Source organism: Lycium barbarum, chromosome 10 (genome assembly GCF_019175385.1).
Source record: "Lycium barbarum isolate Lr01 chromosome 10, ASM1917538v2, whole genome shotgun sequence".
Classification (NCBI taxonomy): Eukaryota; Viridiplantae; Streptophyta; class Magnoliopsida; order Solanales; family Solanaceae; genus Lycium; species Lycium barbarum.
Window position 1 is genome coordinate 31254810 of NC_083346.1, and position 72089 is coordinate 31326898.

Genomic DNA, 72089 nt, shown 5'->3' on the forward strand with positions numbered 1-72089 from the left:
TAATAGGAGAATTTTAGGGTGAGTGTTTGGGGGTGTTAGAGATCTGGAGGTGTCAAGAAATGAAGCTCCAATGCATGCCACCAAAATATATAAGAAAAATACATTTTCCACTGCCAAGAAATACGGCTAATAATACGGTCCGTATTTCACCATGCCAAAATTTCAACTTTTGTTTAGGAGATACAGTGGACTCCCATAGAAATATGGTCCGTACTTCACATGTACGGTCCGCAATTTTAACCGTAATTCATGTCCAAAACAATTTCGTCAAAAGCATATTTCCTTCGATTCATTTCACCTCTAACTCTTATGATACTCTTGAACATGCTCTTGAACCCTCGTATCCTAGAACTAACATGGTTTAACTTCTTATAACATCAAAAATAATCTCATTCTTTGAGCTTACGTCAATTAACTTATAGTACGAAAGTGCGAGGTGTAACAGAAATAAATATTTGATTAATTTTAATTAAAGGCTGAAAAAGCTCTTACGTTCAGTTGTTTGTTTGGTCCTTTTTCACTCAACGGTTTCAAAAGAGAAATTAATGAAATCAGTAATTTGAGGGAGGAAATGCTAACAATTTAATAATATCACACTCTTCTTTAATTACAAAAAGTGACATTATTATGTTAATATAACCTTGTTTATATATATATTTCGAATATGTTTTATAGCTAATACATCACAATGAAGAGAGATATCAAAAGAATGACCAACAAAGAATGTGGTTCAACGGATGAGGTTGCTTCTCTCTTAACCAGAGGTCTCGGGTTCGGAGCCTTGGGTATGGAAAGATCCTTGGCAGGAAACGCTTCCCCCAAATGGGTCCTACATGGCGTGGATCCAGATAAAATTGGGCTCCAATGTGGGTACCAGACACTGAGTGAAAAATCACAAAAAAAATATCAAAAGAATGAATTATTTGTCCAAAAAGTTGAAAGTCAACTATATTTTTTATCTGCTCATGAACTTGCATTACTATTAGAATCATATCAATCACAAAAGTAATCTAGATGAAGTTTATATTTCAACTAATTATTACAACAGCTCTTTTTCTTCGTATGATGTGTAACTTTTTAGTGACAACTAATTATAAAGTTCTATGACTATAGTTGCTTTCTATTTATAGGTCATTTTTCATCCTGTGAATTATTATTTTTTTGTTAAGCAAAGTGACGTTCTCCTGTTTTTGTCTTTACACTAGGAAAATGATCTGTAATCAGAAAGAATCATTAGTTGAAAAAAATACTTAATCTTCTGAAAATTGGTAGATGTGAAATTGAGATTCCCGTCAGTTGAAATTGCAAATTATAAAGATGCAAATTTATATTATAATGTATGTGACCATAGTCTAGAAATTTGAAAAATGGGGTGCGAGCAAAGGCCTCATCATACTCATCCTTAAGGTCACAATTGAAAGTCTGGAATCAATCTTTCTCTACACATTTTTTCAGCCAATGGTGTAGAAATATCTTCTCTTGAATTGACCAAGTAATCAACACACATGAACTAATAATCTTGTTCTACTGATGGACGGTATGTTTTACAATTCACTAATGACATATACAATTAAGGTGTTCATGGTTTGGTTAAAAACTTATCCGAACTAAAAACCGAACCAAACCGACAATTTCTTGGATTTGGTTTGGGTTGTTTTAAAAAATTTAAAAACCGATAATATTTGGTTGGGTTTTGATTTTATTAAAATAAAACCGAAGAAAAAATCGAACTGAACCGATAAATTATATACATTATTCTTATAATATAAATATATATATATATATATACACACACACATACATACATACATAATTTATTAAATTAGATCAAAATTATCACTAAATTCACGAAGTTTAATCACATATTTTACTCCCTTAAGAATTAGCCAAACTTTTTTGTGTCATAGGAAGATAAAGTTTCAAGCATCTTTAGCTTTTAAGTATTCTAACATACATAGAATTTATCATAAGACACCGCATAGTTAAATATAATTGACTTGTTCTTAGTTTATTTTAATGAAATGATGTTACATTTACCTAATAAATATTTTGTTACTTTATTTGTTTGTTTAAATAATAGTAGAAAAAAAAAGGAAAGACCATATATTTATGTATGGTTAAAAACCGAATAACCGAATCAAATCGAACCAAAACCAACAACAATCAAACTAATCAATGTATATTATATTTGGTTTGGTTTGGTTTCAATATTTAAAAAAACGATTAAGTTGGTTTGGTCTTGGTTTTGCCCAAAATCGACCCAAATCGAACCATGAATACCCCTATATACTAAATAAAGAAGAGAATATCTGCCATCGAACTATCCGAAATGGCCTAACAATGCCACTCATAAATAGATGGCATAAAAATATTACCACTGTGACACATTTGATTTATTCGTGCCACTTACGGAGCTCTATTACTACCAAAGTTTGCCACTTAGCATTATCTAAACCCTTCATTACTTACTAGCCCCCACCTCTCTCACCCTTTTTTACGAGTGCCCTGTGTGAGCCATTTCGATAAGTTCAATGACATATTTGAGCATTTTCCCAATCTCTTATAATACATGACTCTCTTGGGTAATAATACTAACTTATGTTATTTTTCTATTTATCATTGATGTATGTAATTCAACTGTAACGACCCGCTCGGTCGTTATGGAGACTTTGACCCTTTAACCCTCACTAGTATCTTCCCGAGGCTAGGAACGAGCTAACAACTACTCAAAAAGTATAAATATAAGGCTTAAAACTTGACTCAATTAACTATGTGTTTTGTTTGAATAAGTTGTCTGTTCCTTTGGGGGTTAACTTAATAATTCTGACCTCCGTTGCGATCTTGAGGCCGCGGGTGAGTTCGTAGCATATTTTTATATTGGTTAACGTGATTATCTTGTCTTATTAGGACCTCGGATTGATTGTGAGAAGTCGGGTGAAAGGTTAGTAAAATTTCCGTGCTCACTGCCTAAGGGGCGTCACTGGATATTAGCTAGGTTGGTATGACTACTGATTATGTGGGCTTGTTGCCATTATTTACGCATTGTAAATGTGTAGTTGTATTCATACTGTGTCGATTCGGGATGGAATTCTACTAGATTGGTTGTTATTGACGGTGGCTTGCTGCCCTGTTATTGTGATCAGACTTACTACTTGAATGGTTGTGTTGTGATACGTGTTGTACACAATTCTCTTTTATTGTAACACATATCATCGGAGAAAGGAAGGATAATGAGTTTTGACTTGAATTGTGATATAAACTTATCATAAAACGCAGATGAAAACTTGACTTATGGATTACGATTGATGGTGATATTATACTTGGCATGCATTCTCATTATTGAATTATGACTTGGTTTTGATGATGATATATGAGAAAATGGAGCACCTTGGTGATATGAGACATAGTTGTGAGGTGTACTCGTTATAGTTGGAAATAAAGAGGGGAATAGACTCTTTATGTTGACTGAGATGGTTTGAATGATTCATTCCATGGTTGAGCTGACTTATCTAAGGTTCTGTAAGGGGTTATAGCATTGTGACTTGCACTTTTATTTGCACTTGATTTCACTGATTGATCATGCTTATAGTTGAGTCGGTTTATCTAAGTCTTGATATGACTTATGGCATTATGACTTCTTGTACCTTCATCGTTATTTTAGTGCATTGATTTACCATATTTACACTCATTTCAGCATTCATACATTATGGAAATAGTTTGGAATGGTAGAAAGGAAGGTGTATTTTAGTGCATTGATTTACCATATTTACACTCATTTCAGCATTCATACATTATGGAAATAGTTTGGAATGGTAGAAAGGAAGGTGTTCATATATACCCTTCACTAATTGATTGAGATAGTTGTATAATTAGGCTATGGTTGAGCAGAGTTATTGGTGAGTCTTGTTATGACTTGTGTTACTATGACTGTACTTCATTGTTTCTGGCCTTGATATGTGTTCTTGAGTCATTCCTTGTGATTCGATCATGAGGCATTGTTGATGAGATTTTGAGATGGAACATATACATCTATTAAAGCACATTTGACAGAGGGTGACGATGTGGCTTAGTTATGAGCTCGTTGTCCGAGATTCGTTCTGGAATGAGTAGTACATGGACACCGTGGGCCCCGTACAGGTCATAACTATTTAGGGAAAACATTACCATTTATCATGTGTGTACAAGTTTGGAGTATTTGGCCTATGCATTGCATTTATTTTGCATTGCACTTCATTACATTTTATTATGTATTATTATATGGCTCGTTTAGTTCTGATTTTGGTATGGTTTGTTGAAATGGTTGTTGTGGTATAGATATGATCATTGACTGAGTGAAATTGTGGATTAGTGACTTTACTTAGGGTCGGAACTTGGACTTGTGATTATCGGGTGAGATTATTGAGACTGGACAGACTTGTGGGTTAGAAGCTTCATCTTAGGTTGTGATTTAGCTAGGGGATATTCTGTGACTTGGATATGAGTATTATGTGTCTATTTGTTTATCTTATTGATTTCATGCTTATATGCGTCAACTAATCTTAGTCGGCCTATGATACTTACCGTTACATAGTGTTTTTACTTATACTACCTTGTTGCACCCTTTTTGAGTGCAGATTGTGTTCCAGAGATTTCACCCAAACCACATCTCTAGCTTGAAGCAGATTGCTTGATCAGATCTGAGGGTGAGCTTTTATCCATGTCATGCCGCCTGAAGATCTTTCTCTCTAGATGTCTACTTTCATTCCAAATATTATTTATTATTATATTAGACAGATATGTCATTCTTTAGACATTGTTGGTTAGATTCCTTGTACGATGATTTTCAGATTTTGGAAATTTAATAGTTAGACTTCTGCACTTATATTATTTATCATTTATGACTTGGTTAGACTATTTATTTATTCACTAATTTATTGATTGTCAACGTATAAATGATTAAAGAAGTTGAAATTGGCTAGTGATTAATGGGTTAACGGGTAAGGGCTCGCCTAGTGGTGATAATAAGGTAGGTGCCCGCACGATCGATAATTAGGGTCGTGACAGTTGGTATCAGTGCATCAGGTTCGTGAATCTCGTTGTACAAGGACGTGTCTAGTAGAGTCTTGCAGATGGGTACGAAGAGCTCCATACTTATCTGTGAGAGGCTATAGGACACTTAGGAAACTTCCAATTCTTTCATTCTTTCATGCTACTTCATTCAAATTGGTATCTAGTCAATTCCAATTGGTATCTGCACTTCCTTGTCTTATTCTTCCATGAATAGTGGAAAGTCATTTCCTAAACTCTTATGCGATCTATGACGAATTGTGAAATTATACTAGATGTGTCTTCCTAATTTAGACGCGTGACTAAGTTTGGTATTCAGTATGATCTGAAGCTCGCGTTGGGTGGGATGGTGGTTGAGACTCGTTCATTGCGTGGGTTTCTTGCGAATTGGGAGAGATGGTACGAAGGGTTACATGGTCTCCATGTTTCCAGTGCTGGGTTGCTCGGAAGTCGCAGAATTGCATTTACGTCTTATGAAGTATGGTATGTTAGTGATATGATTGGTTTGGGGCATAAGTTTAAACTTTATCGTGGTATTATGATGGTGTGTGGCACGAGCGTAAGTTAGGTAAGTGTAACAACCCGCTTGGTCATTATAGTCTTTTTGGAACTTTCTGACCTTTCCCCGAGCTTGTTAGTTCACTTTTGATCCGAGGGGACCGTTGACACGCTTTCCGAGGTGTTTGGGGTTGATTTGGGTGACTTTTTGGGAAATTTATCTCTAAGCAAAAAAGAGTTGACTCAAAGTTGAGTTTTGGGTAAACGGATCTTTTTCAGAAATTCGTCGATTCTGAGAGGTCCGAACGATCATTTAGAATTTACGTACATATCTGGTTCGGTTCCCAATGCACTCGGGTGCATTTTGGGACTTGGGTTGGGAAGTTGAAATTGAGATATCGGGAGTTGACTCGATCAACGAGACCTCCGTTGGGAATTTTAAGGTCGCGAGTGCGTTCGTAGAGTGTTTTTATGTTTGTCTATGTATTTGGTATGTGAGCAGATAGCCTTGAGAGCTAGTCAGAAATTCGGGTTGAGTTGTGAAAACTTAGGGACTTTTTGGGTGTCTGGTGCCCACTTTGGCGGCACCAGCACCGCGGCAGCGGTACCGCTATAGCGGTCACCCTGCCGCTGGAGCGACCTGTTCAATTTTGGTTTGAGCGCTATAAGGGTCGAGGGACCACCGAAGCGGTAACGCTGAAGCGGCCTGATGGTCGCAGAAGCGAGTGTCGGGCAGTTAAGTCATTAAATGGAGTGTTAAATGCCCTAAGTCCTCATTTATTATTATTTCAAAATCTGGGCTATTGGGAGCAATTCTAGGATATTCTTGGAGGAGATTCTTGGTGGTAAGTTCTTCTAATCCCTTTACTATTCTATTGTCCTTAATCATCTTAGAATCATTTATCTTGATAGTTCATTAAATGATTGAAGATCAAAAGTGGGTTCAATGAGTTATTCTTTCTTAGCTTCTAAATCATGATTTGTTGGTTGGGTTAGCTTCTTTAAGCATTGAATTGATGAATAGAATCCTTTAGTTTATGATTCTTCCTAATTAATGGCTAAATTTATGGAATTGGAAGTTGGGGTTTATACCCAAATTTGGGGGGTTTTGCCTAGAATCCGAAATTGAGTGAATTGTTGATTATTCTAGCTTACTATTGATGGGAATTGATCACCTAGTGCTTTAATTTCATGTTGGAACCCTTAGATCCCTAATTTCACCCTTCTAGTTCATAAAACCCATTTCATAGGTTGGGGATTTGGGTCTAGAATAGAAGTAGGGTTCTTTTGATGTTCTTCTTGATTCTAATTTCTTGATTCGAATGTGGCTAGACTTTTTTTATCTCGAGGCTCAAAGGAAAGGAAATACTAAGGAGTGATTGTTGGTGATATTGTTGTTCGGCCTTCTAGTAAGGTTATGGTTTACCCTATGGTGAGACTTCGTTTAGCGAAGCATATATTTAGACGATATTGTCGAAGAAAGCATGTAAACCTTCGGGTATGAAGTTGGGTTGGATATTGTCTTAGGTTGGGCCCTGTTATGTGATTAGGGTTAGCCACCCCGTTGTGTTGTGACTTATCTTGTTCTATTGTTGTGGGTTGATGCCACATGGAAATAGTAGATTTTGGAAACTATTGATATATCTTGACCATGATATTGTAGTATCTTACTTGCTGACGTTTGATACGAGGATAGTATTCTATTATGGATTATTGTGTAGCCTTTTCATGATATTGTTGGTGTGCCCATCAGTGGTACTTGTGATATTGATTTGATTAGTGATATTAAACTTATACATTGCACGTATTCTCATCCTTCATGATGTACTATTGATACATTGATGATACTTGATGAAACACTGTGATGAGCTGGGCTCAGTGGGATGAGAGTGGCGTGAGGACCGATATCCAATGGTTGTCCCGGAATCGAGGTTGTGCGCAGCGATTGCCGAGGTTATTTCTAGAATCGTGAGGTACATGGACTTCGCAAGTCCCCCATCGGTTGTGCTACCGAGATGTGATGTTCCATCATTAGAGTACATGCGTACACAGCATATGCATTGCATACACATTTCATACATTATTGCATTGCATTGTAATATGGCTTCAATTGTGATATTATTGTGATGTACTTGTGATATATGGATTCTGACCGCGTATTTGAGACTTGGCATAATTGGTTTAGATGCTAAACATAGGTGATGACGTGTACTTGGATTATGGCTCGTGTTTGACTTATACCTTGTTGAGTTACCTGTTTATCTTACTTTATTGACTTGATATGCGTTAGCTAAGCTTAGTAGGCCTATGATACCTACCAGTACTTGTTGTTTGTACTGACCTGCACTTGCTGCATTCTTTTATGAATGAAGAATTTCAAGTAGGACCAACCTCTGTTTCTCGTGGCTGATAATGGTGCGAGAGTTGCTCCTTAGAGTCTTACAGGATGAGCACGGGGACGTCCGCCGCCTTGGAGATTCTTCTTTTATTTTATGTCTTATTTGCTATTCCGAGACATAGTCAGACTATTGAAGTATTATTGATATTTCCAGACCCGTAGATTCTAGTTAGTTGCTCTTGTATGACTAGACAGATTTCTAGGGTGGTTTGATGTATTCCGCCTATTCTATCTATTATTATGTCAGACTTACGTATTTTTATCTCTTTCGCTTACTTATTCATTATTTCTTGTATTTGGTATTGTTGGAATAAGGGTTCACCTACCGAGGTGGGAAAGGTAGGTACCCGCACGACTTAGCTAAATTGGGTCGTGACCGTATGGATCATCGGACTTGGGCCAATGTATAATGATCGCGAGTGATAAAGAAGAGAAGTTGAGTATAAAGACATAAAAGACAGCTTTTGTGGAAAACACGTAGCAGGTAAGATTTCTTAGGGTATTTTGGGTATGAGCACTTCCGTGTTAATGGGATGGAGGCATAAGGAATAGAAATTTGGATAGATTAATCTCCACTATTAGGAAGGGAACAATTGGCATCTGACTTAATCTCCACTATTAGGAAGGGAACAATTGGCATCTGACATGCTCATCAGGTTAAGGTTGCAAGTTGTATGATGATGGATTGTGTATTCAGTTGTGAAAAAGTTAAGTTGGATTTTAACATGACTACAGGGTAGTGGTTTGTGGGTTCTTTCTGGACGGTGGTTATCAGTTTTAGATCGGGAAGCGATATTACTTGTGTAGAGGCTTAAGATGTTAGGCAGTTGTGGTACTAGTCCCCCAGTAAAGGGTATTTTCACCATTTTTTCGTGTTTAGAGGAATGATAAGGATATCGTGGGATTGAGAGCTAGTTGATTTGAGGATTATGTTACGGTCATACATAGTAGAATAGACGTAAGGGTTCAATGTTGAGTTGTTATGTTTGGTTATGTCGTGAGCTAGTGGTTGATTAATTAATGATTTAGTGATGGTCAAGTATAAAGTTTTTAGTACTCAAGGAACTCTCGGATGATAGTCAGATTTCGGGTTCAGACATGTCAAGACCAGAAAACATTCTAGTGCCTGGTGCCCGCCGCAGTAGCACCAGAACCGTTGCAGCGGACCTGTGGTAGTGGAGGTCCGACTGCTGCAATTTTTCTTTGTACTTCCTAAGTTAAAACCCTTAAACCCTTGTCATTTCCCTTCATCATTCTCTAAGTATACTTGGGAGATTTTGAGAGCCTTGTACCTGTTGTGCTAGTTTTGACTAATTCCTACTATTACTGGTGTTGCTACTCGATTGATTTGATAGAATAAAAAAGAAGATAATCTCGCAAATGGTTAAAGGTATTTTGGGTCGACCACTGGGAAGTTCGAAGTGGTAAAAATTTTTTATTTTTTTTAAATTAAAGCCACCATAAAAGGTGGTAATTTTATTAATAAAAATCAAACTGTACAAACAAAGAAAAGGAAAAAAAATGAAGAAAATTCAAAGTGTAAAGAGATGCTAAAACTATGCTAATCCTAATAACACCACAAGAGGAAACTAACTAGTTCCAAGGCCTTGTCTTGCATCCATTTTTCACGTCTACTAGTCTCACAGATGGAATGAATCAAGAACTCATGAAGTAGAACTTCAGGCTTTTGGTTAAGATAAGCCTCTTCCAGTAGTGTTTTTGTAAGACTTGCACAGCTTCACCATATAAATCCAAGCTCTCAGATCATAAAGCACTTCATATACTGCTCATAACTCTTCCTGCATACTTGATCCTTCAATATGATTGCAAATTGTCCAGTTTCCATGCAAATTCTGTATTGCACTTCTTGTAACCATTGTAGTAGTACCGATCCATCCATCCAAGTCCATATGAGTCTAATATCAATCCAATATACTACCAACTAAATATAGTACATCCTTCAGTAAATTTAACATAACATTAATACCACACACTAAAGACTGCACTACATTCAGTTTGTTCCCTCCCTATGTTGTCTTCATTCAAAACTAATCCTTTGTTCTTATTCTAATGTTTGGAATTTTTTATTTTTCCATGTTGATTAGCCTTCTACCTGTTGATGGAACTTCCTGAAAATTATGAAACTGTTGGTCCCTGCAAAATAAAAAACAAGGTTAGTGAAAAAATCTGCCAAGCTGTTTCCTTCTCTCAGCACATGAGGCACACCAATCTGCTTTCCTTCTCTCAGCCTTTGTATTCTTTTAACTACCAAAGATATACTCCATGGCACCTCCCATATTCCATCTAATATCTTCTGCATAGTCAAAGAATCAGTTTTTACTATCAAAGGTGATGATCTACACAATATTGTATTGCATCTTCAATTGCAACTGCTTCAGCTATTACATTTGTAGTATCCTCCAATCTTTTTCCTGCTGCATACACTAAATCTCCATTATGATCTCTAATACAAAAAGCTGCTGAACTTGGACCTGGATTACCCCTTGAAACACTATCAGTATTACACTTGTATCTCCCCCTCTCTAGTGGTAACCAGGTTACTTTCTTGTGAGTAAATGTCATTCTCAAGTTCTTAAATGTCGCACAATAAAAGGCCATCTTTTTGGTAACTGCTTCATGCCAGGAAATAGACTTTGTGGCAAATAACAATATACCTCTGTAGATTTCATAGACAAATCAATAATGAGGTTTGAATAAATTCGAATTGTGGAGAAAATTTCATAGTTTGCGTTAAGAGAATTTGACCAAAAGCACCTTGGTAAAGTATGTGGGGACATTAGTAGGACTACTATGTGATACGCTGGATTCAGAGTTGGGTGAATCAAGGACATACTGCTATCTCCAGGAATGACTCGGCTAGTTTGCAAGACTGTGATTTTGTGGTATCCTACTAAGTAGGTTCGAGAAACAATTAGATGGTAACGAAGATTGTGATTTGATTGGAATTGAGGAACGAATGAGTCAAAAATATAATTGATCGAGAATCGGCAAAAATACGGTACATCTTCGGGATTACTTAGGTTAGTGTAGGTTATGGAGGTTTCGTCTCACATATTTAAAACGGGGTGTGATTGTGAGTACGCTTAAGGAAGGGAGTCTAAAGAAATGGACTAAGTGATATGACATAGTTTCGTGAGGGTTCGTGATCAGTAACTAGTGAGAAGCAAATTTCAGGTAACCGATGTGGTAGGTCTTATGGAAGTGTCTTATGTAATACAAAATTGGATAATTTTGTAGCACTTCATAGGGAATGAGTTAGTGTGGGTTATAGGGATTTCTGGAAATCCCTATAATGCGAAGGTTGAAGAATCAGAGTTCTTAGTTGGAGAACAAGTTTTATTGAAAGTCTCACCCATAAAGGGTGTGATGAAATTTGGGAAGAAAGGTAAGCTTAGTCCGAGGTTCATTGGTCCGTTCAAAATTCATAAAAGAGTGGGGGAGGTATCTTATGAATTAGCTTTACCTCCAGGCTTGTCAGGTGTCCATCCAGTGTTTCATGTTTCGATGTTGAAGAAATATCATGGTGATGGTTCCTTTATCATTCGTTGGGATTCTGTGTTGTTAGATGAAAAATTTTCTTATGAAGAAGAGCCTGTTGCTATTCTAGATAGAGAGGTTCGTAAGATGAGATCGAAAGAGATAGCATCTGTGAAGGTTCAATGGAAGAATCGTCCTGTTGAGGAAGCCACTTGGGAGACTGAATCCAATATGCATAGTAAATATCCTCAGCTCTTCGCCGAAACAGGTACCATTCCCCTCATGTCTTCCCCTTTGTCCGTTCGGGGATGAACGATTGTTTAATTAGTATCTGATGTAACAACCTGCTCGGCCGTTATGGAGACTTTGACCCTTTTACCCTCACTAGTATCTTCCCGAGAAGGAGAAGGTGTCTCACTGCAGCGAAAGGTCGAACTTCCAAGGGTCCGCTGTAGCGGAAGTGGTTCTCGCTACAGTGAAGGGGGGACCGCTGCAGCGGTCCTCATTAAATCAAAAACCCTAATTATATACCTTATTTCGATCCCACTCCCCACAGAGCTCGAGGAACAGTCCCCAAGAACCTTTGAGGGGAATTTTCTAAGGCTAGGTCACTACTCCTTCAACAAGGTAACTTTCCACCATGAATTTTTGTCACAACCCAATTTGGGTAAGTCGTGCGGGCACTTACCTTTCCCATCTCAGTAAGTGAACCCGCAACCCAACAATAATAAAGGCTATTTGTATATGTCTCAGAATGAAAAAGTAAGACATAAATAAGAGGAGTCTCCAAGACAGCAAATGTCTCGTGCTCACTCCGTAAAATCAAAGCAGATCTCGGTGCGACTATCAGCCACGAGAAACAAAAGTCAATCCAACCTGGGACTCTGCATTCATAAAAGAATGCAGCAAGTGCAGGTCAGTACAAAAACACAGTACTAGTAGGTATCATCGGCCGACTAAGTGTAGCTAACATAATTCTGACAATAAAGCAGGATAGGCAAATAAAACAACAAGTATGAGTCAAACACACTCAGAAACAAGTATCCGTCATCACCTAAGTTGAAGCATCTAAACCCAAGTATGTCAAGTCTCAATATATATACAATTCGAAATCAATAAACGCAAGTACAACACCAAGTCATCACAATATAAGACAAGATGCAATGTAATGCAATGATGTAGAATGCCAATGCAATGCAATGCAGTGTACACATGTACTCCAGACGGAAGAATCGACGTCCCGGTAGCACAAACCATGGGGGACCCGCGAAGTTCATGTACTCACTCATCCACAATTCCGGGACAATCATCGGACGTCGGACTCTCACATCACATAATCCACGATTTCGAGAGAACCATCGGATATCGGACTACTCACATCATTCGCACACAATCCACGATTCCGGGACAACCATCGGATATCGGACTACTCACATCACTCTCATGCAAACTGAGCTCAGCTCATCACAGTGTTTCATCAAGTATCAACAACGTATTAGCAATATATCATGAGAGATGTGAATGTGTGCAATGTATGAGTTCAACATGAATAATCAAATCAATATCACAAGTACCAAACATGGGTACGCTAATAATATCATGAAAGACTATGCAAGTCATATAGAATACTATCCTCAAAATCAAATGCCAACAAGTGGGGCACTACAATATCATGAACAAGATATCTCAATAGTCTCTAATATCCACTATTGTTATGCGGCATCAAGTCCACAATTAATAGGACAAATCAGTCACAACACAACGTGGTGGCTAGCCCCAATCACACAACAGGGGCCAACCTAATACAATATCCAACCCAACTTCATACCCGAAGGTTTAAATGCTTTCTCCAACAATATAATCTAAATATATGCTTCGCTACACGAAGTTTCACCAAGGGTAAGCCATCACCTACCTGGATGGCCAAACAGCAAACACCAATAATCACTTCTTAACATTCCCCGTCCGCTGAGCCTCAAGATCAAACAAGTCTAAGCATATTCGAAATCTAGATTAGAAATCATGAAGATCGCTACTAATATCACAGTCATTCAATTTAGGTCAAAACCAAACTTAGAATTTGGGGAAATGGGGCCCACAAGGTCAAAACGGGAAATTCAGGAGTAAAATGTCAAATTAAGCACTAGGTGATCAAAACTCAACAACTAATTGCTAAATTAACTCAAGGATTCACCTAATTTCGAATTTTAAGTAAAACCCCCAATTTTGGGTATAAACCCTAACTCCTAGATTCAAGATCCAACACTAATAATGGAAGATATATGATTAAGAATCTTAGATACATCATAATCTAGCATAAACCCAATCAATTTCATCATTAATAAGCCTAGATAGAAAATCCATCAAAACCCACTTTTAATCTTCCATTACTAAGGGACTAACAAGGAAAGAGATTTTAAGATGATTAGGAATAATAAATTAGAAAGAAGGTTAAGAGAACTTACCATCAAGAATCTTCTCCAGCAATCCCCTAAAATTGCTCCCAATATGAGCCACTTTCGGAATAATAATGAATGAAAAGACTTAGGGTTTTACATCATTAATTGCCCCAGTCACTGCCAGATCACCGCTTCCGCGGTCACTCATATTGCTTCAGCTGTGCCACCCCAGCGGTCCCCTTGACCGCTACAGCGGTCATGCCTAAATGGCGGCAGGGCGACCGCTATAGCGAAACCGCTATCGTGGTGCTGGTGCCGCCTAAGCGGGTACCAGACACCAAAAAACCATTCTAATTTTCACAACTCAACCCGAATTTCCGACTTACTCCCGAGGCTATCTTCTCACAACCATATGCACATACACATATAAACATACGCTACGAATGCGCTCGTGACCTCGGAATTTCCAACGAAGGTCTCGTTGTTCGAGTCAATCCCCGATACCTCAATTTCGACTTCCCAAACGGAGTCCCAAAATGCATTCGAGTGCATTGGGAACCGAACTAGATATACACACAAGTTCTAAATGACCATCCGAACCTCTCGAGACCGACGAATTTTCGAAAAAGATCCGTTTACCCAAAAGTCAATTTTGAGTCAACTGTTTTTCGCTTAGAGCCCATATCTCACAAAAAGTCGTCTGAATCAACTCTAGACACCTTAGGAAGCGTTTCAATGGTTCCCTCGGATCAAAAGTGAGCTAACCAATGTTCAAAAAGGGGCGAAAATACCGAAAAGACTATAACGACCAGACGGGTCGTTACAATTTTATTCGTTCTTCAATCACGATAACTTCTATCATCATTAAAGCTTATTAATGGAGAATTGAAAGGTTAGAACACCTAATTTTATAAAACCCTAGAATAATGAATGGGTTATTGATATTATTGATACTTTGATATTAAATGGTGAAATTGTTGAATTGAACCTAGGGTTCTCATTAAAGTGGAATCTTTGGCCTAAAAACTATGTAAAGAGGGTTAAATCGATTAGAAAACCCATTAACTGGTTCAATATGATGACTGAGACTAGAATTAAGATGATTATGGTCCTAAGGATTAATTAACCAACTGAAAAGGGTAGAAGTAATTAGGTCTTCTTGTCCAAATTGTTGTTTTTGTTTGAATAGAAGGTTTATCGCTTACCTAGCATCATATTGCTAGACTTTGACCGTTCTGAGGTGCTTCGGAAACAAAAGGCTCATGTGGAGAAGTTCATGGCTCCTGTTATGCATTCGAAGTAGGTTAAAACTTACTTTAGTTAGACTTTGATTAGCGAAATGTATATGTTCTGTAGAATTGACGGGAGAAAGCATGATTAGATCTTCAGACATGGTGTTTGACTGGATATTAGTTAGGTTGGTATGACTACTGATTATATGGGCTTGTCGCCATTATTTACGCATTGTGAAGGTGTAGTTATATTCATACTGTGTCGATTCGAGATGGAATTCTACTAGCTTGGTTGTTATTGACGGTGGTTTGCTGCCCTGTTATTGTGATCAGACTTACTACTTGAAACCCAATTCTCTTTTATTGTAACACATATCATCGGAGAAAGGAAGGATAATGAGTTTTGACTTGAATTGTGATATAAACTTATCATAATACGCAGATGAAAACTTGACTTATGGATTACGGCTGATGGTGATATTATACTTGGAATGCATTCTCATTCCATATGTATATTGATATTGAATTATGACTTGGTTTTGATGATGATATATGAGAAAATGGATCACCTTGGTGATACAAGACATAGTTGTGCGGTGTACTCGTTATATTTGGAAGTAAAGAGGGAAATAGACTCTTTATGTTGACTGAGATGGTTTGAATGATTCATTCCATGGTTGAGCTGACTTATCTAAAGTTCTGAAAGGGCTTATAGCATTGTGACTTGAACTTTTATTTGCACTTGATTTCACTAATTGATCATGCTAATAGTTGAGTCAATTTATCTAAGTCTTGATATGACTTATGGCATTATGACTTCTTATACCTTCATCGTTATTTTAGTGCATTGATTTACCATATTTGCACCAATTTCTGCATTCATACATTCATTCATTACGGAAATGGTTTGGAATTATTGAAAGGAAGGTGTTCAAATATATCCTTCACTGATTGATCGAGATAGCTGTATAATTAGGCTATGGTTGAGCAGAGTTATTGGTGAGTCTTGTTATGACTTGTGTTACTATGACTGTACTTCATTGTTTTTGGCCTTGATATGTGTTCTTGAGTCATTCCTTGCGGTTCGATCATGAGACATTATTGATGAGATTTTGAGATGGAACATATACATCTATTATGCACATTCGACAAGGGGTGACTGTTGACACCTAATTTTGGCTCGCCATGCTTAAAATTAACTTTTTGGGGGCCCTGATTCGTTAAAGAGCACAAAATAGCTTTTTACACATTTTTACATTTTTTCGACAATTTATAGATGATTATCCTTATTTTAGTAATTTTATCAATTTATTGTCATTTTTAAGAATCATTATTTTTGCACATGTACAGCGTAATACTACCATTTTGTGTAATTAATAATTATTTGTTAATTTTATAACAGTACATTTTTATATCTTATACATTAATATTTATATTTTACACTTACATTATTATTTATACATGTATTAATTAACTATATTTTAGTACAGTCTGTCAGTGCAGAGAAAACCGGAGCAATTAATTTTTAAACGCAGAGCAAAAATTCGATCAAGTCAAGATCTCGTCACCTTTTTAAAAGTTGACATTTGAAGTGATGGGTTGGATTCTTCGTCCATTGGTTAATACATCTTTACACATTAGTTAAAAGGGGTAAAGGGGACAAGGGGGTGCATTCTTTTATTCTTTGGACAAAATAAGAGGCCATTTTCTATTATAAAGGAAAAGGGAGGGGTTAATTTTATTTCTCATCTTCTACACACACCACACACTAATTTTCAGATTTTTTTCATATTCACTCCTAACAAAAACCTTAATATCCTCTCTTCTTCTTCCTTCCACAAAAACAGCCGCCGACCACCACCCTCACTACCACGCCGCCCTTCCCCTATTTTTCCCTTTGCTCTTCCCCACCACAGTCACGCCTCATTCCCCACTTCGTCTCCCTCTCTCTCTCTATTTTCAGCCGCCAACCACAACTCCACTGCCCAGCTCCGGCTAGCCCACAACGTCGGAACAGCCGCCAACCACAACCCCACTTCCCCGCTGCTCCATCTCGTCTCCTTCTCCTTCACCACACCCCCTCTGTCCAACCAAACGCCACGCCAACAACAAACGAAACCACCACCAGTCCACCTCTTCTTCCTCACACCATAAAACCAAACGACCCCAAACAGCCCCTTCCCTATTCTGAGCACCACTACCACTGTTTCACACCACCAGAGCTCCACCACGAAACCACCAGCCAAACGCCCTTCTCTCTCATCCCCTCTATTTTCTGTTTGTAAACTAACCAGCAGCCCCTTCATTTTCTTCGCTGCTCCGGTGAGGAGCTTATAGCTCCGGTAAACCGGAGCAGCCAGCAAGGAAACAGCTCCACCGCGAGCAACCACCACAAAACACTCAACTCCCTCTGCTTCTTGCTTCAGATCTGACCGGAAAATGCCATTAACACCAATATATTGGGCTCTGTTTTTCTATCATTTTCATTCTTGTTTTACTGTCAATGTTCTGATTATTTCTACGACGTATTATTTTCGAGACAGATTTGTTATGCTCTTTTATTTATTTTGAATTTGTTGTGCTGCTTTTAAGTTCATTCATGACTTGTTGGGTTGATTTTACGCCACTGTTAAAACTTTTCCGGCTTGGTTAATGTTGTCCATCACTGCCTCGATATGTGTTACTGCTCATTGGATTTCTTGACTGTTTTCTTTGACATTTTTCTTATTGCATTTTTGGACTACTTGACCTCTTTTGCTAATAATATAATGTTGGTTTTGTACTCGAAAAATACTTTTGGCAGTCAACGGTATTGTCACCTTTTTTTTAACATTTATTTAAATTCATGTGGGCGAATACTAAACCCAATTCGCCGATGAAAAAATTTACGTCGATTTCTAAGGCCTCCCATGTACAAAAGATGAGTTTTTGTTTTAAGTTTATTCATTATTTCTTTAAATTTATTAGATAGTTATTTATTCTCTTACTAACATTTTTACGGAGTGCTTATACAGGTACCCCAAAAATTCATCTAGAAGACAATACTCGGAAGGAACTCGAATCACTGTTTGTATTAATTTTCCGCGCTCTTTATAACTGTACGAAACATAAACTCATAGAATTGTAGAAATTTTATTTTTTGAATGACGGGCTGATATATTTATTTGCTTGTCGCCTTATCTGTTTAATTAAAATTTTCCATTCATTTTAGGCAAGACTTAGGCCGTCAATATTTTCATAAATAGATTAAATTGACTCGGTATAAATACTTTATTAATTAAATTCACACTTTTGACGTTTAGGCAAAAAATACTAGTCCATCCTTTATTTTATATTCTTTATACACTCTTAATACAACTTACATTTTATATTGTTTCGTGTACACTAATACATATTTTAATTAAGTTAAATCCACATTTTGACGCTAGGCAAATATTAAGTCGTCCATTTACAAATCTTTTATTCTTTAGAGGCATTACACATTTTCACTCATTTTTTATCTACAATTTCTTATACTTATGTTTTACCAATACTTTTTACAATTATTTTGTTCCTTATTCTTTTGATAGGATATTCATTAAACAAACACTCTTTTTAACTAAACGGTAGAAACAAATCGAATAAACTTCACTTTTCTAAATAATTTCGTTATATAAAATCTTTACACCAATGAATACTCATAAATTATTTTTTACATTCTTTATGCACTAATATACCTAGTTATACAATTCTTTATACATTTTAGGTTCGACGTACACTCTTTTACACTTGAAATATGTTCTTTATATATTTAATATACATACATTCTTTTAATATACATAGACGCACATTACATAGACGCACATTCTTTATATCCTTGATATATTTATTTTTACATAGTCTTACATTTTTTTTTATATATTCTTAATATAGTTATACATTCTTTACACCAACATATATATCACTCTTTGTACTAACAGATATACTTTTATACTTACGAGGTACATTCTCTTTATACTCTTTTATATATTCTTTTTTACTGTACATTCTTTATGAATACTTGATACTTGATATAAATATATTTTTTATACAATGTATATATTTAGTATATTATCACCTAGTGTGGCTTTTCATGAAGTCATAACATTTTGAAAACAGGTAATAATAATGATAAACAGATAAATAATCCCCCTCTAGTGTTCAGTTAAACTAAGTTTAAGGATTGTTTTCGGGCAGACTCTGAGGGATGCTTAATACCTTCCCCTCGGGGTAAATAAAACCCTTATCTAGAATCTCATAGGTTTCGCAGACTAAAATAGAGTAGACACACAAATACATATAGATTTCCTATTTTTCCTTAAAAATAAGGTGGCGACTCTAACTCTTTTAAAACCAGTTAGAAGAACCGTGAAGTTGCAAACTATCTTAGACCCGTTCAAAATAGAGCGTAACAGTGACGATGTGGCCTAGCTATGAGCTCGTGGTCCGAGGTTCGTTCCAGAACGAGTGGTACATGGACACCATGGGTCCCCTGCTGGTCATGACTATTTGGTGAAAACATTACCATTTAGCATGTGTGTATAGGTTTGGAGTATTTGGCCAGTGCATTGCATTGCACATCATTATATTTTACATTGCACTTCATTAAATTTTATTCTGCATTACTATATGGCTCGTTTAGTTCTGATTTTGATATGGTTTGTTGAAACAGTTGTTGTGGTATAGATACGATCATTGATTGAGTTAAATTGTAGATTAGTGACTCTGAAATTGTGGATTGGTGACTCTGCCTAGGGTTGGAACTTAGACTTGTGATTATCGGGTGAGATTATAGAGACTGGACAAACGTGTCGGTTAGAAGCTTCATCTTAGGCTGTGATTTAGTTATGGGATATTTTGTAACTTGGATATGAGTATTATGTGCCTATATGTTTACCTTGTTGATTTCATGCTTATATGTGTGAACTAATCTTATTCGGCCTATGATGCTTACCGTTACATAGTGTTTGCACTGATACTACCTTGCTGCACCCGTTTTGAGTGCAGATTTTGTTCCAGAGATTTCACCCAAACCACATCTCTAGCTTGAAGTTGGTTGCTTGATCAGATCCGAGGGTGAGCTTCTATCCATGCCATGCCGTCTGAATATCTTTCTTTCCAAATGTCTACTTTCATTCCATACATTATTTGTTATTATATTTGACAGATATTTCATTCTTTAGACATTGTTGGTTAGGGTCCTTGTACGATGACTTTCAGATTTTGGGAATTTAATAGTTAGACTTCCGCGCTTATATTATTTATCATGAATGACTTGGTTAGACTATTTATTTATTCACTTATTTATTGATTGTCTGAGTATAAATGATTAAAGAAGTTGAAATTGGCTAGTGATTAATGGGTAAGGGTTTGCCTACTAGTGATAATAAGGTAGGTGCCCGCACGATCGGTAACTAGGGTCGTGACATCAAATTTTTAGAATCATATTCCTATATAAACCTCCATCTTTTCTAGTTTTAAGTAATAGCATGTAACAAACTTATAAGGATAAGTTTGTCCCTTGTACTAATAACATTATTATTTTACATGGAAAAACTATACTCTTTTATTTAATTGGATTATGAATTCAATCTTATTTTATATCATTCACAATTTTCACGTACTTTATGACTCTTTAAAAAGATTTTAAAAACAAATATATTTTGTTTAAGAAAAAAGGGTTTAAAGAGAGTACACTAATGAGGTGCAGTTGGGTGTGTAAGTACATATAAGTGTGAATTAAAGTATGCACGTATTTTCATGGTGAAATTTGGGTATTATAAGGAATTGAGAAAAGGCTCAAATATGTTGCTTAACTTAATGAAATTGCTCACATATGTCACTCGTAAAAGGAGGCGAGAAGGGTGGGAGCTGGTAAGTGATGAAGGGTTTAATTAAACCATATGGGAAAATCTAGTAGTAGTAAAGCTCTGTTAGAGGTTAGTGGCACGAATGAACCAAATGTTTCAAGGCAGTGGCATTTTTATACCCAACTATTAACGAATGATATGAATAGGCCATCTCTGATAGTTCGATGACATATTTGAGTTTTTTCCCTATAAAGAATAACACAAAAATTATCCCGTTACAAGCTATTATTTTATTCACATTTCCTGCAAAGATAAACGATTATCCAATAACATTCTAGGGTTTCATAAGCACAATCACGACGCAAATCGGGCTTGTGTGGGCACCTACGTAATCCCACCTAGTAGGCGAACCCTTTACCCAAAACGTACACCATTTAAAAGGCTCAACAATAAATCATTTTCCACTAATAAAACATAAATGCGGAATAAGAATATTTATACGACCATTTTCCAAAACGGGGTCTAAACTAGTACAAGAGCTTCTAAGATAAGACTAAAATGCGGAAAATAAAATAAAGTTCAATCCCTGTTTGGAATACAATAAACAGAGTCTTCGAGATAGCCACAGGCGAATCCTTGGAAGCTACTAAACTGTAAACTCATCCTGCAACAAATCTACACCCCGAAAAGGGTAGCACGAGTAGCATCAGTACAACACCCGTACCGGTAAGTATCATAGCCGATTAAGATTAGTTCACGTATATACTCATAGAATCAAGCAATATAAATAGGCAGGTACAATCGTTCACACATTCGGGATTTCTAACCAATAGTGACACCTCTACACACACCAATACCAGGCTTTCCTCATACTAGTGAAATAAACAAGAATTTAATCTATCACAATGCAGACATTCATAATCACCTTAACCACTATGCCTTCCCTCTCAAATACTGCCACCCAGGTGTAATGCCAGAGATAAGCAACTTGTCGTATAATAACCTATCATAAATAAGATGAAATTTCTAGACAGCGATCTCCCAAGTCTCAACGAATGACAATCAGGAATCCTCGCTCTGAGGCTGAACCTAAGTGGGGCGTCTAACCCATAATCCTGTCTAAGGATTAAAGCAGATTTATAGAATAAGCAAGCAGACACAACAACAACAACAACAACAACAACAAAACAATCAATCAACATCACTGGAATAAGATGATATCTAATGTAATGCAACCAATGATAAGTATCTCAACCGTACACACATGCTAAAGGCCTTATTCGTACGATAGTCATGACCCGTAGAGGACCTATGGTGTCCATGTACCACTCGCTCCGGAACCAACCTCGGATAATAACCCACAACTAGGCCACATCCTCACCCCCTGTCAAATGTGCCTTATATATATTTTTATATCATAATGAATCTCAAGATGTGTTTCAAGCCAGAATCTGAAATGAAGCACCACTCTATTGTAAGCATGATCAATCAGTAATATCAATGTCAATGCAAGTACAAGTCACTATGCCATAGTCATAACAAGACTCCAATAAATCAACTCAACAGGAGCATAAATCATACAAGTTATCCCAATCAACACGAAGAGTATATTTTTTTAAGCAAAATCAACCAGCCTGATGTTGTTAGATCTTTATTCAAAAAACAGTCAAGATATTTATAGAACAAAATAGGAAGAAAAAAAAATAAACTAAACTATTCTATCTTAGGAAAGAAAAGAAAGTTTAAGCATTATAAGAACAGCCAAGTACAAAAATGAAAGAACTGCACACAAGAACACTCCTTCTTTGGATTGATGCCAATATCAGTCAACACTCCTTCTTTGGATTGATGTCGTTATCAGTCACCTCAAGCTCTTACTAGGTGTTATGGAATCAAATCTCACTGAACATCATTCAAGAAGAAGTGTGGTAGGAAGTTCCTCATAGTTTCTATCCTTAGCTGTCCAATATATTTGATCAATCTACTCATGTGGTTAGGCTGAATGTTTATTACTGGATTAGGTAACTAAAGAAATCCTGTTAGCAGGATGAAAATTGATGTTAATACACACACTAATAAGGATAACCTTAGTTATCCAACCAGGTTTCCAACAATCAGACGAAGCTTCTTTTTGCAAAAATATTTACTTCATTGAGCAACTAAACCATGTGTCTTCAACTATTGGACTGTATACAGAACTCTGATGTGTATAAGTATCTCAGTCTGGTTCTCTATTTCTGTATACCTTGCATCTGAAGTTAGGCATCATCATCTTGTCACTATTGAGAATCTTCTTGGCAGCTATTAGCAATTCAGCAAATGACCTTACTAACTTCCATACTGATCTTCCGTGGAATCTCCTATACTCCTTGTATAATACTTACCATGGACAAAGAATCCGATTCAATCAGCACAGGCACCAAATCATTTTTAATGCTGAATTCAATACCATCCAATAACATAACAAATACACCTCATGGTTCAAAACATAAAGTAACGGCGACAAGCTCACATAATCAGAAATCATACCAACCTAGGTAATATCCAACCAGACTTCATGCCCGAAAGCGTAATCATGCTTTCTTCTGTCAATTGTACTATATATACAATCTACTAATCAAAGTCTAACTCAAGCAAACCGTAACCTGCCTCGAGGCCAAGAAGGTGCCATGAACATCCATATGGTTTTCATCTTCCCGTTTTCAAATGGGGAACCGTGACGGAAGGGTATAAGAATATCAACGAACTCGAGTAAGCAAGAGTCAAGGCTAAGGTATTCGTAGTAGCCAAGATTATAGAAAATCTACACACCAATTTTGAGTCCACAAGGATAAAATTAGAACCCTTCCCCAAACTAGCTTTTTCTAGGTTTCCAGGGACTAATAATCTAGATTCCATTGTTAACTAACCCATCCAAGTCGATAGAACAACCTTTCCCTTAAAATCCCCCATTTGAAGAAATCAAGTCTTAACCGACTTTAAAAAAATATAGAGAAAGAATCAACATTGGGGTTATTTAATTACCCTAGAGTAAGAATGTAGGTGATTCTTTTGAAAATACCATGATTCCTAGTTAAGAAAATCCATTTCACTTTCCTAGCGTGCGAACAAATAGGAGCACTCCATTTTTATTAATCCTTATAGGCAAAGCTTAGTAAATGAAGTAATAGAGTTAAGGGAGATGGAATAAAGGGGGGTTTAAGGTTACCTTTCCCAAGCCTCCAAGTGTTTGCCTCTGAAAATGCCCCAAATGGCGGCCTAGATGAAGGGTTGGTGGAAAAATAAGGTCCAATCCCGAAATGAGGTTAAATACTAGGTCTGGCCAGCGTTGGCTGCTGTAGCAATACCGCTGTGGCGATAAATGTGCCTTGATAGCGGACATCGAGGGAATAGACCCGTTCGCTGAAGCGGAAGTCAGGTCCGCTGGGGCGAAACCTCCATGATTCGACTAGCTCGCTATAGCGAGCCTATCACAGCGGAGGCGGACCCGCTGCGGCAGTCCTCCAACCCGCTGTAGCAATGCTACGATACCAGTGACCCCACTTGATTTAAACTCTTTCCAACACGACTGCGGATCAATCCTAACAGAAGAATTCCGCACAACTAACCGTACAACTGATCGATTTGACTTTATGTCACATATTGCGGAAGTTTTGGTAACGGCCGAACGAGTCATTACATACAATTTTAGAAATTTATATAAACTAGCTGGAAATATATCTATATAGAATAGGAGAAGCAAAAAAATCTTGCGATGACAAGTGTAAGCACCAGAAAATTCCAATATGAAAATATAAAAATATAAAAATAAAAGCAAAGCCAGGAATATTTGAATTTAATTTTAAAAAGTGTGAAAACTAGTTGAGTAACCAACTAAATCAGCGATATTTGTTTTTAAATAAAAAAAAAAGTAAAAGATAAAGGATAACCAACTTCCCAATACATTCCATGTCTCAGTAAGGGTTTCTAAGTAGATGGGTTCAGTTACACCTTCATCAGTATAACAAAATGCAATGTATTTCGAAATCCGACAAATCATTCCAAATCAAATCCTCAATTATAATGGCATAAAAATAGAGAGTAAAATGAACAAAGGAGAAAAATTCACCCCAACACCCGCATCATCTGAAAACCACAAATCCATTTGCATTCAAGGCAGAGAAGAAATCACTATAGGAGAAGACTTTTAACGTCTGTGAGAAAGATTTGAAGGTACAAAGCTTCATGCTTGCTTTATCTTCGCCTTCATGTATCTCTGTATTAAATGCTCTCTATTTGTGTTGTTGTCGATGGTATTTTTTTGGTGTACCATGACAATAAAGTTGGAAAAAAGAAGTTACTCTGCTTTTTTGCTTTGATTAATGAGGAATTTTGGATCCTAATCTCTACAGATTGGCAAACTTCTCATTTACTAAATATTGTTATAAAGGGCATCCTGTATCGTTTGAGTTATAGTTCAAAAGCAAAAACATGGTACACTCAAATCGGCAACAAATAAACATTGAAAGACAAGGAGCTTCTCATTCAAGTTAGCTAAAAACGGTATAAGAAACGAATAATTTGTGAAGAAGATTTAATTTATTGATTAATTTGGAACAAATTTGAGGGGATAATTTCTTTCCTATTTCGGAGAATTGATAAAACATATTCTGATAGATTGTTTTCAAACAATCATCTTATTGAGTTGATGTATGAAATCTGTTCACAGATAGATCCGAAATGCAGTTCAAGAAAGAATTAAGGAGGACTTCACTAAGATATATGGAGGAGGCAAAGCTACTACAGATTTTGCTAACAGCTTGAACAGGGAATTTTCGTAATTTGCATTACTTTTATGATAGAAGGTTTAGAGAGTGATAAAAGAAACTTCTTAAAATCTATACCTCAGTATCCTGCTTTGATTAGGAGTAATAAATAAAAAATTCTATGAACTTTTGTTTTGTTTATCTTTTAATCATTATAGTGAGAAGACCTTCCACGATTGAAGCTACTCTACCGAAAAAGGAAATTACTTCAGATGACGAAGAAAAGGATTGCGTTGATTCTACTACCGGCTGGGTGCATCCTTCAATTAACCAATTCGTGCATTCTTCTTGCATACCAAATTTTGGTTCTTATGCTCATTCTTCATTTGCAAATCTCTAATTGTAGCGAATATTGCAGAATCCTGAGCCTTCTGTGGAGTTTGAAACTGTTCCAAACAAAAAATACCAGCATGAAGTGAATGTTGGTAAGACATAGTTTAAATTATAGCATTATACTATCTTCTTACGAATAAACATTCTCGGGAGTAATAATTGAAAACTTTCAACTTCCAAAATAAATATGCTCAAGATGTTCAGACAATTCTCTTATGAAAAGAGAAATATTTAATAACATCTATCTTTCATAGGAACATTTGTGGTGCAAAATTTCTATGACTTCTAAATTTTAATAGGTACAAGAATTTGCTGAAAAAAAGTTGGAGTCTCATGTGGAAAGTCTGTTTTTCTGTATTGTGTGTTCATGTTTCTGATGGATTCATTGAAGAAATAATCTTAAATCCTAACTTTATAAACACGTAAAGAGAGAAAGGGAATCTTTTATCCAATTGATCAATTTAAAGTTTAGCATAATCCTCTCTGATATGGATGGTAAGAACAAAGGTATGATGCCATATCTTCTGGTGTTGCTGTTTCTTTTTTCTCTTTTCAAATTAGCATTCTGCCAGGATAATCACTTTTTTACCCATTAATCGGATGCTCCAAACCTTACTAACATTCTATTATAAGTGAAATTCATATGGCAAAATTTGCGTGTGTGTTTTGTATGTGCGTCTAATCAAGTTTATGATGCAGTTTGTAACTTTATCGAGATGCGCAAAGAATGTGCTAAAGATATATGAACAAAACTCATGCGAGTTTGTCATGACCCTTGGCTGTAAGTTAATGGGAAGACATAGAAATATCAAAGGTGTAAACATTGTAAAATCTAAAAAACAAACTGTTTATTGCTTTTCTTTTGGAAAATTTCTAAGCAATTTTAATTTATTTATATTTTATCTGGATACCTAGGGCTTGATTGTGCTAAATATTGGAACCTATATGAGCGGAGTTGCTATGCGGCATAATTTTTTGAGCATGAAGAAGACTATAATGAGTGACAGATGCTTGGTTCAAAGATAATCATTAAGTGTTTTCAATCTTCTTCCCTTAGATATTATTTACATGTAAAATGAAGCATCATGGAGGAATCCTTAAATGGAAAGCGAGCTATTATCAAACTTTCTTCACTATACATAACCATGATGCATCCATGTTAGAACTATTATGCTTCAAATGAAGTTCTTCGGTCAAGTTATGTTAAGCTAATAATGTTGTCCCTCAATATTATTTAAGAATAGTGCATTTAGATTCTTTATTGCGCATAAATTATACTATGAAATAGCTTTAACTTTAAAATTTTGTTTTTTCTACTTTACAACATCCGCGCATTATGCAGGTACATAGGATATATAGAAGCAGGAACGTTAGCTTTATCATATTGTGGAAAGTGTCTCTACAAAAATACATCATTTGTCAATTTCTGGACAATTTTGTTAAAGAAGACTCTCATTTTTTCTTAATATCAATTTGACTCGCAAAAACTCTTGCAAAGAACGTCAAAAAACGTAAATTTACATTTAACTTAAAATAAGATATTAATTTCTTATGATTATTTTCTCCAAGACGCGCGGATACTATACTAGTGTTGTATTATATTAATAGAAAGACCACTCATTCGTATGGAATACCACTTCATTTGATTGTTAAATCAATAATGTATGTAGATATGATTCCTAAAATCGCATTGGTGTTTACTTTTTTCTCAAAATGTAAGATTTTTCAGAGTCAAATTTGGTTCTTAAATTGTCATCTCAAAATAGTTTACTTGTGTCGTTTCCTCATTTCAGCAATTGTTTTGCATTTTTCAATATTTTAAATACTAGTTAGAATATGACATAGCAATCTTTGTTATTGCATGTGAATGGTAAATTCTATAAACAATTACTTAATTCAGTCACTCAAGGGACTCGCCCCTTCTTTTATGAGGAGTTCAGAAAAACCTATTCGCACAGTAGTAAGATTTATTAGAAGTCTTAGTTTAAGTAAAAAATGAACTTATACTGATGTAATGTTAGATAGACCTAAGGTTGTCGTCTGCTCTCTCGTTCTTATTCCTTTCGTTCCTGATATTTTTCTAGCGTCTGGTTAAATTCTGAAGTTCTTAATATTTTTTGTCTCCTTCACATGTCTTGCTTAATTCTCAAACAACAACGTACATAGTTGAAAGTTCATATTAAGAACCATAGCCATAAAGGAATTGGAATGTTCCATGTTGATTGATTTTCTCCTTCTCTGAACATGCATTAGAAGAATTTAAATTAAGGACTCGTTCTGTGGTGGCGTTTGGCTTTGTTTAAGATGAATTTACTTTTTGCAATGATACAACTTAAAAATTAACGCAAAATATTCTTTTAAAAACTCAATCGAGAGTATATTGTGAAAGACAAATTTTGGAGGTACAAAGGCTAAGCAGTGAGCAAATATATTACAAATATAATTATGATAAAGCTGTTAAAAATATATATATATATATAAAAAAAAAAATTGCCAAATTTTTTTAATCCCAATGCAAACAATTAAAAACGGCCTTTACCAATCCTGCGCAAAAGGTATGACAATTAAATTTTTTTTTTTTTTTTTTTTTTGCAAGTGTAATATCTCGTTTACTAGTAGCTCCTATAAACAATGAAAGGTGACATGAAAAACTTTATTTATTGGGACATTAACAAAGGATTGATTGAAATATCAAAGTATATAAAAAAAGACATAGTACAGGCGACTTGAGACCTTCTATGTCAATGTCCATCATAACCAATTATATTTTGGCAAAATACATCAAATCCCACTTAAATTATACCCAAAATGTTGAATTCACACTCAAACTATACAGGCGACCTATTACACACCTGAACATCTAAAAAGTGAATTTAATACCACCTGACAGGCTGATGTGACACAAATTATAAAAATAATTGAAAAATAGACGCGTTTTAATTAAAATTTATTTATTATTTTCTTTTTTTAATTACAAAATACATATTTTTATAATCCCCACCCACCCCGTCCCCACCCTTCCTCACCAAACTCATCTTCTTCGTAGAATAGCTATTGTTAAACCCAACCAAATACACCTCAATCCTCAACCAAATAGCCCAAATTTTCATGTTTCGAATTCCACTTGTCGATTCGGATCTTTTGAGAGAAACAACGGTGGGATTTTCTGGGTCATCACACCAGTGATGAATTTTTAGATTATCAAATCCAAGTGGTCGGACCACTTTCCCACTTCAATTTTCGGTGTCCTCACTCTCCACCACAACTTTGGACTGACGCCGCGGCAACCTCCAATACCACCTTTGTTTTCTTCCGTCAAAATAAATTTTAAGTTTGGTGGGTCTTTTTATTTTTTGTGGTGGAGGTGTGGGTTTGGTTATGGTGTGGTTTAATGGTGGATTGATGGCGTACAACGAAGGAGAAACAATTGGGATGACATGGATTTTTTTTTTAAAATGATATAGTATATGATGTGGCGGTGACGTGGCAATGACGTGGCGATGATATGACGCGATTGTAAAACACCTCCCATCGTGTGACTTGTTATTTGTGTGTTAGGGTGGTATTAAATTCATTTTTTAGATGTTCAGGTGTGTAATAGGTCGCATGTATAGTTTGAGTGTGAACTCGACATTTTGTGTATAGTTTAAGTGTGATTTGATGTATTTTGCCATTATATTTTCTATATAAAAGTATGGTGGTAGTACGAAGGGAAATAATGTTTGTTGTATTCTCTCTGTTTTAATTTGTTTGTGTTATTTTTATTTTTAGTTCTTTAAAAAGGATATCTTTTTTTTTGGCAATTCTTTAACCACAATTTTTCACGTGACATGTTTAAGAATTGAGACTACTCCCCCTCTCAATTTATTTGTCGTAGTTATTAAAAATAATTATTTGTTGTTTTAAAAGTTCAAGGCTCAATTAATTATTTTTTCCTATTTTCAGTAATGAATGTGACACTTAAATGTAGTAAACATTTAATGAAGGACGATTATAACTTACATATAAATAAGGGTAAAGTAGTCAAACAACCCTCCTAATTAACATTTCTTAAGGAGCGTCTAAAAAAAAAAGGACAAATAATATGAGACGAATGGAGTATAAGATTAAAATGACGTTTTGGTACATTTGACATATCTTTAGTTAACAACCACAAAATTTAAAAGTTGTTTAAATTTCGTGTCAAGTCAAAACCAAAAAAATTAATTTAAAAGATTAGTATGCTTCATGCATCACATCTTGTCTATAAATGGGATTAATTTGGAGTAAAGCCACATTTACAGCTTGACGCTCATTATTTTGATCTGGACAAGTGAAAGCCTCATCAAATAGTGGACCATAACTTTTAATTTCATTTCAATTTGCAAAATACACCTATTACTATTATTATTTATTTATTTATTTATTTATTTAATTTGTTTCTTCATCATTCTTCTCCATCAGAAAAAAGAAGCCCTCATTTTCCATCTCCTCTGATTCAGTTTTTCTCAATCACTCTTTGCAAAAATCGCTGCTTCCGAAAAAAACTCCAAGAAAAAAGGGAAAAAAAAACCCCTAAATCCCCAAATCGAATTCGGGTCGGGTCTGGTCGAATGAAGTGAGAGATGGGTGCAGCAGGTTCAAAACTGGAGAAAGCACTTGGTGACCAATTCCCTGAAGGAGAGCGTTATTTTGGTCTTGAGAATTTTGGCAATACTTGTTATTGTAACAGCGTTCTTCAGGTCTTTCCTTTTTTTTTTTTCATTCTGATTTGCATCATTTGAATAGTATAACTGTTTTTACCTAGTTTGCTTTAGATTATTTGGGACTTTACTAATTTGTGTAATTTGGAATTATGGAAGAAAAAAAATTGACCTTTTTGGAGGGGGATTGTTTGCGGAGTTTTGTGATGGTGTTGTAGGTATTGATTGAGATGTATTATGGTTTCTGCCTTGGTGGACAGAGTTACCCAGTACATGTAGTCATTGGAATTAGTCGAGGTGCGCCCAAGCTGGGCGAACACCATGGTTGTCAATGACTTAATTAAGGAAATGAATTTTCTAAACAGTTGATTATGTAGTATTGAGGATTTATTTGCACACTTTAAGGATAGCCCACAAAGCAATGGGAATGGTTGGATAATTGGTTCATATGGTCCTTCTTGGGAAAAAACACAGAGCATAATCTCATTGCCATAGGCCTGGTTAAGAGTATGCATATATATCCTATTGAAACCTTAGCTACTACATTATATTATTGGCTACAATTTTGTGGGGGGGGGGGGGGGGGGGGGGGGGCTCCTCAGTTGAAAGTGTATTTAAACGACGCCTCCTCAAGAATGTTCTTTCCTTTTAGTAATTTATAGTTACCCGGTATCTGTGCTGGTGGGAAGTAATGGGTACTGTCATAAATTAATTACTTGATAGGCTTTAAATATTCCTTGAAAGATATTCTCCTTGTGTCTCTTGGAGGAGGCAGTTTTGATGAGAGTTCCACCAATCATGTAGAACTTCGTAACTTGATCCAAAAAAAATGTATAACCTCCTGGTAAGAGGATCATATCATCCAACCTGATGAACTTGGAGTGTAAGTTCAGTGAAGCACCTCAGGAGGCTGGCTTGGAAGTGAGACTTGGTACCCAGGCCATCCAGAAGAAAAGTAGTTTCAAGTACCTTGGGTCTATTCTGCAAAGCTGCGGGGAGATTGACGATGATGTCACACATCGTATTGGGGCAGGGTGGATGAAATGGAGGCTTGCTTCCGGAGTGCTATGTGACAAGAAGGTGCCACCAAAACTTAAGGGCAAGTTCTACAAAGTGGTGGTTAGACCGACTATGTTGTATGGGGCGGAGTGTTGGCCGGTTAAGATCTCTCACGTTCAAAAGATGAAAGTTGCCGAGATGAGAATGTTAAGATGGATGTGTGGCCACACCAGGAGTGACAGGATTAGGAATGAGCATATTCGGGATAAGGTGGGGGTGGCCTCGGTGGAAGATAAGATGCGAGAAGCGAGATTGAGATGGTTTGGGCATGTGAAGAGGAGAGACACAGATGCCCCAGTGCGGAGGTGTGAGAGGTTGGCCATGGATGGTTTCAGACGAGGTAAGGGTAGACCGAAGAAGTATTGGGGAGAGGTAATTAGACACGACATGTCGCAACTACAGCTTACCGAGGACATGACCTTAGATAGGAGGGTTTGGAGGACCCAAATTAGGGTAGAAGGCTAGTAGATAGTCTCGTTTTCCGTTCTTATTAGTAGTCGCATTATCGCAATATAATTTCTTCTGCTCAGATTTCTGTTATTTCCTGTGCTTTGATTATCCTGTGTTATCTGTGTCGCTTACATTATTTCATTTCATATCGCTTTGATTCTCTTAACCTTAGCTGACTTCTTTTTATGCTTTTATTGAGCCAAGGGTCTTTCGGAAACAGCCGTCCTACCTTGGTAGGAGTAAGGTTTGCGTACACTCTATCCTCCCCAGACCCCACGATGTGGGATTTCACTGGGTTGTTGTTGTTGTTGTTGTTGTTGTTCCATGCAAATTCATTAAAATATAATTCAGCATTTTGCTTCCCGGCAAAGAAATCTAGATGAGAGATAATAGATGTAATCTCTAATTAAATTGTGCAGCACAAGAAAGTTTTGACATGTCAAATTCCCTCCCCGTCCAGAACCTTGTGTGTGAAATGAGGAAAATAAGAAAAAAGAGAGACCAAGGGAAAGTTTATGGCATTAGCTTTCACCAAGTGAAACCTGTGTTGGAAGCAAGCAAGTTTGGTCCGTCAAAAGTTTTGGTTCAGTCCTATTTCAATCTTCAGAAATTTAAACCAATTATCTCATATATTAGAACCAACATATCTGAAAATGGACTCATCGATTTGTTAGTTTAAAGTCATAGCTAGGTTTCTCTTAGAACAAAATGATGGGAAAAGAGCATAACATAAATGCTTCTCTTAAAGGGAAATTACAAAATTCTCTATCCAAGTTCCTGCAGCTAAAGAGTTTTACCAAGAATACATCTTTTTAGGTGGAAAAGGGAAGTATTATGCAAAAATGTCTATAGTTAAACAGAAGCAGATGAAAACAAGTTCTTATCATCTGAGGGAAGCAAAAAGATTTAGGAATAGGAAAAATCAATGACAAGTTCGTTTCTAGCATGGTATGAGCCTCGACCAAGATAGAGGTGGAGTTTGGTTTGTCTAATGTTGAGTCCAATGGAGCAAGCAACTGCAACATTGGTGGAGTATATTAGAGAGAAGTGAAAAGATGGCAGATTTTTTGGCCAAAAACATGCCTTAACTATACCTCAAGCTTATAGTACACCCTTGTACCTTATCAAAAAAAAAAAAAAAAATTACTTCTTGTACTACCACAATGAACAAAAAATATCCTTAAGCTATGCAAAATGTTACAAGATCCATCCTTCCGTTAGTTTTCTTGACACAAACTAATGGCTTTGACCAAAAAAGGTACTTCCCCACAAATGCTGCTATCCTGTCTCTTCAGTTCTCCCCTATCGTCCTTAACATCCAGCACAAAGTGCTTTTGTTTTTTTTATGCAACAATGGTTTGAACTCCTTTCTTCTCATTCAGCCTTACATTACTTATCTTTTCACATTATTAATCTTTGCTTAATTGGTGGGTCTACCTTGTTTCTATCCTCCATCTATCAGACGTCAAACTAGATAAGGTGAAAAAAGTCTATGCTCTATCATTTATACTGAATTGTTATCAGCTCATTTAAAAGCTTGAATTGCTAGAGGGCACATTTTTATCTAGTGATTTATGTCTTCAACATGCCTCCTTGCATGCAGACGAAATTCTTTTTGATGTGTCAAGCAGGTGAATTTGTTTAATGAAGGGCGGGGTGTGAGACTTATATTCTTTGGACCTCCACCTACTCTAATACCTTATGAATTTTATGACCACCTCTTTTAAAAGCTTGAAGGCATAACTAAGTAAAGTGTGCCCTTTTGATTTAAAAAAAGGGTGCCTTTTTGATGGTTTAAGTTTTTGGATGAGGTGGTTAGACAATTCGGTAATTTAGCTACGAAAAAGTTCAACCACCAGCAACCTATTTGCATGCAGCTTGAAGCAAAATCCAGGAAATATTTGAAAGATTGGTTTTGGTTGAGTTTTTTGGAATGTTGGAAATGATGAATATCAGGCTTAAATGCATTGCATCCATTTATTTTTCGTCTGAAATGTAGAAACTAATTATTGGTAGCCTTATAATGTGCTGTCTGCTTGCTGAATTAACCAAATAAGAGACTGTTGATCTCACCCTGCATATACATGAACCCCGCATTATAACATTGGTATGTGTTATATTATGTATTGTCCTGAAGTTGATAATATCTTGTTCTTTTCTCTTTCAACAGGCTCTATATTTCTGTGTTCCATTTCGAGAACAGCTACTGGATTATTATTCAAATAACAAAAATCTTGCTGACGTGGATGAAAATCTCTTGACATGCCTTGCTGACCTGTTTATGCAGGTATCCCTGTTGACATTTTCTTTCCCTAATTGTTTTCCTTGACCATTTGGTTATGATGCACTAGTAAACAGAATCGTGTGTTAAGCTGCTAATAAGTGGAACTGTCAGAATTTATTCATTTACATATACAAGACATTCACTGTCAACAGGGAATTTCTATTCTCTCTCTTTGTTTTACCTTTTTTTTTTTTTTTTTTTTTTTTTTAACTTTAAAAAGTTAGGTTAGTAGATTTCATTTCTATGTGTTCTCAATAGAATTTCATTTTAAATGCAAAATCAGCATGTTCAGGTTTTAATAAAACCAAAATGATGCTCTTTTCTCGTTGTGGCTCATTATGTGGATCAGTTAACCAGAATCTTGTTGAGATGCTCTTCTAGGTTTCTTTCTTTGTTTTTTATACTTCTCACTTGCACAAAGGGAAAAAGGAATGTTCTTCGGAGTGGAGAAGGCCCAATAGTCAGCTCCTGGATTTGGCTAGGGTAGTTTTTTTCAGGGTATGAATGTGCATATGATCTTTCTGAAATTTTGTTTCCCGGTCACACCTTATTTGAAGAATTCAGATGATATGCAGATTTTGGTTTTATAGTTATGATTATCTGTTTGGTTTTTTCACCTGTGAGCTCAGTTTTAAAAACTACTTCCCTGATCTGACCCTTTTGGGTTTTGCCATATGTTTTCAGTTTGACCCGTAAAGAATCATCAATTGGCTTAAGGCAGTTTTATGTTATTTTTAGGGGAGACTTGGGGTGTGTTTGGTATGACGGAAAATGTTTTCCTCCATATAGGAGAAAATGTTTTCCATTAAATTTGAGGGAAAACATTTTCTGGATTAACAAAAACACACCAACGCATTCCCCACTCCACCCCCCGCAGGCCCCACACCAACAAACCCAACCTTCCCCCCACCACCCCAAACCCCCTCCCCCACACCCCATCCCAAACCCCACTCCACTACCCCCACCCCCACCCACAAACAGTGGCGGAGCCACAGCCCGGGAAGGGTGTTCAACCGAACACCTTTCGCCGAAAAATTATACCGTGTAGACGTCAATTATTACGTATTACAGACATATATTACATATTGAGCACCCTTAATATATAGATTATATGAATTCGAACACCCTTGATAAAATTCCTAGCTCCGCCACTGCCCACAAACCCCACCTCCAATTGTTTTTAAAAAGAAAAGTTTTTTTTGTTTTTCACACCACCCACCCCTCACCAACCCCTCCAAAAAAGCTTATGTTTTTTTAAAAAAAAAATGTTTTTAATTTATTTATTTTTTTGGTTGGTTTTTAACACCACCCAGCCCCCCACCCCCACCCCCCCCCCTCTCCCCCCACAAAACCTCCCAACCCGTACTCCACCACCAAAAGTTGCACTCCGAATTCAAAAACTTCATAGTGATTTTGCTTTGAGTATATGCAAATGCTCTTAAAATGACATTTTTCAACTTGCGTATCAAACACAAAAAAATGAGTAGGAAAACCACTTATTTTCCGAGAAAACATTTTCCTTTGTACGAAACACACCCTTGGAATTTGTTGTTGCTGCTTATTCCTGTAATGCTGAAAATAAACTAGGAGATGAGTTCCTAGAGGATGTGCATAAAGTAGTTCTTGTGCTTGCTAGTGGCCTGTGCAGCAGGCTTGTTGCTTTCCACTATTAGTTTATTTCTTAATGTGTTGCCTTTAGTAGTTTGGCGTCTCTTGGGTAATGCCTAGATCCGTGAAAGAGTTGATGTTCAGCTGGAAGAGTGGAGCTCGGAAAAGAAGGCACAAGGCTTGGAATGTCACTCCTCTTGCTTTAATGCGGGTCATTTGGAAAGAAAGAAATAGGAGAGCTTTTGAAGGGGTGGAGATGAGCTTTGCTCAATTGAGGAGTAGTCTCCGATTGCTTATTTTCTTTTGGTGCACCCATGTAGTTCCTGTTTGTATAGAGGACTGGGTGTCTTTTGGAGAGAACCATATTTTGTAGGTCTCTCCTTTTTGGCGTACCATTTGTATACGGCCATGTTGGCCTTGTTATTATTAATGAAAAACTTTACCTGATCAAAAAAAAAAAAAAAAGAAGTATGCATTGGCACAGAGTTTTTCTTGAGATCTATGTCATGTTCTTTTCGTCGAGTAGATTGTTTAATTGTTGTTGGTTTATTCTCTTAGTTAGTTTTTGTTTCCACAGAAAAGAGTGAATGCATTCATGGTTTTGTCTACTGAAGCTTAGGCTCCAAACAAGCGAACGGGTTTAGTCCAATCTGATAAAATGCTGACAATTTACAATTTGGGCACATAAATGTTTGTTCTGCTACTCGTTTTGGTACTTTAAAACTGAACTTTCAATGAACTTCGGTAATGCAAACTAATATATTATTAGAAAATAAGAAGTTCAAGTAATACATCGGCTTTCACTGTCTCACATAGAAAATGTGAGACCATCTTTTATGACTTCGAAAAGGCTTGAATTAGCTAAGCTTGTAAGATGATTTATTTCCTACCATCTGTTTGTTCTTGTTTAAAGGTTGCGCATTATTACTTTAAATCAATAATATCCCTTGCCTCCTTTATTTACAGATATCTGAAAGCACATTGCCAGAACTTGTATCTTTTTGCATTAGATGAGCCCATGATCTATATTGTACTTCATCATCGAACTAATGGGCTTATTCTTGTGATTTTGTAGATAAGCTCGCAAAAGAAGAAAACTGGGGTCATTGCTCCCAAGCGCTTTGTACAGAGATTGAAGAAGCAGAATGAGATTTTCCGCAGTTATATGCATCAGGTGTCCTATAGTCACTTCTTTTAAAATGCTAGTTAGAAACTAATATTCCTTCTTCCTATAAAATATGGGGAAGATAGCCCTAAGTTTGTCTGTACAGGTGTTAACAAACCCCCTCTGCCTCCTTTTATTTGCATTTCATGAATTGTGTGCTTTACTCCTTTTGGTGTTACTAGACTGCTGTAATGTGGGATTGCTAGAAATCCTAAAAACCTAAGTTGCTCGGACTCTCCAAAAATGTTGTCACACCCGTGTCGGATACTTCAAAAATACACTACTTTAGGATCCGACAGGCACCCCTTAATATTTTTGAAGAGTCCGAGCAACATAGCTAAAAACTAAGGAGTTGCTTCCTATTTGCCTCTTTTTTCTTTTCCTTTTTTTCATGCTGCATTTGGTAGTATTTTTCTTGGGCCAGTGTGTGATTGAGAAATGTAATTGTGTTGAACTGGAAATCTTGTTCCTAGGCCAGTCAACTGATCAGATCTGCTCCAGATCAACTGGAAATTCCCTGCTTGGAGTTGATTGTGTCGCAGAGGAGAATAGTATTGCTTTAATATCTAGTTTACAACCTGTAACATTACGAAAGTGAAATAATTTACGGGGAACATTCCAAAGCCTGTCTCCCCTGCCTAAGGGACTGCTATTTGTTATCTTTGAAGATATCTCTCTCTGCTCTTTGTGTTGGTCCAGACTAAACATCAATTATTGTTGTGCTAGTTTGCAAACATTCTTTTTCATGTTAATTTAGTGACTAGGAGGTTAAGTTCATGTAAAAGGGTCAGATATTCTACTTGCTTCACATTGTTTCTCCTCTGTGGAGGGCACGGAGATGGTCATCAGATCCAGCTTAATTTAAGACTTGCTTTCTTTGAAATTTGTCCCAGAAATTGAAGACTTACATTCTACTGATCCAGAGGGAGGAGGGGGAGAGAGAGACTCGCACTCCCAAATAATTGATAGTTAAATTAACTGTCATTATGATGCTTTTGACTTTTATTCATCAGTTACTCTTCATTTCCCTTTATATGTTGGTGCTTATATGCTCTGATGTGCTCTCCGGCCTCTCATGTTTATAGATATACTTCTTTGTTAGGACGCACACGAATTTTTGAACTATTTGCTGAACGAACTGGTTGACATACTGGAGAAAGAAGCCAGTGCTGCTAAAAGTGATCAAGAAACTTCTTCCCCAACAGAAAAGATTGCAAATGGACCTACCAGTGTTCGTGCTAATGGTGTTAAAAAGGAGCCTCTGGTTACATGGGTGCACAAAAATTTCCAGGTAAAGCTTTCTTGTCTTGGCAGTTGTCAGCTTATGCCATCATTTCTGGTAATACATCACTTGATATGTCAGCAACTGTATTCCTCTTTTTTTCTTTTTCTTTTTTTAGTTTCATCTGCCAGCCCTGTTTAAATTGGGTTGTCTGGTGCTCAGCATTTCATGATTGGGTCTTACATTAAGTCTTGCCATGTATCTTGTTCAGTCTCCGACTACAAACAAGAAGTAAAGTATACTAGGAATTGCCGGTTTACACTAGGAATCTGCTTTGAGCCCATGCTTGAAATGGTGCATGCTACTTGCAAATAATATTATGTTAGATTTTAAAATTAGCGAAGGAGTCAATCAAAAGCTAGATGTGAACTCTAAAGTGAAGGGTCTCTTATCAAGTTCTTACACGGTAAGTTTGGTAAGTCAGAATAGGTGCCTGATATTGCATCCTTAGACCGCTTCTGGTGTCTAACCTCTCTTGTCAAAATTAAAAGAAAGGAAGGAAAAAGAAAGAAGAGTTCAGAAGTAGAACTAAGGTTTTAACATCATTTCTTTGACAGTATGAAAAAGAAAGTATGAGTATTTTATCTAGTCTTTTGATGTCTCTGTTAAACCAGTACTCTCTAGACTCTTTAATTGATCTTAAACGGTTTTTGCTTCCAGGGTATACTCACAAATGAAACGAAGTGCTTGCGTTGTGAGACTGTAACTGCAAGAGATGAGACATTTCTAGATTTGAGCCTTGACATTGAACAGAACAGTTCAATAACTAGCTGCCTGAAGAATTTTAGTTCCACAGAGACTTTGAATGCAGAGGATAAGTTCTTCTGCGACAAGTGTTGCAGGTATAATGTGTTTTTTGCTTTCGTGTTGGATAATTACAGAGAACACTCCTTTTAAGGCATGTGCCTATTTTGACATAGCTGCAGCAAACTAACATGATTCGTCTCTTTGCTGTTTTATCACTATAAAAAAAAAAATCACTATCAGACTACCTAATTCACCATTTTTGAGAATTTAGCTTGCAGGAAGCTCAGAAGAGGATGAAGATTAAAAAGCCCCCTCACATCCTAGTTATCCATTTGAAGCGATTTAAGTACATTGAACAGCTTGGTCGGTATAAGAAGCTCTCGTACCGCGTTGTCTTCCCACTTGAGCTAAAGCTGAGCAATACAGTTGAGGATGCAGATGCCGAGTATTCCTTATTCGCTGTAGTAGTCCATGTTGGGAGTGGACCAAACCATGGACACTACGTCAGCCTTGTGAAGAGTCACAACCACTGGTTGTTCTTTGATGATGAGAATGTTGAGATGATTGATGAGTCGGCTGTTCAAACATTCTTTGGCTCAGCTCAAGAGTATTCCAGCAATACAGATCACGGATACATCTTATTTTACGAGAGAGTCTCCAATGGAAGCACTAGTTAGTAGCATAATGAGTTTAGTTTATTTCCAATTTTGAACTCAATTTCTCCCTCTAATGATCAATTTTATTATTTGCTACTTTCCTTGTAGTTTCTTCAGAAATTTTCTAGTGAGTTGACATGAAATGTGAAGAATACATATCTAGGTTGCTGCCTTGTACAGTGGATGGTGAAAGCTTTGCCGTCTATATCTCCAACAATAAAAGGTTAAAAGGATATGAAGTGTGTGTGATACTTGAGTTGAGGAAACTTTATTCTTCAGTTTATGAGTGCTCATACGCTACTGTAGTCCATTATCTAATTTAAAATAGGGTAAAGGGTCAAATTTACCCTCCAAGTATGGTTTATAGTTTAAATTTGCTCTCCGTCAAAGTTTGGGGTCAAATTTGCCCTCCCCGTTAGGATACTTGATAAATTTACCTTTATTTAGATGGAAGTTTGATTTGGACTTCACAACACAAAAAAAATTAGCCACGTCGGATGCATGTAGGATTCCTACCCAAATCAATCCACTAATTCCACTGTCTTCGCTTTGAATAATGAACGTAAAAGACTATGCAGTCTTAGTATTGATCATGAAGAAAAAGAGAGTGGAAATCAAGAACGCAACAATGGAGAAGAAGCAAAGGATGAACCAGAGCTACTATGCGACAAGTCATTCTGTGAAATTGTGAAGAAAGAAGTTGTTATCTCTGATGCTTCTTTCGCTTATTGCACTGTATTCGCATTGGATGGACGTAAAATATTAAGCAGTCCTAGTACTGATGAAGGAAATGGAGTAGAGGTTTCTGATGTGACTAAATTACACAGATTTAATGAAGCAGAAGGGCAAAAATAGCATTATGGGTAGAATGGAAATGTAGAATCTAAACTAGAAGAAGAAAAAGAGAATGGAAATCAAGAAAACAACAATGGTGAAGAAGATATAAAACAAGAAGATGAAACCGAAGAAACAGAGGATGGGATCCTACGTGGATCTCACATGACTAATTTTTTTGTGTTGTGGAGCCCAAGTCATACTTTCATCCATATAAGAGCAAATTTATCAAGTATCCTATGGAGAGGGCAAATTTGACCTCAAAACTTTGACGGAGGGCAAATTTAAACTATAAATCATACTTGGAGGGTAAATTTGACCCCTTTAAAATATCAGCCTTCTATTTCTGATGCATAATTTGTTAAGCCAAAAAGCTATAGATTCTCCGTTTTCAACTTTATATCAGAAGTTGAAATCGGTTTTCCCTTCCTTGATTTGGTATAAACTTTTTCAAACTCTATGATGCTACATTACACCAGATCAGAAGTACGTATGATTTCTTGGTCTTAAAAATTCCAGTTGCAATAATCCACACACAAAAAGGTGGATGAGAACTATACAAGATCAACCGATAGTGCATTTACTCTTCATGCCTAGTTATGAATCTTTTTATCTAATTCACCAAAATTTTGAGTAGAAAAGTGATTCAGGCCACATGATCCATTGCCGTAAGACACAGAAGCTCTGGTTGAAATATATAGCCATTCCTCATATTTCCGAGAAATGAGTTTAATCTACTTGGACACGGTTAATTGCATGAGTGCACGACTATAGTGTCAACCATCACCACTACATGCATATCCCAGGCTATGAATTAATTCAGAGTATCCAAAATTTGTAGTTTAAAACGATAAATTGCTATTTAAAAGAATCAAGCAGCAAAGCTTGTCACAAAATTTGTATACCTAAGCCAAAAATGATCCACTACTCGACTTCACAAAAACCATGCCTTTACATGTGCCATTATAGCTCTAAGATATGCAAACGATGTTGCATGAGCACCCAATTTCTTACAATTGATATTGGTTTTCTTTGAAGCTGTCTGGCCAGTGGATTTTCTATATTGCAAACACAAGTCAGACTCTATTGCTGCCATCCATATTGCTGGTTACGGTTTCCACTCATCTGGTTAGAACCTCTGCCTGCACCAGAACCTCCATATTGACCACTTTGGGAGTAATTAGGAGGACCACCATACCCGCCACTAGGTCCCCGGGGACCACTGGAAGCCACCCCACTACCAGGATAAGGTGGGGCTCGTCCCTGAGGTGGATATGCCCCACTACTATAACCAACTCCCTGTGCCCCACGATCTTGATAATAACCCCCACCAGGGTTTCCACCTGGAGGATACCGATTTGGCCCTCCAGGACCACGAGGCTTTCCATACTGATGATGACCAGCTCCAGCAGATATTGCAGGCTGGGAATTATGTCCACCCCAGTGCTGGGAATGACCTTGCCCAGACTGTTGGATAGGAGGGAGGCGTGAATGTTGCTGTGGGTGCTGCAGCTTGTGTCTTTTGGCCATTTCTTCATTCTGTCTCTGCTGTTGCCGCTTTTTCTTAGTCTGGAACTCGTGTGATGATTCATACTGAGGTAGGCTGTTTAATACAGTGCAGAAACAGGTTGTTAGGTGAGAAGACACATATGCATACATATCATAATATATCTCAGGATATACTTTCACTGATTTATATAGCCATAAAAATCTCAAATTAGTTGGATCACAGGTGGTTTAGCTGTAAGCACACATCGGCCAAGAAGTTTCCAGATCCAATGCAGGGTATACAAATTATGCACAAACAGCACTGAAAAATGTTGGATGAAAATGAGGTGCACACCTTTTAGGATCACAAGGTAAGGGGTCGGTCCAGAAATATTCACCATCTAGAGCATCCTTCGCACATATTCTCTGCAAAAAAGGAGGTCGATTAAAACCAGATTAGTAAATGAGCAGAAACGTGCTTTACAACCAAGCTTATGCAGTCAAACAGCTTATTATATAATTTAGGACAGTTAAAGTAGATTGGGGTTACACAAGATAATAGAAATGTCGAAAGTCTATAGTCCTTTTGAAGTTATAAACAGATAACTAAAAAACTGATAGAGCTCCAATTTGTTGGCTTTTAATAACCCAATCTAGATCCAATTACAAATAATAAGGTAAAACAAGTAAAAGATACATAACAGTCAGAAAGGAAATGCACCAAGATAGATGAAAATTGTTTCCAGTTTACTGGTGCTAGTTTCCTCTCCAGGTTTGTTAAAACACAACCAACACCACTTCAATACCACATTAGTTGGGATCGAACATGTGAATCCTTAGTACCCTTTCCACTCTATTTAGGTCCATTTCAATCCATACTAAATAATTTGTCCTGTACAATAAATTGGGGTTTCTCTAAAATCTCACCCTTTTTTTTTTAACAGAAAAAAGGAAATTGAGATTTTAGAGAAACCCCCCTAAATCTCACTTTCCCTTGCACAAACATATACGTCGTACCATAATAAAAGGAAGCAGACTCCTAAAGTCACCAGGTAACAACAGCAAGCTTTGTTACCTACCCTTGTAACAACCTAAATCCAAAATAGTTAATTCCCCCATTAATCTTTTGATCCCCTTTTTGTTCTATTTTAGGCTAAGTATGCATGGGTCATGATGGAGATGTTTTTTTGGATACCTTCCCTTCATGTTACACAATCCTTTTTTAGTATGTAATCATCATATTGGTGCATCCATGGATACAAGTTGCATACGACATGGCTAAACCATATCAAGAAACCTTTCTTTTTATCTTAATGTGTGCCACTTGCACCATTTGCTGAATGAGATCATTCCTAACCTCGTCCAATGTTCTATGATCAGACACTCATTTTAACATTTGCATTTCTACGACATTCATCTAGTGGATTATGTGTTAGAAGCCCAATATTCACTATCAAATAACGTCACTAGTCTCACAACCATCATAAAGAACTACTTTTTGACTGTCGGGTATCTTACACACAAAACACCTGCAACGTTCTTCACGCCAAGATCTGTGAAGGACTTGTTGTTCAACTGGAAGAGTGGAGCTAGGAGAAGAAGGCACAAGGCGTGGAATGTTACTCCTCTCGCCTTGATGAGAGTCATTTGGAAAGACAAATAGGAGAGCTTTTGAAGGGGTGGAGATGAATTTTGGTCAATAAGCAGTAGCCTCTGTTCCCTTACATTTTTTGGTGCACCCATGTAGTTCCTGTTTGAATAGAGAATTGGGTGTCTTTTGGGAAGAACCATATTTTGTAGGCTTTCTCCTTTTTGGTATGCCTCTTGTATACGGCCAAGTTGGACTTGTTATTAATGAAATTTTTTACTTGATCAAAAAATGTCAGCTCCAGACAAAGGACTACTCCTCGAGGATCGAGGCATGAGCAGATCGTTGGATATATAGACGCTGATTGAGCAGGATAACCTTCTGATAAACGTTCTACATCTAGTTATTGTGTCTACATCACACCGCTTGGGGTGCGGCCCTTCCCCGGACCCTGCTAAGCGGGATGCTTGTACACCGAGCTGCCCTTAATAGGAGGTAATTTGGTGTCTTGGAAGATTAAGAAACAGAATGTGGTTGCTCGATCTAGTGCAAAAGCAGAATCGAGCAGTGGTTGCAGAAACTTGTGAGCTAGTTTGGATAAAACAGTTGCTCAGAGAGTTACAATTTGGAGAAATCAATCAAATGGAACTTGTGTGTGACAATCAACTGGCCCTTCATATTGCATCAAATCCGGCATTTCATGAGAGGACTAAGCACATTGAGATTGACTATCACTTTATCAGAGAAAAGATACTCTCGGGAGATATTGTTACAAAATTTGTGAAGTCAAGTGATCAACTTGCAATTATTTTCACCAAGTCCCTCAATGTCCTCGAATTAGTTACATCTATAACAATCTCAAAAATATATGACTTGTATGCACCAGCTTGAGAGGGAGTGTTAGTGTTATAATCGGATTAGGATTAGGATTGTATACAGTGTCCTACATGGAAAAGGATTATGATTTAGTATCTATAACTAGGGCTCAGTATAATAATGTAGTTTACACATCTTAATAATATTTCTCAAGTCTTAATTTCTCACCGGTGCAATGCAATAAAAGATGACGCAGTTCTCCTTCCTGCTACACATAACATTTGCTACAAATCAAAACCCCCCTTCCATGTAGATTGCATCGGGTGAGGCACACATCATCTGAAACCAACCACGTAAAGTAGGCAACCTTATAAGAGGCCTTAGATTTCCTTCTTCCACGGCCAACTGAGAGGGCTGCCTTAGCTCTTTATTTAATCTCCTGTGACAATCTTCAGCCAAAAAAAAAAAATCTCCCTGTAACATGACCCTAAAAAGAATATTTCGTTTTGTTGCCTCTTCCATATGCTACAGTTAGCTTCTTCTGCATTTAAAGGCACATGCTCCAAGTCTTTTAGCAATAGTGTCATTCTTGGTACTTCCAATCAAAGCAGAGTCTTCTAGAGTTTATGCACCAGCTGTTCCAATCCCAACAATACGACACAACTTCCTACATTGGTGGTGAAATTATAATGGTCATCATGTAAAATAGTAAGTGGTGTATGTCCTCTCCGAACATCCTTCCAGGACTTTGTATTCCTGACATGACTAACCTTAATCTTTATATTGGTTGCAAAAGCTGGTCAAAGGGGGAGGCGGAGCTAGAATACGTGTTACGGGTTCGGCTGAACCCAATAGCTTTGGTCCAAAACCCAGTATCTGGCTGGTCACAAGCTGCACATATGCTTCCATAACAAGCCATGAGGTGTCTGAACTAGACCAATATACCAGAGACTTTTTGTTCCCTATATTTAGCAACGACTACACTTCTGCATAAAATCTCCACAGCCTTTCATTTGTAGACTACTATTATGTGCTTTCTAGTTTCTCATTCCAAGTCCTACCTTTCCTTTATCTGGCATCACCGTGTCCCACTTCACCAAGAAAAAAGTCCTCTTTTCCTTGTTTACATCCCACAGAGTTCCTCCTAATCTTGTCCGGATTTTTCTTCATACTGACTGGGTAAGCCGAAAGAGAGTCGAGTGAGTATAATCCCAGCCCGAGGGGAAAGTACTGCCTTTTCAGGTTGCAAATCTCTTTCCACCCCTCTTCTAAATCTTCTTCCACACCTGTTTTGCCTTGTACCTGGCACCTAAAGGCATGACCAGGTAATTCGAGGGAAGCTCTTATCTGACAGCCCAAAGTATCATCCAACCTTTGTAAATCATGCACTTCACTGACCCACATGCCCTAATTCTGGAAGGGTATGCCTATACTGTTACTTGCACAGCTTTTAACCACAAACTCATCATTTATTCATTTCAACTTTACAGATGATCAGCCTGCCTATTTCATTTTCCAAAATTTTCAACACTTTTGAGGTCTTAGCGTATATCAAATTAGGAACAGAACAATAGCAAATGCGTTATTAACTTCATATATTTTGTCCAGTCAAAATGCATCACATCATATGGGTGGGAATAAGAACTTCGTTATTAAGTAAGGCGACTGTTTAACTATTGTGTTCTGGTATAATCGTTATGGGAACTAACGAACATACAACCAACATCCCTCTTCAAATTCTGATAACACCAGACAAAAGCAAATCAATTGAGCATACAAATTGCAGCAGTCACTAAAAATCTACATACTCAGAATAGTTACACTTTAACGAACCAAGTGAGTGCCTTTGGACAGAAAGGAACTCCCAAGGAGATTAATACTGCATTCATAAATGAGTTAGATGCCCAAAAAACCTATATTATTGTAACAAAAGAGAGTTTGATCCTTATCGTTTTTTGAAACTTAAGCACCTTCCGATTATGGAACAAAGGAAACCTTTGAAGTTTGAGATTTAGTTACTATAACCACATTAAGGAAAATACCTGAGAAGGATCAAGATTCAGCATATTGTCTAATAAATCCAAGGCATGGCGATCAAAACTGCACAATGAATAAAAATTAAAGTATGTTAGCAGACATGGTACAAAAACAAGTAGTTCAAACAGCTCAGCATTTCAAGTAGTGAACCCTTAACTGCCTAAAGACCTCTCTGACTCGTCTTTTCATTGGCCTTGCTGGCTTGAATTTGCTGTACCAAGGAATCTTTGATACACCAGGCCAGTTAATCTCATCAGGGGTTCCACAAAGCTCAAATATTTTGTTCAATTGTTCAGGCTGTAATCAGAAAAGAACAAGAGTGACGGACTTGATCTTCAACGAAGCCAGCAGAATCCGTAAAATTGTACTAAAAACTGAGCATAAAGATGAAGCAGAAGCAAGAGATGGAAGAAAAAATAATATAAAGAACGCATAGCAAAAGAAACAGACTAAGAGCTTGTTCGGCCAAGCTGCCAAAAACTGTTTATAATGAGAAGCACTTCTGTCAAAATAGCTTTTCAGAAAAGCCCTGGAGAAAACGTGATTTGTATTTATAATTGACAGACTATTCCAAAAGAGGGAGAGGAGAGAGAAGAGAGATAGAAAAAAAAAAAAAAAAAAAAAAAGGAAAAGGAAAAGACATGGTGGAAACAAAAAAACGAGAAAAGAATTTGTATTTAATTGAAAGATAGATGTGTTAAATTAATGAGAGATAGTTTGGTAAGTGTAAATTTTCGGTAAGGATATTTTTGTCTTGAAAAAATTAATTTTCTGCTTCTGCTTCTTGGAAAACAAAAATTTACAGTTTCTTCCCGACAACAGAAAAACTGTTTTTGCTGCTGTTCAAAAGCATTTTTTTTTGTTGGTCAAAATACCTAAAATCTCAAAAAAAAAAAAAAAAAAAAAAAAAAGTAAAATGTGCTTAGCCTCCAAGAAACTTGGCCAAACAAACTATAAATTAGCTTAAAGACATTGAATTGGAAAGGGAACTCATGAACATCCTGAGGTCCTCAACTTTGACCAGCCTACTTCCTTGCACCAGAAATAAATAAGTCCATGCATCTAACTTCACTCATTTACATCCTCAAGTTCCTAATACCATTGCCAGATAACACCTTTGAAAATCTTATGGCTATCCATATAAGGTAGTGAACTGAGAAATCATATGTGACAAGCTTTTTTTGAGTGTAGTACTACAGGATGCAACTTATATATCTGAGATGACATTCTTTTATTCTTTTCTTACGTTATTATGTAATATCTCAAATTCAATTAGGAAGTTACTGCGATGTATATTTTAAAATTCAATTAGGAAGTTACTGCAATGGACTAACGACATGCAACAATTTGTCTGCCAATGGTTATGATTGAAGATAAAACAAATTATACAAATTAATCAAGTTCGTTTCACGGCCCAAGCCCAACTGCCAAGGTATTGTCCACTTTGCCCAACTTTTGAGGCCTCATTGTTGTCCTGTTTGGCTAAACCAAGACACACCTCCACAATTGAGTCTGAATTCTCCCTTTTATGGCTCATAACTTCCCCCTCCCATTGCGCTTTGACAAGTTCACAGCGAACCCCTTTCGAGTTTAACCGTCAGCAACCTGTGGGCTCCCCCCCACCCCCCAAAACCAACCCAAACAAACTAAACGCACACTAACTTACGAACACAGAGATTTCTCGGACTTTGTCTTAACAGAACCAATTGTTCTCATATGAGGACCAAAACAGTCTTAAAATTCTAAGACCACCATGTAGTGCTCCCCAATATCGCACAATTTATCCCAACCAAAAGCGTATGGATTTTATCTAGCCTTTGTTAATTAATCACTCATTAAGCTCACGGAAAAAGAAATGAAGAAGAGAATTAAGACAATAAAAAATGTCAGACTTTAGTTGAGAAAGACGCCAAACAGGACCAATTTCTGTCTATTTGCTATTCGTCATCTACATCTGGGATTTGCTATTCGTCTTCCACTGTTAATAATATACTCCCTCCGTTTCAATTTATGTGTCTTTAGTTTGACTCGGCTCGGAGTTTATGAAAATAAAGAAGACTTTTGAATCTTGTGGTCTTAAACTTAAAATGTGTGTAATGTACCAAAATGCCCTTTGGATCCTGTGGTCATAAATATGCCATGTAGGGTGTTGGGGGTAAGGTGTTACTAAATATAGAAAGTGGCATTCTTTTTTAAACAGACTAAAAAGGATAGTAAGATAAACAAATTGAAACGGAGGGAGTAATACACAAGTACTGTTATATGTATTATACTCGTGTCTAGTTCAACATCATCATAAAAATGGAAGGGAAATACCAGGAACAGAATCTTCACTTCCCAATATATTGCTGAATGTTTTACCATTCACAGTAGTGCTTATAGCTCAACTAAACCAAATGGAATATACAGTAACTAACCTTATATTTTCATTGAGCACCTTGAACTATTTGGATGCTCCCTTCATCTTCACCAATATTTGGAATATATGAAAGTAATCCCGTGCTTTATCAGCGCACACACACACACACAAACAAAAAAAGATACTAATAATGTGTTCCATAAATGCCTTCTCTCTGATAAGGTTTCTTTCTTTATTTTCCTTTTTATTAAGTTTTGAGGTTGAAGTATTCTCTAGGATAGGTAGTTAACAATTTCTTGCAGATACTGACATGCCATAAATCAATATTATTCCTTTTCCAATTAACTACACTCTTTCTATTTTGGAATCTTCCAAAATGTTTGACTCCATCACACTTATTATATTATTTTATAAAGCACTTTAAAGAATTCAAGTTCATTAACTATTCAAATTTTAAAGTTTGATAAGATATTTTATCTATCAACAAACTTTACAATTGCCAACTTAATATTTTCTTCTGCTACCACTAATATCATGCATAAGTCAGATTAACGATTTGACTGAATTTCTAATCCATTATCATCATATAAAAAAGAACAAAGGAAGTAATATATTTATCGTTCATGTGGTCTCCCTTAAATTTTCAGAATGTTTTTGTCCTAACGATTTAAATCCTTGTCCATGCTGCTTGGAAAATTTTGCTTGTCATCGTAAAATGTAGATTATTAGTCACCAGCCTAGCTAACAAGATCAAATAAAAGAAACTTGCTCAAAAAATCTTTCCTCTTCAGATTTTACTAAATCGTGAGATCAGGTTCGAATAAGCTGTTTTCTAATCCAAATACTTCATTGCTGTCAGCAAATTAGCCAGAGAAATGGACTAGTAAACTATCTGACCTAAGTATAAGATACTCTCAAGAAATAGAGGCGATAGCACATCAGCGAAGATTCCTTAGACCACTAGTAGCAGATATACAGCACCTAGAGAAGCAGGACACAAATTTAACAGGATGTTACCTCATTTTTTCCAGGTAAGATTGGCTTTCCATATAAAAGTTCAGCAAATATACAACCAACGGACCACATGTCAACAGCGGGACCATACTTTGTGGCTCCAAGCAACAACTCCGGAGGTCTGTCCAAGATTATTGTATATTTAGTCTAGAAAGAGCAGAAAAAACTCAGAGTGATACAAGCAAAGTGATAGAAGAACGCTTTAACCGGCTCCAGATTTACCTATACCACAGAGTAATAACACGATTTGTCAGATTAGCATTGTGATCACCAGAAAATGAGCGGGCTAAACCAAAATCAGCAAGCTTCAGATTTCCTTCATTATCTATCAGAAGATTAGAGCCTACAAACATAAAAATGAAAGGAAACGAATGTGTCACGAGCTTCCAGTAACACTTGCAAATATCAATATGTGACATACAGAGAATTTTAATAAAAAGCAACCTTTGATATCTCTGTGAAGAACTTGATTAACATGGCAATAATGAAGACCAGTAAGCAGTTGCTTCATGTAGCACTGGAAAAGGAGTATCATCAATATGTGCAGCGACTAGATGGTCATCACAATCAGAAAAAGCATAAAAAAAATCTGCTAGGTAGGCTTACGATACTTTAATCTGCGGAATTGTGAATCTCAACCCTGGTCGATCAGCAAGGCCAGTCAAGTCGTGATCCATGTATTCAAAAACCATGTAGATGTTTCCCTTGTACTTGTTATTATCTGCTCCTGAAAGGAAATTGAAATTCATGGATGTTAATTTCTGCAAACATTGAGAAAGGAACTTCACTACCAATAAGAAAATTTTCTTCGCTGGAATACCTAGCTTCTCTTGCTCGTCCCCTTCAGGGCCTAGAAGAGAAATTCATTTCAGAACTGACAATAAAAGTTTCAAACTTGGGCAAAGTTCCAAAAATTATAGCATCTAAGAATTAAGAGACAAAGTACCTTGAGAGGTTACTATCTCTTTCAGCTTAATGACATTTTCATGCTGCAATTTCTTTAGAATTTTAATCTCACGGATGGCTGTTATAGGGAACTGCAGAAATAAGTATAAGTTACCACGTTATCAATTTTACGCCAGCAATGCATTAGTCAAAATAAGCTCTAATATTTAAACGGTATAAATACAAATCTAAAAGCAGCATGATGATTGGGGAAAAGAACAGTACCCCCTCCTTCTCATTGTCCATACGTATCTTCTTCAAAGCAACAATCTCCCCGGTTTTTTTTTCTCTAGCCATGTACACTTGCCTGGAAAAGAGCAACAATGCAAATCATGCTAAGCATACAAACCGTGTGAAATATCAACAAATGCAAAGCTGGCTGAGTCATCTCTAAATTGAATCAATTTCATCTACAGTTGCCAATTACAATAGTTGCAATGTGAATCTCAAGTGATAGTGCCAATTGCATCCTTATTGCATAACTTTGCCCTTTTTTAATCAGTAAGTTATATTTTTATTAACAAAAAGTAGCCAGCTGGACATTACAAAATGAGAAGCTCATCCATACAAAAACTAAAAGAAGTTGCTCACCCATACAAAAATTACTTATAAAATCTATCATGCAATTTTCATCATATAGATCCTGTAGATTGCACACGTACAACTCTATAGACTATTAAGCAATGTGTCAAAAGTCTATTGCTCCCCACAAGAAATAGATCATTCTTGATTCCCGGACTTCAGGAACGACCAACTTGTACTGGAATTACAAGAGCCGATCAACTATCACAGGAATGCAGATCAAGGATCTTCATATAAACAGCAGCTAATTTTTCAGAAGAGATGGAAACTTTTACAGAAAACCGAATCTTGAGGCTTCCCAATGCATTTTCAATTTTTTTTTTTTTTTTTGAGAAGGTAACAGTAGTATGTATAGACTAAACCAGCACATAGGTTGTGCTGAAAACCATATTTACATTAGGCAAAAGAAAAACTGATCCAACATTCTAACAAGATCCTAGAATATCTATAATGGACTCAGTATCATCTGGATATATCCGCTTACACCAAAAACAAAAAAATCTAATGCAATTCAGTTTTATCTTTTGTGCTTCATTACTGATGTCCTCAAAACACCTTGAATTCCTTCTTTCCAAATTGTCCACCATATACAGGCTGGAACAACCCTCCATCTATATCTGTCTGCAGCTCCTAATCCTGCCTCCTCCCAGCTATATAGTACTTGAGTAATCTTCTTAGGCATTACCCAAGCCAGGCCCCTAAGGTTAACAAAATCCTCCAAAGCTGGTCTGTTATCTTGCGTTGTAAAAAAAAAAGATGGCTGACTGTTTCAGCCTCTTCAACACATAGATAGCATCTGGAACAAAGAGAGAACTTCCTCTTTTTAAGATTTTCTTGAGTCAAAACAGCTTCCCTTCCCAGCAACCAAGTGAAATATACTACTTTGTATGGTATTTTCACTTTCCACTTATGCTTCCAAGGCCAATGTTGCACCTGTTGATTACCTTGGTTCAAAAATTTGTATGCCGAATTCACTTTAAATATGCCTTTACTGTCTTCTCTCCACCATAGTTTATCTACTCCATCATGAATGCCTTTGAACTCTTCCAACTTTCTAAAGAATTCAGTCAGTGTGTCAATTTCCCAGTCATTAAATTCCTCCTAAACTGAGTGTTCCATCCTTGAGGAGCCCATGTTTCAGCTACAGTCTTTTGTTGATGTACAGCCAGCCCACAAATGTCGGGAAAGAGGTCCTTTAAACTTCTATTGCCCAACCATTTATCCTCCCAAAATGATGTTTTATCTCCATTGTTTACCTTTACTGTTGCATGATTCCTCAAGAAAGGCCATAATACTCTTATGGATCTCCACAAACTAACTCCATAAGGAGTGTTCACCTCTTTGGTCATCCATTTGCTTTCTTTACCATACTTTGTCTTGATGATGCTTCCCCAGTAAGATTGATTATCTTGAGCATACCTCCACAACCACTTTAATTTAAGAGCTTTACTCTGCAATTTGAGATTCCTGATGCCTAATCCACTTTGTTTCTTCCCCAACATAACATCACACCATTTGACTGGATGGAATACCTTTTTGTCTTGATTTCCTTGCCAGAAAAAATCCCTCCTAATCTTGTCAAGCTTTGGATGATCTCCACTGGAATGGGAAATATGGACATCATGTAAGTTGACAGTGCATTCAACACTGAGTTGATGAGAGTGACTCTGCCTCCTAGAGAAATATATTGTGATTTCCATCTAGTCAACTTCTTCTCACACTTCCAAATACTCATAGACTTTGATTTAGCACCTAAGGGCATTCCCAAATAAGTGGTCGGCAATGATCCAACTTCTCCACCTAAAATCCCAGTCAACTCCTCCATATTAGACACTACATTGATTGGATACATGCGACTCTTTCTCCAATTAATGTGCAAGCCAGAAACTCCTTCAAATAGCACCAAGATTAATCTCAATATCTTTGGATGATCTTCATCAGCATCACAGAAAATTAAGGTATCATCTGCATATTGGAAAAGTGTAACTTCCATGTTGGCAATTGAATTTGAATTTGTGGTCACCTCAAAACCTCTGATCCATTCATTGCTTCTTGCCACCTTAATCATATTGTTCAGGCCCTCCATGACTAGAATGAACAGGAAAGGAGACAAAGGATCACCCTGTCTCAATCCTCTTTGAGCTGAGACAGAAACTTCAGGTGAGCCATTGATTAGGATGGAAAACTTGACAGTTGAGATGCAAAATCTTATCCACTTTATCCATTTTTCTCCAAAGCCCATACATGACAGTATCTTCAATAGAAAACCCCAATTGACATGATCATACGCTTTTCAATGTCTAATTTGCAAAGAACTCCTAGCTTTTCTTGTTTGATTCTGGAATCCACAGCTTCATTAGCAATTAAAATAGCATCCATTATTTGTCTCTCTTTAATGAAAGCCATCTGTTAGACATCCACCAGCTTGCGTATTACTCTTTTCAACCTCTCTGTTAACACCTTTGAGATCAACTTGTAGACACTGCCTATAAGGCTAATGGGTCTAAAGTCTCTCAACTCCTTAGCTCCATTCTTTTTTGGGATCAAGGCTATATAGGTTGCATTATAGTTTTTCTCAAAAACTCCATGAGCATGAAAGTTTTTGAAAGTTTACATGATATCATGCTTCAAAACATCCCAACATTTGATGAGGAAGCCCATTGTGTAGCCATCTGGGCCAGGGGCTTTGTCCATGGCACATATCTTTAGACATGACAACACCTCTTGTTCACTAAATTCACCTTGTAAAACAGCATTTTCCTCTCCAGTGATGAAAGGACAATTGATCAAATTAAATGATGGCCTCCATTCATAAGTCAGTTTCCGATAGAAATCAACAATTTCCCCCTTGATTCTTACTGATCTTCCTCAACTTCATCTTGGATCACAAGTTTGTCAATATTGTTACTTCTGTTATGTGCATTGGCCACTTTGTAGAAGAAACTAGTATTCTTGTCCCCCTCTTTGAGCCATAAAGCCCTAGATCGTTGTCTCCATGAGATTTCTTCATTTTTAATGTGTTCATCATATTCCATCAAAAGAGAAGCTTTCAAAACTGATTCCTCTTCTGATAACGCTCTATTCTCTTGTATTGCATCAAAGGTAGCCAATTGACTCAAAAGTTGAGCCTTTTACATTCCCAGATTTCCTTGACAAGTTTTACTCCATTCCTTTAGCTTGACTTTTAATGCTTTAACTTTGCAAGCTAAAATATAGTCAGGTTTGCCTGTGAAAATAAAAGAATTCCACCAGTCTCTGAATCTTTCCACAAATCCTTCTATATTCAGCCACCAATTTTCAAATTTAAAATATGACCTGTTATGTTCCCAGATTCCACATTGTAGTGAGATAGGGAAATGATTAGACTCCAGTCTTTGCAATACAGACTGCCTGCTTAATATTCCTGAACCTGTCATCCCATTCTTGAGAGATTAGAATCCTGTCAATTCTAGAAGCAATTCTACTATTATCTCCCTTCAGCCAAGTAAAACATCCTTCTTCTAGTTGAAGATCCAAATGTCTTCTATAAAATCTGAGAATTCCTCCATTGCAGGGGTTCTTCTGCAATTCCTTTTATCAGATGGAAATCTAGTGACATTGAAGTCACCACAGATAGCCCATGGACCATCAAACATACCCCTAACAGCTCCTACTTCCTCCCACACATGCTCCCTCTCAAATCTGCAATTTGGAGCATATACTCCAGTTATGTGGCACTCAAAATCGTGAAGTGCCACAAACTTGCAGGTTAGAGTACATGATCCAATTTTGAGAATATCCCCTCTCCAAGCTCTATTATCCCACAACATCAGAATTCCCCCTCTAGTGCCACCGGCTTGTAAACATGCAAATTTCGCCCATCTCCCTCCTCATAATTCTTTGATAATCTCTTTTACATCCCCCTCCAGTTTAGGCTCCTGAAGACATATGATATCAGCATTCCGATTGTACATAAGACTCTTCACAATTCTTCTTTTATCCCTGTTGTTTAATCCCTTACGTTCCATGATACCAGTTTGAAATTCATTTTAAAAGGTTTCCATCTTTTCCCCCGACTCTCTTCCCATCACTTTTGAACTTGACATCAAAAGAGGTGAGCCCCTTGAGTTCTTGTACCCCTTTGTATCTAGACCTCTTGATAGATGCCTCTGTCTCCATTAGCCTTGCTTGTCAGCAGCGATCTATTTGCAATGCATTTTCAAAATTTATTAAGAGCTTTTGGCTGAAATCTCTGAATTGATTTAATCAGGTATTAATAGACTAAAGTTAACAACTACAACTCTACATGCACCACCTATTCGTGCCCCCAGCATCTCCTTCTTCAGTCCAATAAAACTGGAACTACTTTCCAACTTTTTGCATAATTACATTGGAGATATAATCCTTGTCAATATTACATTAGCTGGAATATGAGCACCAGCTTTGCCTATGTAGCCAAAATAGATATATCGATACAATGGCAGTCTTCTCTGCATTTCTTATTATCACATGCAAATTACCAATATGCATCTTCTTCTATTTGACTCACTTGTGCGAGCTAGATAAATTCTAAACAAAACAGATCCTTGTTCAAAGCCCAAAATCACGCCAATTTAAGAACTGAATCGACTAAATCGCCTTTCAATATGGTCAAAATGATAGACAACAACTAAAAAGAAGAAAAGACGATCCTCAATAACATGTTTAAGTCAAAAATAGAAAGGGCTACCCAACAAGTAACATCATATTGTCTTGAGGCATAAAAAGAAAATAAAAAACCATTCACATGGAAAAAAACAAAAAACACTTGTGCACTTAAGGGTGTGGTTTAGTGGTCAATGATGTGAGTTGAGAACTAGGAGGTCTCAGGTTCAAATCACTAGGTGATTTCTTCTCATGTGTCCTAGCCTTGGTGGACAGAGTTACTCGGTAGATATTGCTGGTAGGAGGTCACAGGTAACTCGGCGAATTAGTCAAGGAGCGCCCAAGCTGGCACGTTATCAAAAAAACACTTGTCTGATAAGCACGACAACTATCTTCTCTTGTTATGCCCTTTTCTCAATAGTAGTCTTTTTTTATATAAGCTTCACACGGCGTATCCCCACCAGAGTAATTCAATAGTCCATTGCTATTTTCACGAAAAGAAACTAAATAACAACCTAATATCAGATCATGAAGTAATGGCATTACAACAAACTATGCCCCACAATTAAAAATAATAATTTTCACCTTGTATACACAGTGTAATTTTCAACAACAGCGGTTCAGATGAACCCCCTTCCGGTACCCTAGCTCCGCCACCCACCCCCGGGGTCATACGCCCAAGTTCTCGTTTACCCACAAAGAGTACACCAGCAAAATAGAAAAAGTAATACCAATAACACAATCCCAATGTACCTTTCAATGAGGCAAAAAAGCAACCCATCAACATACAAGTTAGTACTAAACAAAAAGAAGCCATCAGAAATAAAGTATCCAAATAAAGGGATAAAAAAGGGGGCAAACCCATAAGTTCCTTCACCGATTTGTTCAAGTTTTTCGAAGCAATCGATACTACGAGAACCCCATAATGGCGCTTCTTCAACATTCAGCTGTCCATATGCAGCCACTGCCATTTTTATTTCTACCCTTCCTCTCAAACACTTTAATGGGTATATGTGAAGAAGAATGATTGATAGAGAGAGGAAAGTAGCACTAAGTTCAATTCGAATATAGGGGAACAACACTCGAATGGAGGCGGCTTGGGCTGTGGGTTTTTCCTTCCTTTCCCCCCCCCCCCCCCCCCCCAACAAAACTATTCAACTAAATGGGGCTGTTTTGTGCCTAAGACAACTTGAGAAAGGGCTTTTTCTTTTTCTTTTTTCTAATTTAGCATACAATGAGGGATCTTTTTTCTGTCATTTCAAATAAATCTTGTTTGTTAGTAAAAAAAAACGCTGAATACAGTCAAACCTCTCTATAATGATAGCATTTGTCCGAAAATTTTATGACTGTTATAATGAGGTGATGTTGCATATGTCTACTGTCATTTGATATTTAGATCTTATTTAGCTGTTATAAGCAAAAGTACGTAAATAATTATTTTTTCTATACTTTTTAGGTTATAAACCAAAACAATATAAGTGTTAATTTTAAAATCTCAATTGATTTTTATACCTCATTAATTAAAAATTAAATATACTAATAAATTACTAAATAAATCCATAACTAATTGTATCATACCGATAAAGAAATAAAATTTACGAAACATATGCATTTAAAATTAATTGAGAATTTAAATATTTCAAGGTTGACGTAAGAGTTCTACAATTGTAGCTAGGTTGTTTCGTAAATTCTAGTCTCTTATTAATAATATAACACCTCAATTGACGAAGAATTTTGTCCAAACTTTCAGCAAAAAGAGCTTAACAGTTGATTGTTCTATCTCATCCCAAGTAGCAGTAGGTTGAGGCTCTTCATCAACACTTTCGTTGTCACCTTCTGCATCCGTTGTCTCTTGAAATTTTCTGTGTGCATGACATTAATGATGATTACCATAAATATTTAAAATTTTATTCTTATACATAGCACATTTTTTACAAAATGGCATTAGATAATATTTGAGTATGGCTTTTATAGAGAGGTAATTTTACAAAGAGTGCACCGCTATAATTAATGTCACTGCTGTTACAGGTAGAATGTTGTTATAGAGAAGTAAAATATAACATGAAAAATCAATTCCAGAGAAAATTAGGCTGTTAAAGTGAAATGTTATTATAACGAATGACAATTATAGAGAGATTTCACTGTACATACACAGCTTCACTGTACATACACAACTTCTTAATTAGATATCCCAAGACTTTGCATATAAAGCAGGTATGCCCCTCGTTAAAAGAGTGGTGCGGATACCCTCACCATTACTATCATTTTTATTAACAGGCTCCTATTTTTTGATTTAAAAATTATTTACCCTCTTTTGTAAAATTAAAAATTACCTTTTTCCTTTAAAAAATCAATGACCCGTTATCTTTTATCCGCGACCCGACTCAAACCCGCTCAACATAAAAAAAAATCCTCTTCATCATCTTATCCAGACGCACACAACGCCGACCTTTTTCCTTAGGTTAATCGAACATAAAATCTTGCCAGCTTTATCCATTCCTTAGGTTTCGGCTTTACCCATCTCTAATGGTGTAGAAAAATCTCAAGTAAGATTTTATTACTTTCTTCCACCCCCCCCCCCCCTTGACGATTTGTGGTTTGTGGGTCTAAGGTGAAAAGTGATCCCCTTCAGTTGTTTCAATCCCTCGCCTTCATTTTGTTCACTGATTTCGAACGGAGAAAAATAATATTGACTCTGAATCGCTGAAAAAAATGTAAGAGAGCTCTGTGTCTAATGTGATATTTGGAGGTGTTTCTGTGGAATTGATGTTGGAAAAATATTAAAGATGATCACATTTAGAAGATAAAATAGCTGACAAATAAAATATAGTAATAACAATAAAGATAAGACTGAGTTGAAATTGGAAAACTCAGTTCAAGGCACGCTATGGATGATGTTGTCTTCAGAGTAGATTTCATCGTTACCCGGGTGCAAATAGCAAAGTGACGTTCTACTCCCAAGATACAATAAACCACTTAGGAGTCATCTAATGTGCACTCAAATAGAAGTTCTGAAAATCCATTTTAATGTCTCAACTACTTTTATAAAAAGGAATAGGCAAGAAAGCAGAATTTTATGTTGCAAGAATTTTTTGTATTGCTGGAATTTTGTGTTGTTGAAATTTTTTATTAGAGCTGGAAATCTAAAGCATGCCTGTTATTTATAAGGTGTAGAAATAACTAACACGCCTTTTCAAAAAAAAGGATGTACCCCTAACATTGAATGATACATTTTCATACTGAATAGGTGTATCCTTTAAAGAATTGGTAACATTTTTTTCACAATATATTGTGTCTTTCCTAAAGTGTGTTTAAATTTTGAATCACTTCTAAAATAAATTCCAACAATTGATGCCCTACATTTAGCGGCTTGGACTCCACAGAATGTTGCTCAACGTTTTCACAAGTGTTCACAGAATGGAATAAGTATATTTTCGTGGGTTGATTATGTTGATATAAAATTTGGCTTGATGTTGTTTGCATGTTGTTTTCAGACACGAAAATGTAATTTTAGGGACTGGGAAGAACCAAGGTTTCCTCCTAGAGCAGTAAAATTGATCTACGATTTGAAAAGCAAAGAAAAATGTCTTCGAAGTAAGAAGAATATCTTGTTAAAGAAGATTGCAAATTTAGAGTGTTCCAACAACATGTTGAAGGAGAAGGCGATTGGTTTGAAGTTGATTTGGAGTGTTCCAACAACATGTTGGAGGAAAAGATGGTTGATTTGGAGTGTTCTACTGTTAAAGTTGCTGGACCACTAACAAATTTAAGAAAAAAGTTGTTAGAGTTATTTTCATTGGTTGCTTTGTTGGATTCATTGGAGCATGTTTGCTGAAATGAACCTTGTTGTATGAAATTACCCTTCTAGTATGATAATAGTCTAACTTCCTTTTCATAGTTAGTTTGTCTTATGTGATGGTTTTTCCCGTTTTTGGACCAATTTGTTAGGTCTTATGTGGTTATTTTTGACAACTTTTGATTCATTTTACTGTGTCCCATGTAAATTGGTTTGTCAAATTTTGCATCATTTGGTAATGCAATGTAATAAAATGATCAAGTTTGCAATTCAAAAGTGCCAACAGATGTCTTGTTTGCCATGTTCTACTTCATTTAGTGCATGGGATTAAAACAATTTATGGATTAGGTTGCTGCATTGATGCAGTTTTTTTAAAAAGTCAACAAAATTGCAACTCAAAATTCAAAAAATGCAGCATCAAGATGATATTGAGTGTTGTTGGTTAATCTTCCAAAGGAACTCTTCGTTGAAGACTAAGATTAGTGGGATGAAAGAGCAAAATCCTAACGAGAGAAGATACCATTTTGTATGAAGCACATGCCAAGACCCATTCTCAGATTCCCGAGATAAACGTATAAAATATGAGATGTAAACATCCAAAGACTAACAATACTAGCACATTATTACATTAACTAAAAACTCAAAATATGAATAGAAAAATATACTAAATAATACCTTAAGAGCCCGTTTGGATTGGCTTATAAGTTGACTTATAAGCTGTTTTCAGCTTTTTTGAGTGTTTGGCTGGCCAGCTTAAAGTCATTTTATGCTTAAAATAAGCTCAAAAAAATAATTGGACCCATTTGACTTAGTTTATCTAAAGCAGCTTATAAGCTGAAAACAGCTTATAAGCCAAAAAAAATAAGTTGGACTACCCCAACTTATTTTTTTCAGCTTATAAGCTGCAAACAGCTTTAAGCTGTAAGCCAATCCAAACGGGCTCTAAGATGACTAATTGTTAGGTAACTAGGAATTAATCAATAGGTCATAAAAGGAAATGTATATTGATATTAATTGAAAAGTTGAGACACGATGAAAAGACATAATCAAGATGTTCATTGCTTCTCTATCATACAAATTACCAACTAATTTAACATTTGAATAACAAAAAAGTGCAACAAACAATAAAATATACAACAACAAAATAACCAAAAATACAGCAGCAAATCGCTCCAAACACACATCAATACAACCGCATAAATTTACTTTCACACACCAATCAAAGCACATAAATTTACTCGCAAATACAACCAGCAGAAACTGCACTAACACAATAGGAAATAATTCAAATGACATTTCAATTTCAAATTAGTGCAACAATTCTCAACAAAAGTAGTTTAACCTTCAGGTGATTAAACCAACCACAAATACATACTTTATAGTTAGCAACAAAAGAAATTGTTTGAATTTACATCTCATGATACTATTTTAAATAACCACCTAATGTTAAATATCATAAATTACAAAACGACTTCTAAATAAGATCATCTTCAGAACACGTGTAGTTTGCCTTTCCTTGCCATTTGCTTCACTATTTTCTTCATTGCTTCAACTTGCAACTACTGATAGTGATTGCTTCATTACCTTTTCAAGTAGTCTTCTTTGGTGAATAGGGTAGATCTGAAGGGGTAGAGACTCATCTGCCGCCACCCCCTCCCCCCCCCCCCCCTCCCCCTCTTAAATCAATCTTCCCGTTCTTTATTTTTACTACTCCTTGAGACCTCTTTTCCAACCTTGTGCCTCATAAATTACCACTAGCCTCAATAGTAGATCTTCTTCATCCTCAATCTCAAGACCATAGGCAGTCGACATTGTGTTTGAGATTATTGGTTGCAACTTCTGCCTCATTCTCTACATTGGTACTGTGCGTAGAGTTTTGTCCAGCTTGACTTCTGGACCTTTGATTATTGGTCCCCTTATTTCTTCCGTGAACTTTCACCACCTTTATAGTCCTTCAAATCAAAGAAAACTTGGTGAAAAAACAGCTTTTAACTAAAAGAAAAAGCTAAGAAAAGTTATCTTAAAGCATGCCCTTGCATTATGATTGAAATCACTACACTTATTGCATCTCAATAGAGTTTCCTTTCTTAAATGCTTTCATGTCCTTTTTCTAAAACCTGTCTCATCAGGTTCTCTGTTTCTTTTCATCTTGTATCTGCCAACAAGTTTGACAAAATCTGAAGGTTCCATTGCTTGAACATGATCTGTTTTTTGAAATTGGGACCCCTAGTTGGCTTCAACTTGTGTTTATTGGTCAACAGATAAGTCTTTTTTGTACCAATGGATCAATGTTTGTGTATAAGTGCTTTGACAGCATGGTGATATGGTATTTCACCCAAGTCCCATAACCTGCAGCTGCATTTCTTCAACTTCAAATTCACTGTATGCCAGTCATTCCCATCTTTCACCTCATAACAATAATCTCTATTGAACTCAAGTGTACGAATGGTAGTCATTAATTTATAGTCATAGTACAATTTTGAACTGTTGGTGTCACACTCCGAACTTGGGCTTGAACGTAATACGGCACTCGGTGCCTGACTACATGTGATCGAGCGAACCAACTAGCTAGCTGAATCAACATGAGATATATACAGAATGCAGAAATATAACTTAACATATGTTGATCTGCTAAAAAGTCTGACTGAAATAATCATAAATGCAGACTACTAAGATAAGTCTAAAAGTAAAAAGACATAGCCAACATGGCTAGCATATTATCTGGAAAACTCTAACTTACCACTACTCTAGTTTATGAAGCCTCTAATGAATAATGAAGTACTAACTATTACCGGGACAAGAGCCCCGACATACCTGACTGTCTATAATAAGTAAATGACTGAAAGATTGATAATGTCCCGAAGGAAACTGGGGCTCCCCAAGTAGCTGATACGAGAATCCTAGCGGGTAGATTCATCGTCCTGTAAAAATAGTTACCTGCATCGCGAGATACTAGCCCGGGGAAAAAGGGACGCTAGTACATTTGACTTGTACTGGTATATAAGACCAACTGAAATAATAAATAACTGTGGGGTGCTCAAGAAAGGGTAGCCCAAATCAATAAACATGTAATATATACTGAAATTGAAACATACTGATAGTTGGACTGAACAAAAGAAGTAAAGTTATAATTACTTTTGTTCTAAATATGAAATCACTTGTTTTAACTGAGTTAATAATTTGTGGCATCAGGCCCAAAATAAGTGTATAAGTCTCTGGCCTCGGGCCCAAATACATGTGTTCAATGTTCAACAAATTATAATAAAGGACTGAGAATCATATTGTAATGCACATCACTAGAATACTGAACATTAGTATTCTGAGACATGTATTCATGAACTGATTATGGAGTTTAGAGTGTTAATTGTTCATAAGCATACTGAGTTTTCATGACTGAGACTCATGGGATATCAAACACCAGTCTATTTTGATTACGTACTTAATTCATGACATTCAGAATGGCAATCATAAATTGCAAAACTATATCGTTTATAGGATAGCAGTTCTGAAGCTTTCCTTGAAACTAAGGCTTAACTCTATTTCTGAGGCAATTCATAATGGTTGTAAAAGAACGTGGCATGGAGAGAATAATTAACATTCCCACACGTAGAGAGTTAGCCTTACATACCTCAATTCCAGCCTTTTAGCGTACTACAACATTCGTAACCCCTTTCGACTTTAATTTATAGCAATATATGTCAAAAGGAATCAATGTTAGTAATAATACTCATGTTTTGGTCATCTAAGCATTTATCAAACACTTGGTAGGCATGAAGCTCCACAACTCTCATCAATGGGTGTTTCAACACCCAACAATCCATTTTCTTGCTCCTAGATGATTCTACAATCTATATTGTTGTAATCAATATCATTCTGCATCACCCATAAGATAAACAACACCTTTAATCAATAACCAACAATCCATAACCAAAACCTATAATCGTTCATGCTTTTCTATCAATCCCATCAACTCATGTCTCATGAACTTATAGTCTATAATCATCAATACAAACTATAATTAATTGAAGTAGGAAAATCTTACCTTTTTAGCGTCAAATCACTTGAATTAGAATTCTAGGGCTCGCTTGTCCAAGGCAAAGATTCGATCGATAATCTATGAAATAGGTGAGGTTTCTAGTATTAATCTTCGTTAGATTAAGGTAATAATCATAGTAATTGATCAAGAGCTTACCTTAGATATTTTGGGGATGCCTTAGGGTTGTTTTCTCTCAAAAAGTCATCCAAAACGAAGTGGGGAAGGGTTTTGATTAGTTAAAAGCTTATGTAGTTCGGAACCAGAAAACGGGGTCATGCCATGGTCGTGCGTCGTGCACCTATCACGTGTCATTGCCCATGTGTTGGTTGCACATCACGGGCCCATCTCATAAGGCAGTAGAGATCAGAGACATGTATTTTGTGTGCCATACGTGCGACGCGTGGGTGTCCCAACGGCCAACAATGTTCAGTAATATAGGTATAACTTCTAGCATAGAACTCTGTATTAGCTCCACCATATATTGTTGGAAATGTATTTCAAGGATCTAAAACTTTCATATTTTAAGTTTTCTCAAATAACCAATGGATTTTCATGAAATCAGGCTGGAAGGCAGACCTAACGGAAACTTAGTCGATTCTATCGAATCTTATGCAACTCATTATTCGTCTTGATTTCAAATCAACTATTTCCAACCAAACTCATCCCGATAGGACTTCACATGTCTAATGTCACATTAATACTCATTTAACACATTCACACCGAATCCAGATTTACGGAGTGTTACAACTGGAATGATATCATTTAGCTAATTCCCGCCCATCTCTTCATTTTTCACCAACATATTCATCACCTTCACCCCAATTTCCTCTAGCATCATAATGATTGGTTTTTTTTATAGCTTCAAGTATCCAGCTATTAAAGACTAGATAAAATTATTGTCCACCATTAGATTCCTGCATTGAGTATTAAATATGCCTTACCCCATTTAATTGGAGATCTGTAGCTGAATCTTCTTCCACCTTTCCTAACACATTCAAAGTGTTTTTGAACTCTTCTTCATAGGTACTCCATGCACACCATCACATCAGTTTTATCTCGTCATCACTCCTCCACTTGTTATACCAGTTGGCTTCTATATGCCTCATACACCAAATATGGTGTGCTCCTGGAAGAACATTGGCTAGAATATCCAACAGACCTTACATATCAAAAGGACATGAAAATTATCAAATGAGAATGAGCTGATGTTTTTTTCTAAAGCCAATATACTATTGAGATAAAAACCAGTGAATACGGATAACAATAAAATAAGAAGAGCAAATATGGATACCAAAAACATGTGAATATTTATTTTTAAAAAACAAATGAATTTGGACAGCAAGAAATTTTGGATTGATTTCAAATTAATTTATTCACCCTCTCGCATTAGTGGTATAGGTTTCTAATTAGTTTCAGTTGAATTGTTCTGCTAATTTATAGACAGCAAGATTGAAATGTAATTTTAGTGGTATAACTTTTCTGTCGGAGAAACAAATAATTTCAGAAACTATGTTCAAGTTCATAGCCTCGAAAATATTTCCAGTTATATTATGTCGAGAAAAAAATCATACAAAAGTAAATCCAATATAAAAGAAATGTCAGTAAGAAAAAAGGAATAGAAATGACAGCAAGAAAAAAGGAAAAATACAGTAAAGTTACCTTTTTGCATATCAGGGATAAATATCACAGCTTCACCACTTTTCAGATCCAAAGAAATTCTCAACAACTGAATAAACCTGGTCATGTCTGAGGTTTGTACCGGACATATAGTGGTAGGTCGTGTCTGAGGTCTGTTCCAGAGTGGCGAGTCACGATCCGAGGTCTGTTCCGGAGTGGCTAGTACATGAACGTCGCTGGTCCCCCATGGGTCATGACTATTGAAGTGAAAAATGCTTACAGTGTGTGTGTACAGGTTCGAGACATTGTTCATGGCATCATTTTTCATTGCATTGCATTACGTCCCATTTATATTGTACTTCTTATCATTGCATTGCTCATTACCTCATCAGAATCTTATTGGTGATTCACTTGAGTTATTGCCTATTGTTGAGTGATTCCTTAGAAACTTGGGGACTTGTGGATTAGCAGCTTTAACCTAGGCTGTGACCTGAGAATATTAAGATTTACTGTGCCTATTGAGTGTTGTTGACTGTCTTATCTGTTTTACTCTTCAATTTCTGTATTTCATATGTGTTAGCTAATCTTAGTTGGCCTATGATGCTTACCAATGCTAGTGTTGTACTGATACTACTCTTGCTGCACCTTTTTTTTCTGAGTGCAAAGTCTGAGTCAGGCTCGTTATCGAGACCCCAATTCTAGCCCCGAGGCTTCCTACTTGAGATCTGAGGGTAAGCCACCTATCAGCCTGTAACCGTGGATCTTGTCTTATTATTTTCTATTATTCTATCCTTAGACAGTATTTCCATATGTTCAGACAATTGTAATGCTTCCTAGACTTGTTTTTAGTTAGATGTTCCTGTACTGGTGACTTCAAGTCCTTGGGGAAAGATGTAACTGATTAAGTATTCCTCACTTTAAGTTTTATGTTTGGTTAAAGATTTAACTAATGTTGGTACTTATTACTTCTATCTGTTTCTTAAATTGATAAAATGTTGTTTCAGGGGATGGTTTGCCCACCAGGAGAGGTTAGTAAGGGTGTGCCATCATGACCGTGATTTGGGTCGTGACATTTTGTTTCCACAGAACCATTTCATTAGTCAGACAAAATTAGCTACCACGTTAACTTATTTGCCCTATAATTCTTGCATCATTCCCGGGCAAATAGGGGCAGTTGTTGACACCTAATTTTGTCCCTCCTTACTCTAAATTATTCTAATGAGCTGCTATTTTTACTTAAAAGTTATAACAATATTTATAGCATTTTAAATGCTATTACAAGCATTATTACCTTATTTTCCTCTGTTATCCCACGTATCGTAGTTTTCATTGCATATTAGGTTATTATGATTTATCAATTTTAGATGTTAAATATTATATTTTATTAGGCACATTCATATATTTTTATGGACTTCTATTCTTTCGCATCGTTGCACAATAATATTATTATCACAATTTCATTAAGGTTTTATTTCACTGTGTTATTTATTTATTATCGTATCATCATTTATCTGGAGTAGCTTTTTTTATTATTATTTAAAACTAGCGAAAGCATTACACTTTATGTGAAAAGAGTACTTATTTTATGCTCATTTTATAATTGTACGTATTAGTTTATTAATGTTTTTTTTACTATGTTGGAATTGTAGATAAAAGGCAGCCCATTCTTTTGAGATTTTTTACCAGAAGTATCGATGTTACCCATTTAAAATTTTACCATATTCTAGATCCCATCTAATCTGCCCAAAAATCACTCTTTTTATACAAAAAGAAAATATTCCCCTTTCCATAAATTCTTGGAAGATTTCATACAAATATCACTAGCCAAAAATCGCTCCAAATAGATCTTGTACTCCCAATAAACTCTCCCTAAATTTCCATAGTAAGGAAATAGCTTTACTTTTTACCTTTTTGGTATTTTTCTCTTAAAAACCTTTTCCTTTTCGGTATCCAAGATTTTCCCCAACGTCTCTTTTTGGCTTTTCTTCATTATTTACATATCTCAACTTCGTGGAACTTACTTGTGTTTACCCTTAAAATGGATAACAATTAAATTTGTATGCGGTGCAAAGGATATGCGGTTTGATTTAACACGAATGACTATCTAGCGATAATCAATCAAGTAAATGCAAATATGAGTGATCGAACCACAGTAAAGTACTGGTTGGCCTCAGGTTCTGGGAACTGTGGTCGTGCTAGTACTTTACTGTGGTTCGATCACTCATATTTGCATTTACTTAATTGATTATCGCTTGATAGTCATTCGTGTTAAATAAAACCGCATATCCTTTGCACCGCATACAAATTTAATTGTTATCCATTTTAAGGGTAAACAGTTTGGCACCCACCGTGGGGCCTAGGATAATAGTGGTGGTTTAATACGGCTTGTTCTTTGGAGTTTGATTTCAGATCCAACATGTTAGACTCTCATTCTATCAATTTTTATGCTGAACCGAGCCACCACGAGAAAAACGACAATGGGGAACCCAACAACAACGTGCCCCCAGTCGATCCTAATCAAACCGGGTCATCGGTAGGGGATGTGCCAGTAGATAGGAATAACGGAGCCACGTTGCAACAACTCCGGAACTAGTTGGACATGGCTATGGCACAATTGCAGGCCCAACAAGCGGTTATACCATAATTGCAAAATCGAAATCAAGCACCCAATGCTGCCCTATTTGAACAGACCGAAGAAACTGTCCCAAGGTAGGAAAGACACATTTCTGGGAACAACAGGAACGACCTCGGACAAAACATCGAACTAATAAGGATGCTCGAAGAACTGACAAAGCGGGTAGAGTCCAGGGAAAAGAAAATAGAAGCAAATGACAAGAAGGTGGAGAACTATAACGCGAGGGTCGATCAAATTCCCGGGCACCCCCCATATTGAAGGGACCGGACTCAAAGAAGTTCGTTCAAATACCTTTCCCACCGAGTGCGGCACTAAAGCCGATCCCAAAAAGGTTCTGCATGCCCGACATCCCGAAGTATAATGGGACCACTAACCCAAACGAGCATCTAATCGCATACACATGTGCCATTAAAGGCAACGACATCGCAGAAGATGAGAGGGAGTCGATGCTACTTAAAAAAATAGGGGAAAACCTGTCAAAGGGAGCAATGATATGGTATCATAATTTACCCAAGCATTCGATTGACTCGTTTTCTATGCTTGCAGATGCCCTTGTCAAAGCTCATGCTGGATCCATTAAGGTTGAAACGAGGAAATCAGACTTGTTCAACGTCAAACAGCGAGACGATGAAACCCTCCGTGAGTTTGTTATCCGATTTCAAATGGAGCGTATTGATATACCACTGGTTACATATGATTGGGTCATTCAAGCTTTTACCCAGGGGCTCAACCCAAGAAGCTGGATAACATCTTTGGAGTTGAAGCAAAACCTGGTAGAATACCCAGCAATCGCTTGGGCCGATGTGCACAACAGGTATCAATCGAAGATCAGGGTCGAGGATGATAAAATTTTTGCATCGGGTTCGTGGCGCTCTAGTAAAGGGAACGATAGATCGAGAAGAACGACGGATCGAGAACCGAGACCATTACATGACACGTATCAGCCTTATCCATTTGATCGAAGGGCTAATATGCGCAACAGTGAATCAGGCAAAAATGATAGGAGGAATGATCGCGGCCCGAGTAATCGAGGATTGATTGTTACACCCCGTACTTGCGGAGATGCACTGATCAAATTTGAGCGTAAGTATGTTAAACTATGGCTAAGTAAAAAAACTTTGGAGTATAATGGATGAAGTATTATTAAGTATATTTTATGAGTAAAGGATGCATATGAGTAATTCCGAAAGTTCCTATAAGGAATTGAGTGGAAGGAGTTGAGTTAGTATGACTTTGGAAAAAAGATAAGCGTTACTTTGAACAACAAAGTATAAGCCAACTTGGGGAAAGAATATCTTTTAGTATATGAGGAGTTTTGAAGTAAAGCAAAATCCTAAATTGAAGTTCATGAAGTCTAGTTTCTAACGCAATAAGCCGCTCGCCGATACGATGTCGGAGTAGAGAATTATGAACGTTAAAAGTCAGGCTTCGCGCTACATTACCCGAAAATTCTAGGTCGGTGCCAACCGACTCTAGAGCACTATAAAAGGGGTTTTACCCCTTATTTCTTCATCCAAACCCCCCTAAACATATCCCAAATGCTCTAGAACATTCCCCCAACTTCCACAACATGCACATATATTCCTACAAGTCCATATGACAATTTTGGTCATTTTTATTTCATTTTTAACATAACCCCAAGTCCTAGAAAGTCCTAGAAACCTCTCCAAACATATTCTAACATATTTCCAAGCCTAAACCAAGGATCAAAGTGAAGATTAAAGTGGTTAAGGATTCCAAGTGAGGTCTAAACTTGTCTTCTCTTCTTGAAGATGTTTGGGTGAGTATTTTTAAGGTGGAGTAATCATGGAATTGAAGTGTTCTTGAATTTTGAGGTAATATTTCATCTTACTTTCATGTTTATGAGTTTGTGTGGTAATTATGTTAAGATTTGAGGAGAAGAAAATTGGAGGAAAAGTTCAAATATGCATTTGATATTTTGAGTTGTGAATTAACTTGAGTTATTATTATTAGTATGTTTTGAGCATAATTTTGTTATGAGGGATAATAATGATGTTAAGGAATGTCGTATACGAGTGTATAAGGGGTTGTATGAAGTTGTTGTTATGGATTGATTATGAAAAGAAGTTTTGGGATTGAATTGAGTATTGTTTGAATGTAATTTTTGATTATGGAATTGTTGATGTTTTATTGTGCTTTGGGAGTTTGTTTTGAAGACTGGAGGGAGTAGAAGATATAGGGGAGATGCTACCTGAATTTTGGCAGATTCTAAAAAGGGTTTAATTTGAAGGCTTAAGATAAGCATACGACGACAAGCCTAACGATAGTATGAATTTTATTAAATGTAGATTTACAAGCTCGAAAGGATAAGCATTGAGTAGTTAAGGAGACGACAAGGTATGTTAAGGCTATCCCTTACTTTCTTAAGGCATGATCCTATTGTTACGAACTTTTACAAATGATGTCCATAATGATTCCTCTCATAGAAATGCTAGAAGCTTACATTCTCGATGTTCTTAAGATGTTATTGAAGTTGGTCTCACCTTATGATTATTGTTCCTTCAAGGTGAGATATGCCAGTGATGTTAGCTCCATAATGGAAATCGGAGGTTTACCGACCTTACGTCACTCTAATGAATTTAGAAATGTGCTCTTAAGGAATGCTTTGTAGGATATGAATAGTGAGCTAGTAGACCCCTAATGAGGTATTTAATGCTAGAAGAGAGGGTTATGATGTATCTCAGGATTTGTTTGAAGTTTAGTTAATCAGGAAGAAGTCCTAATGGCTCAAAAATATGCTCATAAGTCTTATATGATCATGTAGGCATTAACGGATAAGTGATGACCATGAGAAGTGCATAGAGATTACTTATGAAGGTCGGGTCATGATGTTGATTATATTTACCACTGGGCCACGACCAGTTGGGCAACTATGTATTTACCACCATGCTACGGCTGGTTGGGCAGTTATTATCACCAAGCTACGGCCGGTTGGGCAATAACCACTGATCAGTCGGGCAATTGCACTCTATCGTCGGGCCATAATCGGACGGACAGTTACCACTGTGCTACGGCCGGTCGGGTAGTTAACACTAATCACTTGGGCAGATAGTACCAGGAGGATACGTAGGTCAGGATCACAATATTATACATAGACGTACTTAAAGATATAAGAGAATAAAGAAACCTGCGTGCTAGATTCTTATCAGTAAGTCAGATGTGCCAAGTTGATTCTTATCCTTCTTCTTTGCAACACACGTTCATTATGTTACTTTTCCGCCTTACATACTCGGTACACTATTCGTACTAACATCCTTTTGCTTGTCAACATTGCGTTCATGCCCGCAGGTATAGACAGACGAGACAAAACCTTCCACAATAGGCTGCCTCTAGGTACTAGTCTTGATTGGTGGGCCCTACTTCTTACTGGAGCATTGCCGAGCCTGGGTTTGTATATGTATTTTTGCGTGTTACGGGTATGTCGGGGGCCCTGTCCCGACTTGTATACGTCAGTCATGTTCATAGAGGCTTTGCAGATAGTTTCTTGTATACAGCTTAGTTATGTCTTGTCAGTGATTATGTCGGCATCGTGGGCCCATTGTACATATACATATGCCTGATATTATATTTATACTAGATGGCCTATGCCCGTGCTGCGCACGGGCCTAACACTTCAAATTATAGTGTATCTATGTATATGTAGTTGTGTTTAGATAGTGATAATATATATATATTATATTGATAATAAACATACATAAGTTTGTACTGTATATATATATATATATATA

The 72089-nt window shown here is 36.7% G+C and overlaps 2 protein-coding genes and 1 long non-coding RNA gene across 7 annotated transcripts; 2 read left to right on the forward strand and 1 right to left on the reverse strand.

The window, feature by feature from the left end:
• Positions 1 to 24513: 24513 nt before the first annotated feature.
• Positions 24514 to 27264, forward strand: LOC132614863 (uncharacterized). Its single transcript, XR_009572472.1, has 3 exons — positions 24514 to 25111; positions 25608 to 26129; positions 26953 to 27264. It is a non-coding gene; the product is annotated as an uncharacterized LOC132614863 (long non-coding RNA).
• A 3084-nt stretch (positions 27265 to 30348) lies between these two features.
• LOC132613679 (ubiquitin carboxyl-terminal hydrolase 3) lies at positions 30349 to 40236 on the forward strand. The gene is made up of 6 exons (XM_060327815.1): positions 30349 to 30758; positions 34399 to 34515; positions 37196 to 37294; positions 38388 to 38576; positions 39228 to 39409; positions 39586 to 40236. Exons 1-6 carry the CDS (start codon positions 30642 to 30644, stop codon positions 39989 to 39991), a joined length of 1110 nt encoding a protein of 369 aa, XP_060183798.1. The 5' UTR covers positions 30349 to 30641; the 3' UTR covers positions 39992 to 40236.
• Positions 40237 to 41575: 1339 nt separating this feature from the next.
• On the reverse strand, positions 41576 to 57398 carry LOC132615901 (cyclin-dependent kinase C-1-like). Of its 5 annotated transcripts, XM_060330495.1 has the most exons (13): positions 57118 to 57397; positions 56842 to 57009; positions 51277 to 51358; positions 51053 to 51143; positions 50927 to 50956; positions 50718 to 50833; positions 50551 to 50623; positions 50329 to 50449; positions 50110 to 50227; positions 46891 to 47030; positions 46739 to 46796; positions 42648 to 42718; positions 41576 to 42407 (listed from the first exon to the last, which is right to left on the reverse strand). In XM_060330495.1, exons 3-13 carry the CDS (start codon positions 51346 to 51348, stop codon positions 41888 to 41890), a joined length of 1410 nt encoding a protein of 469 aa, XP_060186478.1. In that variant the 5' UTR covers positions 51349 to 51358; positions 56842 to 57009; positions 57118 to 57397; the 3' UTR covers positions 41576 to 41887. The 5 variants fall into 5 exon arrangements, with proteins under 5 accessions (XP_060186478.1, XP_060186477.1, XP_060186474.1 ...); XM_060330494.1 differs by lacking the exon at positions 56842 to 57009; XM_060330491.1 differs by lacking the exon at positions 56842 to 57009 and having other exon boundaries at positions 57010 to 57397.
• Positions 57399 to 72089: the final 14691 nt, after the last annotated feature.

What these genes read in the sequence shown, in the direction of transcription:
- LOC132613679 (XM_060327815.1), top strand. Translation starts at nt 30,642, where the DNA reads ATGGGTGCAGCAGGTTCAAAACTGGAGAAAGCACTTGGTGACCAATTC. An exon ending in TCCGCAGTTATATGCATCAG is followed by an intron (nt 37,295 to 38,387) that starts GTGTCCTATAGT and finishes CTTCTTTGTTAG; the next exon opens with GACGCACACGAATTTTTGAA. An exon ending in TTCTGCGACAAGTGTTGCAG is followed by an intron (nt 39,410 to 39,585) that starts GTATAATGTGTT and finishes TTGAGAATTTAG; the next exon opens with CTTGCAGGAAGCTCAGAAGA.
- LOC132615901 (XM_060330491.1), bottom strand. Translation starts at nt 57,227, where the DNA reads ATGGCAGTGGCTGCATATGGACAGCTGAATGTTGAAGAAGCGCCATTA. An exon ending in AGAGATAGTAACCTCTCAAG is followed by an intron (nt 50,957 to 51,052) that starts GTACTTTGTCTC and finishes TTTCTCTTCTAG; the next exon opens with GCCCTGAAGGGGACGAGCAA. An exon ending in TCACAATTCCGCAGATTAAA is followed by an intron (nt 50,624 to 50,717) that starts GTATCGTAAGCC and finishes CTCCTTTTCCAG; the next exon opens with TGCTACATGAAGCAACTGCT.